Here is a 71,823-nt window from a genome sequence, read left to right on the forward strand (position 1 = left end):
GGGTGTCTCCTACCTAGCACTTTTAGTTATAGTCCTTAAGTTGGATATTGGGTGAGCCCCTTATTATGGTGGCTTATGCTTATACTCATCTTTGAATTTCCAACAATGCTTGGATCTCCAAAATGCTTCAAGATTACTAATTGATTGAACCAAGCTTTGATGAAGTTCTAAACAAGCTATGAGCTCCCAAAGTTGATCCTTGTCTTGTAATCTGGGATCCCAAATCTTGTTTTTACACCCGTCTTCAATTTGATCATCAAAATTCCATTCGGGTGACAAGCAACTAGAATTCTCATTCAAACACACAAAAATCTTCCTAGACCCACTCAATTGCGCATCATACCAATCTTTGAACTTAAACCTTGAGCTTTCAATCATAATGAATCGAGAATTGTGTTTTCAACCACTAACCATCTTCCTTTTGCTCTTAAAGCCACAAAGAGCTCTAAGTTAACCATCTGTCTCAAGTAAACCATATTCAAGCAGAATAAGAAAGTTAAGAGATATGAATTTTACCCACTTGAAAGAAAGAGTGGAAGGTGGTTCCTTAGGGAGAGATGTCTCCAACGGTCTTGACAAAGCAATTTCTACTGCCATTCGTCCTTTTTGAGGGACTTCAACCACTTGATAAGATTCTTGAATTTCAATCTTTTCCTCACTAATTCCTTTTAACTCTTCTTCATCACTCAAGTGATAAGTCGGAGGTTGAGTAAAGTCTACATCAACATCCAATTCAAATTCAATGGGAGAAGGTTTATCAAGCTCAAAGAGATCATATGTTGGTGCGGAACTATCATCAATAAGAGGACTTGTTGCTTGCTCCATTTCTTCCAATTATTCATTTACAATATACTTTAGAGGTTGTGCACTATCCTCCTTAACATTACTTTTAAGATGAATGGAAGAAGGTTCTACAACTTTAGATTCCTCTTTGCATTCAACATTTCCTAAATCTTCAACCGCTTCTTCCTCTTTAATAATTTCGTCTTTCTCCACTTGTTCCAATACAAAAGTCTACTCCTCATTCTTCACTTGAGATTTTAACCTCTCTTTCATACTATGCTCTTCAATTGATTCTCCATATTCGGTAATGGGAGTGTCTCGATTGTATAAGCGTTGTGAGGCTAAGTTGGTTGCTACCTCGACTAAGGTAGCCATGAATTCTTCTTGCCTCCTTCGAACTTCACGTTGTCCTTGAAGAATTGAAATGAAAGTGTCATCCATAAGTGCTTGAGGTGGAGAGAAGGATTCATTATTTGGGAGAAAGGTTTCATAATTGAAAGGTGGTTGATGAGCGGATAATTTATACGCTTTTTGGCATTGTTTTTAGTATGCTTTTAGTAGAATCTAGTTACTTTTAGGGATGTTTTCATTAGTTTTTATGTTAAATTCACATTTCTGGACTTTACTATGAGTTTGTGTGTTTTTCTATGATTTCAGGTATTTTCTGGCTGAAATTGAGGGACTTGAGCAGAAATCAGATTCAGAGGTTGAAGAAGGACTGCTGATGCTGTTGGATTCTGACCTCCCTGCACTCAAAATGGATTTTATGGAGCTACAGAACTCGAAATGGCGCGCTTCTAATTGCGTTGGAAAGTAGACATCTAGGGCTTTCCAGCAATATATAATAGTCCATACTTTGGCCAAGAATTGACGACGTAAACTAGCATTCAACGCCAGCTTTCTATCCAAATCTGGCGTCCAGCGCCAGAAAAGGAGCCAAAACCAGAGTTGAACGCCCAAACTAGCACAAAAGCTGGCATTCAACTCCAAGAAGGACCTCTACATGTGAAACACTCAGGCTTAGCCCAAACACACACCAAGTGGGCCCAGGAAGTGGATTTATACATCAATTACTTACTCATGTAAACCCTAGTAGCTAGTTTATTATAAATAGGACCTTTTACTATTGTATTAGGCATCTTTGGATTACCTTATGATCCTTTGATCACGTTTTAGAGGGCTGGCAATCTCGGCCATGCCTGGACCTTCACTTATGTATTTTTAACGGTAGAGTTTCTACACTCCATAGATTAAGGTGTGGAGCTCTGCTGTTCCTCAAAGATTAATGCAAAGTACTACTGTTTTCTATTCAATTCTTCTTATTTCGCTTCTAAGATATCCATTCGCACCCAAGAACGTGATGAAGGTGATGATTATGTGTGACGCTCATCATCCTTCTCCCTTATGAACGCGTGCCTGACAAACACTTCTGTTCTACATGAATTAAGCTAGAATGAGTATCTCTTAGATCTCCTAACCAGAATCTTCGTGGCGTAAGCTAGAATGATGGCGGCATTCAAGAGAATCCGGAAAGTCTAAACCTTGTCTGTGGTATTCCGAGTAGGATTCAATGATTGAATGACTGTGACGAGCTCCTAACTCGCGATTGCAGGGCGTTAGTGACAGACGCAAAAGGATAGTAAATCCTATTCCAGCATGATCGAGAACCGACAGATGAATAGCCGTACCGTGACAGGGTGCGTGAGCATATTATTCACTGAGAAGATAAGATGAAGCCATTGACAAGGGTGATGCCTCCAGACGATTAGCCGTGCCGTGACAGGGCATTGGATCATTTTCCCGAGAGATGACCGAAAGTAGCCATTGACAGTGGTGATGTATCACATAAAGCCAGCCATGGAAAGGAGTAAGACTGATTGGATGAAGACAGCAGGAAAGCAGAGGTTCAGAGGAACGAAAAGCATCTCCATTCGCTTATTTGAAATTCCTACCAATGAATTACATAAGTATTTCTATCCCTTCTTTTATTTATTATTCGAAAACACCCTTATCACTTTATATCTGCCTGACTGAGATTTACAAGGTGACCATAGCTTGCTTCATACCAACAATCTCTGTGGGATTTGACCCTTACTCACGTAAGGTATTACTTGGACGACCCAGTGCACTTGCTGGTTAGTTGTATCGAAGTTGTGAACCATGGTATTGGCACCATGTTCTTGGCGCCATTGCCAGGGAAAGAAAGAGCCATGAATTTTACATAATTAAAGTGTAATCACGATTACGCGTACCAAGTTGCTCACGTTGCCAGGGATTGTTCGAGCCTGGACATCACAATTTCGTGCACCAGTGGTTCATATTGATGAGTATAGTGAAGTGGTGTATATGGAATTCCTGGCTCTTGGGAGTATTGGAATGGGAGTGGTTTTATAGGTGTTTGTTCATAATGGTCACAAGGGTGAGGTATATAAGGTTGATGGATTGGTAGATATGGGTTATAGGAAGGTGGTTGGTAAGATGGGGCTTGTGAGTAAGGTTGAGAACAATGTTAAGGAGTTGGTTTATATCGGTGTGCATTATGGGGTGGATTATGATCATTGTTGAACGGAGAAAATTGATATGGATACCGAGAAGTCCGTTAAGAAGAATGCAGTTCCTCTCTCAATTGACTTCCAATATAGCGCCTACCATCATTGAAGTTTGCATTTCCTGCAACATAGTTGTAACCAAACTCAAAGTCAAAAGGATGAGAATTCATAGTGAAAATAAAAAATAAGAAAACAAAAACTATTAAGAAATAAATAAACAAACTCCTAAACTAACAAAAACTAGTAAAGAAAAAAAAAGAAACTATTCACAATATTAACATATATATAATAACCAATAACAAGCACACATTGTAAGTCCCCAGCAACGGCATCAAATATTTGATGCGAGAATTAATGTCGGTTCGGAATTTCACAAGATTATCGCGTTGATAGTATAGTCCAAACCAACAAATAACTCTTACAATTAAAGTTTAATTTTGTTTATCACAATGCAAACCAATAAAAACTGAGAGTATTTAAACCTCGGGTCGCCTCTCAAAGGAATTGCAGTGAGTTATGGACAGCTTAGCAACTCCTTCAACTTCTTGTATTCCTTCCACTTTTGCATGCTTCCTTTTCATCCTCTAAGCCATTCCTGTCCTATAAACCATGAAATCACTTAACACACATATCAAGACATCGAATGGTAAAGGAGAATTAATTTTTGGTAATTTAGGAAGCAAGTTTCCAATTATAGAACAAAATTAGGAAGGAAAATGTAAAACCATGCAATTTATATGAATAAGTGAGTAAAGAATTGATAAAAACCACTCAAATTAGCACAAGGTAAACCATAAAATAGTTGTTTATCAAACTCCCCACACTTAAACATTAGCATGTCCTTATGCTAAGCTCAAGAGAAACTATAAGAGTGAAGAGGAATGGTAGAAAGTATGTGTTCCGAGGGTTACCTGAAACTGGAGGTCGATCTCGGATGAGATCTTCGGTACTGGTCGGAGATGACGTGTCCGGCTGGCTGGTGGCGGCCGGAGCTATTGTGTCCGACTTGTTGGACTTGCTGCACTGCTGATCCTTGGCCACCGGAGGGTGGTGGTACCTGCAAGAGACTCCGATGCTTAAGTTAGCATGGGTATTAAACAGGTTTTTAGTAGAATTAGAGTATGAGTTATACCTGGGTGCTCCAGTATATTTATAGTAGCGTGGGCTGACCTTTCTGATAAGATAAGTTAGTTATCCTATCTTATCTTATCTTATCTTGAGTGAAGTCAGCTTATCTTCAAGGGAACCGCCTTTATCTCTGTAGGCTGGGATTGCCTTTGGATTCTGGGTCGTGTTCCTCTATTTGGGCCCTTCTATTGGGCTTTGCTGTCGATTTGGCCGAGTTCTTCATAAAGAAGTCGGTCCGCTTGACCTGAACAGGTCGGTCGCTTTGCTACTGAACATCCCGGTTCGAACAGCTCGACCCTGGGTATGAACAGTGCCCCTGCTTGAGCTCGGTCTTCTTTTTGAGGTCGAGTTCTCGACTTCGATCCCCCCCCTTTTTTTAGTGAAGCCGAACTCAAGCATTTTGTCGATTTCCTTGCAGCAGCTTTTTTGAATGTAGAACGTTTTCCTCTAAAAGCGCGCCCTTTTATATTAGCGCTTTGTCTTGGGGAACGTGTGAGGATTTAATGTCCTAATTAATTAGCTTTAATTGCTCCGTTTTTTCCTTTGGCTCTTTATTTTGATTTTTGAATAATCAGAGACGGTTTCTCTTCTTTGCTCTTTCGCAACTTCTTCATCATTTTCTCCGTTATTCTCGTTCTCTGTTTTTCGCCTTCACTTCTTCTTTTCTTTCGTGGCGGCGTTGCTTGACGATTATCGGGACGACTTACATCTTTTCCTTTGAAGCTTTCTCTTCTCCAGGTGAGTTCCATTCGCATTTTCTTTTCTCTTTCGCTGCTTTTGGCTTTTTTGTGATTAAGTTGCGATTTTGCTTTGAGGGAAGTTTGGACCTTTCTGCTTCTACTTGTGCCTTGGTTGTAATCGTAATGCGTGTTCTGAGTCTTTTTCGCCTTTCCTATTGCTTTGATGTGTTTTAGGGCTTTCTGCATGTTATTTCTTGTTTGTGCTTTTGATGATAACGCATTTGATTCTCGGAAAAAAAAAGGGGGGCTGGTGTCTTTGATGATTTTGGTATGCTCGGTGTTGGTACTTGCCTTTTACTTGGTTTCGAAAAAGTTTGCACCTTTCCTCTTGACCGTTTTTACTAAACTGTAGAAATAGCGCTTTCTTCTGATAAACCGTATGAGAGCGATCCTTTTCGTATTTTCACTTTCTTTTTTGTTTTTCTTTCTGAGAGGTACTGGGGTGCGAGTTGTGGATTTTTTCTGGAAACTTTGCCTGATTATTGCCTCCAAAGGATGCCCCAAGATTTTGGTTTGAGTCTTGGGATTTTCCTTTTCTGTGTGATCTTCCTGCATCGTGTTGAGTTGTTTTTCCCTTGTCCAAGATGTTTTTAGTAATCCCCTCTTCTTTCTTTACTTTGTAGGATTTAGTTGGCCTTATGTCTTCTCGCAATAACATTGTAGAGATGTCTTCCAGAGTTCCCGAGGGGATGTCCGATTGGCTGGACTCCCTTGTTTTGTTGTGTGTTTCTATTGTGGATGTTGAATTTTGCACAGAGCTGAGGAAGCGCCATAGGATTTGTGCTAACGGTTCCTGCGAGGGTGATTATGAGCTTGTTGCTCCTGATTCTGATGAGAGAGTCTGTTTTCCGACTTCCGTCGAGGGGGAGTGTCCCTCTTTCTATGCTTATGAATACTTTTTCAGCCAATTGAACGTTACTTTCCCTTTTACCGCTTTTGAAACTGATTTGTTGTGGTCTTGCAACATTGCCCCATCTCAGCTGCATCCAAACTCTTGGGGTTTTATCAAAATATTTCAGCTTCTTTGTCAGGAGTTGGATATAACACCTTCCGAGACTCTTTTCCTTTATCTTTTTGTCTCGGCCAAACCTGGGGGTTCCTCTAAAAAGAAAGCTTCCTGGGTTTCTTTTAGGTCGGCCCAGGGGCATAAAGTCTTTGCTATGTATGATGAGTCGTTTAAAGATTTTAAGAACTACTTCTTCCGAGTCCGTGCCATTGAGGGGGTTCGCCCCTTTTTTCTTGATGAAAATGATGAACTTGCTTTTCCTCTGGAGTGGCAAAAGAATGTAAGAGTGTCACGCTACACGTGGGAAATGCTTAGTGAGGTTGAGCGGGCCTTTGTGGTCGTTCTTGAAGATTTATGGGGGAATCCGCCCCACCTGGACACGAAGAGATTTTTGAGTGATCCATCGTTGGTTTGGGCTGCTTTGGGTATTGTCTGATTTATTTTTATACTTGCTCCCGGGCTTTGTTTCTCCTGTGTTGTAACAATTCTTTTGTTTTTTGTGTTTTTCAGAGATGTCGAAGAATAATGATTCTATGAGAGCCTATAAGAAGGCGAAGAAGGCGACCACAGCACTAAACCTCTCGGCCAAAGCGGCTGGAGAGGGATCTTCCCAGCCTCTGGTTAAACCTCCTATACCGAGTTCTCCTGGGCCGAGGAGAGCAATTCCTACCCCTCGGGTCCGTCAGGTTGATCCTCCACAATCTTCCGTTGCGGCTCCTGGTCCCCCTCCTAGCAAGAAGCAAAGGACAGCTGAATCTTTCAATCTTGACGCTCCTGACTTTGATGCAGTTGAGTTTGTAGATCAACAAGTCGGTCCTTATGGTGTTCTTCCTATGGACGACGCGTCGATTCTTCATCATTTTGATTACATCACTCGTAGTGGTATCAAGTTGGTGCATATGGGGGCGGCCCTATATCGGACTGCTCAAAGTCTCCCTCTTCATGCCACTAAAGCTTTTATGGAGGAGGCCAAACAGGAGTTTGATCGGATGAAGGATTTGAAAGGGGAGCTTGAAGTAAGGGTGGCCAGGTTGGAGAAAGATTTAGAGAATGAGAAGGCTATATCTACTTCCTTGGCTGGCTCTCTGAAACTGGCCGAGGACACGGCTATGCGGCACAAGGATAGTTATTTGACATCTTACCGGGAGGTGCTGCGCCTAAGAGAAGAATTGGAGAATGCCCGGGAGAATTACTCCGAACTTCAGGGTCACCTTGTTGGCAGTGTAACTGCTGCCTATGAAAACCTGAAGGCACAAGTTCGGGTTATTGCTCGCGAGGCTGATCTGAGCCTCTTCAGTTTGGAGAACGTTGTCAGGGATGGCAAGGTTGTCCCTGATGACGAGGATGAGGATGATGTCGATCCTCCCCCTGTAGCTTCTACCAAGGTGTCGACTCCTGCTGTCCCTGCCGAGGTTGGTCCTCCTGTTTCTGATCCCGACTGCCAGATTCTGAATCGGGATGACGGTACGGTAGATGCCGTTCCTCTCCAGACTCGGCCTCCGTCTCCTGATGCTGCTAAAAAGTCTTCTGATTCTTAGCTTTTTATATTTATTCTGGACATGTGGTTGGCCCGGCCTGTGGGCTTTATTAAACTCTTTACGTTTTGCTGACACTTTCCTTTTGCTCGCCTTGGCAACTTTTGTTTTTTTATAAAAAACAAATGGTAGCATGCTTTAGCTTCTTTGTGGTAGGTTTTGGTTGCCTCCGAGGCTTTTTGACCTTGTGAATTTTATCTTTTGTGCTGGACTTAGTATTTCTTTTTCCGTAAATGTTGGAGCCCTACAACTTAACCACTTTTTTGGACTGCTTTTGTATTTTGAATTTTGAATCCTTTGTGGTTGTTGCTAGGTAGATCTAGCTTGATTTTTGGTTCGTTTTTCGCTTGATTTGTGACCTGATTCCTTCAAGTTGGTCTCCGAGTTGTTTTCGCAGTCCATTTCCAAGTTGTTTTTTCAATCTCTTTCCTGGATCTTTGTCCAATCTCTTTCTGGTACTACTTTGATAACTGTTAGTAGTAGTAAGAGTCCGACTTAGCGTATCGGTCTCCTTTAAGTTATTTGTAGTCCTCTTTCTTGGATCTTTGTCCGATCTCTTTCAGGGACTACTTTGATAATTTTTAGTGGTAGTAGGAGTCCGACTTGGTTATATCGGTCTCCTTTAAGTTATTTATAGTCCTCTTTCTTGGATCTTTGTCAGATCTCTTTCAGGGACTACTTTGATAACTTTTAGTGGTAGTAGGAGTCCGACTTGGTTATATCGGTCTCCTTTAAGTTATTTATAGTCCTCTTTCTTGGATCTTTGTCAGATCTCTTTTAGGGACTACTTTGATAACTTTTAGTGGTAGTAGGAGTCCGACTTGGTTATATCGGTCTCCTTTAAGTTATTTATAGTCCTCTTTCTTAGATCTTTTTCAGATCTCTTCCAGGGACTACTTTGATAACTTTTAGTTTTGGGCTGACTTTGTCGTATCGAGCCCTTTTAAGTTAAAGTAATCCTCTTTAATAGGGTTGGCCAGACCTCTTTCCAGGGTTTACTTATAACTTGGATTGACTTGGTCCGACTTGGCAACGTCGGCCAGTCTTTAAAGTTATTATTTTAGCGATCCGTAAGACCTCGTCAGGTTCTTTTTAAGATTGCTTTCGATAACTTCTTGCATTATTCTGTGTTCATCTTTGCCGATTTGTAGAAAGTGGTTGTCATCTCTAGATCGTCTTTTGGGTGAATTGCGTTTTCACCTTTATCGGACGATTTGTCTTTATCGTGATCGTACAGTGAAATTGTTTTTCACTTTATGTCGATCTGTCGCTTTATAATCGGACGATGAATACTTCAGATTAATGCGTCTTGAAATCTTTGTAGAATATCTCAAAAATATTTTATTTAAAAGAAAAGGTAGAAATATATACATATGGGATCGTCTGAGTCTCAATCTTGGTGCCTCATTAAAAAACCTTTTCAGGAAAAAGAGTGCATCCAATGATGAGATCTTTTATATACTTTTTTCTAACTGTAGTACCTTCTGAGGTTGCAGGCGTGCCATGACCTGGGAAGCTCCCGTCCATCGAGTTCGGACAGTCTGTAGTAGCCCTTTCCAAGCACTTCTATAACTCGGTAGGGTCCTTTCCAGTTTGCTGCTAGCTTCCCTTCTCCTGGTCGAGTTGTTCCGATATCATTTCGGATTAGGATGAGATCATTTTCTATGAAACTTCTCGGCACCACCTTTTGATTATATTTGGAAGCCATTCGACGTTTTAGAGCTTCTTCCCTGATTCGAGCTCTTTCTTGGGTTTCGGGTAATAAGTCGAGCTCTTCTCTCCGAAGTTGGAAGTTCGCTCCTTCATTGTAGTGAACTACTCTTGGCGATCCTTCCTCGATTTCTACTGGAATCATTGCTTCTGTTCCGTATGTTAATCGGAAAGGAGATTCCTTCGTGGTTGAATGTGGAGTTGTTCGATATGCCCATAGGACCTGTGGCAGCTCTTCTGCCCAGGCTCCCTTTGCATTTTATAATCTCCATTTTAGTCCAGCCAATATGACTTTGTTAGCCGCTTCGGCCTGTCCATTGGCTTGTGGATGCTCGACGGAGGTGTACTGGTGCTTTATATTCAGGTCGGCTACTAGTTTTCTGAAGCCTACATCTGTGAATTGAGTGCCATTGTCTGTAGTTATTGAATATGGAATCCCGAATCTTGTGACGATGTTTCTATATAAGAATTTCCGACTTCTTTGAGCGGTGGCATTTGCTAGGGGTTCTGCTTCGATCCACTTTGTAAAGTAATCTACGCCCACTATGAGAAATTTAACTTGTCCTGACCCCTGTGGGAAGGGGCCGAGAAGGTCAAGTCCCCATTTTGCGAACGGCCAAGGTGAAGTCACGTTGATGAGCTCTTCTGGTGGGGCAATGTGAAAGTTGGCATGTTTTTGACATGGTGGACATGTCTTTACAAATTCTGTGGCTTCTTTTTGTAAAGTTGGCCAATAGAATCCTGCCCGGAGTACTTCTTTGGTGAGAGCTCGCGCTCCGAGATGATTACCACAAATGCCGCTATGTATTTCTTCTAGCACTTCCTTTGTGTTGGAGGTCGGTACGCATTTTAGTAAAGGTATTGAGATTCCTCTTTTGTATAGGATGTTGTTTATGATGGTGTAGTACTGTGCCTCCCTTTTTAACTTCTTTGCCTCCTTTTCTTCTGCGGGGAGTGTTCCTTCTTTGAGGTAGTTGATTATGGGGGTCATCCATCCTTGGTCCTGACTTGTTATGGCCAGGACTTGTTCCTCTTCCGAGATTGATGGGTTTTGCAACATTTCCTGGATGAGGCTTCTATTGTTGCCCCCTGGTTTGGTGCTAGCTAGTTTTGAGAGTGCATCAGCTTGGGCATTTCGTTCGCGGGGTATGTGGCAGATTGTATATTCCCCAACTTGTCCGAGCAGTTCCTTGGTTTTATCCAAATATTTTTTCATGGTGGGATCTTTGGCTTGGTAGCTCCCTGTTATTTGTGATGTGACTACTTGTGAATCGCTGTAAATGTTGAGTTTTTGAGCTCCGACCTCTTTAACCAGCTTCAAACCAGCTAACAGTGCTTCATATTCTGCCTGGTTATTGGAGGCCGGGAACCCGAACTTGAGGGAGAGCTCAACTTGGGTTCCTTGGTTGCTTTCTATTATCACACCTGCGCCGCTTCCAGTTTTATTTGAGGAGCCATCCACGTAGAGATTCCATTCTATGGGAGTTTTCGGGGTATCTGTGAATTCTGCGATGAAGTCGGCCAGATATTGTGATTTGATGGCCGTCCGAGCTTCATATTAGAGATCGAACTCTGATAACTCAACTGCCCATTGTAGGATTCTGCCTGCTAAATCTGTTTTCTGCAGTATTCCTTTTATGGGTTGGTTAGTTCTGACCTTAATGGTATGAGCCTGAAAGTATGGGCGGAGTCGTCGAGATGTTAGGATGAGGGTATATGCAAATTTTTCTATTTTCTGGTAATTCAGCTCAGATCCCTGTAGTGCTTTGCTAATGAAGTAGACGGGTTATTGCCCATTTTCGTCTTCTCTGACTAGCGCTGAGGCTATCGCTCGGCTTTCTACCGCGAGATATAATATAAGTGGTTCTCCTTCTTGTGGTCGAGATAGGATAGGTGGCCGTCCTAAGAACTCCTTGAAGTCCCGGAAAGCTTGCTCACATTCTGTCGTCCATTCGAACTATTTTCCCTTTCTTAAAGTAGCATAGAAGGGGAGAGATCTTATCGCAGCTCCTGCTAAGAATCGGGATAGGGCGGCCAATCTCCCGTTGAGTTGCTGTACCTCTTTGACACAGGTTGGGCTCTTCATGTTGAGTATAGCTTGACATTTGTCTGGATTTGCCTCGATTCCCCTTTGTGTGAGTATGAATCCCAAGAATTTTCCTGCTTCAACTGCGAAGGTACATTTTGCGGGGTTGAGTCGCATGTCATGTTTCCTTATAGCGTTGAATACTTGGGACAGGTCGGTCAGTAATGTATTTTCGCTTTGTGTTTTTTATCAACATGTCGTCCACGTAAACTTCCATGATTTTCCCGATGTGAGCAGAGAAGACTTTATTCATTAACCTTTGATAAGTAGCTCCCGAGTTTTTGAGACCGAAAGGCATCACGATGTAGCAGTAGTTCGCTTTTGGTATCAAGAATGATGTTTTTTCTTGATCTGGCGGATACATGGGGATTTGGTTATATCCTGAATAGGCGTCCATAATTGATAGGTATCTATATCCGGAGGAAGCATCTACCAGGGCGTCAATACTTGGGAGTGGATATGGATCTTTTGGGCAGGCTTTGTTGAGATCGGTGTAATCGGTACACATGCGCCACTTCCCATTTGATTTTTTCACCAGAACAACGTTGGCTAGCCATAGTGGGTACTTGACTTCTCTTATGAATCCTGCCTCCAGTAGCGTTTGTACTTGTTCTTCCACAGCTCGGGATCGCTCTGGTCCGAGTTTTCTTCGCTTCTGCTGTACCGGCCGAGATCCTGGATAGACCGCCAACTTGTGGCACATTAACTTAGGGTCTATGCCTGGCATGTCTGCGGCTTTCCATGCGAAGAGGTCGGCATTATCTCGCAGGAATCGTATCGGTGAGTTTTTTGAATCTCCTCTTAGGACCGTGCCGATATTAGTCGTTTTATCCGGGGTATCTCCAATCTGAACTTTCTCTATCTCGCCCTCTGGGTGCGGACGAAGTTCCTCCCGACGCTGAGCTCCGCCAAGCTCAATTGTATGAAACTCTTCTCCTCTTCCTTTGAGGTTTAAGCTCTCGTTATAGCAACGATGTGCCATCCTTTGATCTGCTTTTACCGTGGCTATCCTTTCTGTAGTTGGGAATTTCATGCATAGATGTGGGGTTGAGACTATTGCGCCGAGTTGATTGAGTGTTGTCCGACCTATGAGAGCATTGTAGGCTGAACTTACGTCGACTACTATGTAGTCTATTTTGAGGGTCCTAGATTGGTTCCCTTTTCCAAAAGTAGTGTGTAGCGATACGTATCGCAATGGTTGTATCGGGGTGTCTCCTAGTCCAAACAGATTGTTCGGGTATGCTCTAAGTTCCCTTTCGTCTAAACCGAGTTTGTCGAAAGCTGTTTTGAATAAGATGTCGGCAGAACTCCCTTGGTCCACTAGTGTGCGGTGTAGATTGGCGTTTGCTAATATAATTGTGATGACCATGGGATCGTCGTGTCCCGGAATGATGCCGGATGCGTCCTCTTTAGTAAATGTTATCGCCGGGATGTCGGGTGCTTTCTCCTTTCCCTCAACGTGGTATACTTCTTTTAGATATCTCTTTCGGGATGATTTGGAGATCCCACCTCCTGCGAATCCGCCATATATCATGTGGACGTGTCTTTCTGGTGTCCGAGGTGACCGTTCAGTTCGTCCATTATCTTCGTCTCTCCGTCTTTTTCTTTGGTCATCATCCCGGTGGCCAGAAATCGATCTAATTTGCCTTCTCTTACCAATTTTTCTATGATGTTTTTCAAGTCGAAGCATTCGTTGGCAGAGTGCCCTTGAATCCGGTGGTATTCACAATATTCCTTCCGATTTCCTCCTCCCCTTTTGCCTTTGAGTGGTCGCGCTGGGGGAATTTTCTCTGTATGGCAGACTTCTTTGTATATGTCGACCAAGGATGTTTTGAGGGGAGTATAGTTGTGGTACTTTTTGATTTTCTCACCCTGTCAATCTTTTTTCTTTTTGGAGTCCTTGTCTTTGTCTCGGTAGGAGGCCCTATATTTTGAGGTTTCTCCCAACCGAGCGTTCTCTTCCATGTTGATGTATTTTTCTGCTCGCTCTTGTACTTCGTCTAAGGAGGTAGGATACTTTTTTGATATGGATTGGCTGAAAGGCCCTTCTCGTAAGCCATTGATAAGCCCCATGATGGCAGCCTCTGTTGGTAAACTTTGTATGTCCATGCATGTTTTGTTGAATCTTTCCATGTAGTTGCGAAGGCTCTCCCGATCTCCTTGCTTGATCCCTAGTAAACTGGGTGCGTGCTTGGCCTTATCTTTCTGGATGGAGAATCTGGCCAAGAACTTTTTGGCCAGGTCGTCGAAGTTTGTGATGGACTACGGAGGTAGGTTGTCGAACCATCTGATCGCCATTTTTGTGAGAGTTGTTGGAAAAGCTTTGCAGCGAATGACGTCTGAGGCATCGGTAAGGTACATCCTGCTCCTAAAATTGCTAAGATGGTGGTTGGGATCTGTGGTGCCATCGTACAAAACCATATCCGGAAGCTTGAAGTCTTTTGGAATTTTGGTCTTCATAATTTTCCTGGTGAATGGGTCCTGTTCTTTGCGTGAAGTTTCCTTAGGAGTGGTCCGAGGGGCTTTCATTTTGAGGTCGGCCTCTAATTGCTGTAACTTTTCTTCTAGTTCTCGTCGTCGCTGTACCTCTCTTTGCAGATCTTTTCCGATCTCCCGTTGTTGCTGAGTTTCTTTCTCAAGTTGTTTTAAACGTTCTTGGAGTGCTTCCATGGCTCCCGGATTTGGTGAGTTTTTGTCCCCGTTGGATCCTGGGGTATCCTTTAACATAGTGTCCGCGTTCTTGTGCGGTGTTCTGTTTTCCAGATCTAAATCATGGTCGTTGTCATGGCCGTCCGCCATGGTTTTGGGATGACTTCCAAGTTCCCCGGCAACGGCGCCAATGTTCCGAGGGTTACCTGAAACTGGAGGTCGATCTCGGATGAGATCTTCGGTACTGGTCGGAGATGACGTGTCCGGCTGGCTGGTGGCGGCCGGAGCTGTTGTGTCTGACTTGTTGGACTTGCTGCACTGTTGATCCTTGGCCACCGGAGGGTGGTGGTACCTGCAAGAGACTCCGATGCTTAAGTTAGCATGGGTATTAAACAGGTTTTTTGTAGAATTAGAGTATGAGTTATACCTGGGTGCTCCAGTGTATTTATAGTAGCGTGGGCTGACCTTTCTGATAAGATAAGTTAGTTATCCTATCTTATCTTATCTTATCTTGAGTGAAGTCAGCTTATCTTCAAGGGAACCGCCTTTATCTCTGTAGGCTGGGATTGCCTTTGGATTCTGGGTCGTGTTCCTCTATTTGGGCCCTTCTATTGGGCTTTGCTGTCGATTTGGCCGAGTTCTTCATAAAGAAGTCGGTCCGCTTGACCTGAACAGGTCGGTCGCTTTGCTACTGAACATCCCGGTTCGAACAGCTCGACCCTTGGTATGAACAGTATGAAATGCAACCTATCTATATGAATGCAACTACATGCAAAATGTTTTTACCTACTTAGTTAAAAGTAAACCAATCTTTAAGAACAAATATGAACTAGATCTCACTAATTCAAATCACAAAATAAAGTACAAGTGAACTTGCAGAAGAAAATAGCTCATGAAATCCGGGAACAAAGAATCGAGTATCAAACCCTCACCAGAAGTGTATGCACTCTAATCGCTCAGGTGTTTAAGGTTCGATTCTCTTAATTATCTACTAAACTTATTTTCTAAGGCTTGCTCTTCTTCTACCAAGCAACAAAAGTTTAATGCACAAAATACACATATCAAGAGGTCTTTTAAGGGTTGTAATGGGGTTAAGGTCAAGGTAGGATTGTATTTGGTTAAGTGGACTAAAATCTGAATCCTTAATTAACCTAAACTTCCCACCTAACTTAGACAATCCATGTAATCACAATACAAAATCTAACTACCCATTTACTATGTTTACCACATATTCATGCATCCTAATTCGAGTACAGTACATATGCATTGCTATCACCATTTACTTTGGGGCATTTTGTCCCCTTTTTATTATTTGCTCTTTTTCTTTTCTTTTTCTCCTTTATTTTATATTTTTTTCTTTTTCTATAATAAGCAAATATTTTTTTTCTTTTGTTTTTTTCTCAATGTATATGATTAAATTATTGAATAAATGAACATGTCCTAAACATTTCTTTCACATTTTCATAAAGATATATAACACCCAATTCTTAAACCAAACATTTCCAAACCCAACTTTCCCCACACTTAATTCATGAGCACTCTCACTAGTCTAAGCTAACCAAAGATTCAAATTAAGGACATTATTGTTTTTCGCTTAGAGTTAGTGATGAGCTAAAGTAAAGAACAAAAGGGGTATAATAGGCTCAAAATTGGTTTGCAAGGGATAATGAAAGGGTAAGGCCATATGGGTATGTAAGCTCAGTGAAACAAAGGCCTCAATCATATAAGTGCATGCATACATCAAACAATGGAAATATAGAATTAAGCAAGACAAAGATCATAATTTTAGAGAGAACAACACACATCAAAAATAAAATATTGGTTGATAAAATGCAACCAATCAAATAGGCTAAAAAATCTCACAGGTTTTGTGTGTTCGAGCTCTAGACCATGTTCCAGTGTAATATTTCTTCAAACAAGTTCAATAAAAATTTTAATTCAAATTAGTGAAATATTCTAAAAAGTTTCTTGAAAAAGAAAATATTACTTTAACCAAGTGGTGGTAAAATATGCACAAAATCAAACAAATATTCAATCAAACATGCAAATGTAACAATGAACAAACAAAGAAATTTAAACATTGGTGTTGAGACAGGAAGGTACTAACCCTCGGAAGTCGGTATCGACCTCCCCACACTTAAAGATTGCACCGTCTTCGGTGCATGCTGAGATGCGCAAGTGGGCATGTTGCTCCAACTGATGCTCTTTCTTTAGTAGATTATGAAAATGGACTTGTCTGTTGTCCCATATAGAAGTTTCTCCCTTTTTTCTTCTTCGGTGGCCAGCCTGAAAGAAGAGAAAAAGAATAACAGAAACCCAAAAACAATGATAGAAAACAAATAAAATATGAGTGGGTAATGCCAAATAATAAGAGTCTCAATTACATGGTAGCTACAACATGCAAGTGAGAAAACAGTAGAAGCATATGGCATATTAATAGTGCAAAAATTACAACAATGGAGAAGAGATAGTAGACAATGAAAGACAATGTAAGTGCATACCAATGCAAGTGAAATACAAATATCATAAAAGATTAGCATCGACTTAAATAAGATTACCCAATCAGAGTAAAACAAGTCATGAAGTACCAGAATAATTCAAGAAAAGATGTAACAGTTGAATAAAAACATTTAACACCAATGATAAAGTAGGAGATTAGAAAAAAAGATAAAAATGTGAATAGAATTAAAATGCAATGAATGAAAGTATGCAAATAGATTAAGTAAAATAGAATGGAAAAGAATAGGGATGAGAAGTTGAAGGAATGAAGAAGAAGAGAGTAAGAAAGAATGAAGAAAGAAATAAGGATTAGAAAAGAAAAGATAAGAAAAATGGCGGCGCAGGGATCTGGTGCTGTTGCGCTAGTGACGCGCATGCGTACTCCACGCGTACGCGTGGGTCGCAAAAATTGGAAGGTGACGCGTGGGCATCGGTCACGAGTACGCGTGACCGTGTTTGTGCTACTCATGCGAAGGCATCCTTGCGCGCGCACAACTCTCTGTTTGTCTTGGAGCGTGTGCCAAAATAACATGTGACGTGTGCGCGTCATTGACGCGTCTGCGTGAGTGGTCAGAATTTGAAAATGGCGCGTACGCGTCAGGGATGCGTATGCGTGGGTGAATTTGTGCCTTGGGCACAGTGCCCGCACCAGGCCAGCACAACTTTCGACCTGACACCTCTTTACGCCGATTTTCCTAGGTCACGCGTGCGCGTGCGCGTCAATGACACATATGTGTGAAGTGCCAAATGTTTAAAATGATGCGCACGCGTGAGGGACGCGTGCGCGTGGTGATGCTTGTGCGATTGGCACACTTTTTGCATTGCTCCCACGCAACTCTCTACCACTTTTTTTATGCAATATGCATAATGCAGCATGCAGATGAATATGCAAAAATTATGAATGAACACTAATAAAAATAAAATATAATAAGATTAAGAATAAAAAGAAACAATTATACCATGGTGGGTTGTCTCCCACCTAGCACTTTTAGTTATAGTCCTTAAGTTGGACATTTGGTGAGCTCCTTGTCATGGTGGCTTGTGCTTGAACTCATCTTGAAACTTCCACCAATGCTTGGACTTCCAATAAGCTCTATCAATACCAAGTAAATTTCTCAAGCTTTGATGGAGTTCTTCACAAGCTTTGAGCTCCCAAATTTGATCCTCATATATTCCTGGATCCCAAATCTTGATTTTACACCTGTCTTCAAGTTGATCATCATGATTCCATCCGGGTGGTAAGTAATCCGACTTCTCACTAAGGCATCCAAACAACTTCCTAGACCCATTCATTCGAGCTCTACATCAATCCTTGCACTTCAACTTGGAGCGTGCAACCGTATTGAACCTTGCAGGGCAACTCCTACCACTAACCATTTCCCTCTTACTCTTAACGCCACAAAGAGCTCTAAGTTGACCATCTGTTTCAAGTAAACCATATTCAAGTGGGATGAGAAAGCTAAGGGATATGAATTTTACCCACTTGAATATTGTGAAGGATGATGGTGACTTAGGCAGAGAGGTCTCCAACAACTTTGGCAAGGTGATTTCAAGCTCCACTCCCTTGTGCTCTTCTTTGACAACTTCCACCTCTTTGCAACCTTCTTCAATTTCAATCTCTTCCTCCTGGTAGCTTTCTTCCAATTCAATCTCTTCTTTATTGCTTACCAAGGGCATGGGAGATCGTGCTTCTTCTTCTTTGATCTCCATGTCTAGTCCAATGGGAGAGGGTTCAATTGTAGATAAGAATTCATCAATGATTGAATCCATCTCTTGATCATCCCCTTCAAAGTCTTCAACCATGATATGCCTTGGAGGTTGTACACCCTCCTCAACATCAAATTCAAACTCCTTAGAAGGGGGCTCTATGAATGGGCTTTCCCATGGACGTTCCGCATCTCCTAAGTCTTCGACCACTTCTTCCTCTTCAATAATTCTGGCTTCCTCCACTTGTTCCAATACAAAGTCATGCTCCTCACTATCCACCGGAGTTTCTAGTGTCTCCTTCATACTACGTTCTTCATTAGATTCTCCACATGAAGCTATGGAAGTTCCTTGAGTGCCCGAACGTCGGGAAGCTAATTGATTTATCGCTTGCTGCAGTTGATGAAGGGTTGCATGAAATTGATCTACTGTTTCCTTGAGGCGAGCCTGTGATTCTTGGGTCGATAGATATGGACATGGTGCATATGGAAGTGGTGGTTCTTGGGAGTAATTGGATTAGAATTGGGGTGGATAAATGTTAGGGTCATATGGAGGTGAATGGTTGTAGGTGGCTTGTGAGTATGGTGGTTCGAAGCTATGTTGAGGAGGTGGTTCATTGGCATATGATGGGGCTTGTTGGTAACTACAAGGGGGTCCACCATATCTATTATCTTGGTACGCACCTCGGAATGGTTCTTGACCATAGTATTTAGGTGGAGGTGGTTTGTCACGAAAGGGTCCACCATAACTATTGTCTTGGCATGCGTTGTAGGATGGTCATTGTCCATGGTATCTTGGAAGGTGTTGTTGACGAAAGGGTTGATCAGATCCTCGTGGCTCCTTCCATCTGTGATTGTTTCGACCTTGATACATGTTCCTGTTATAGCTTTCATTCCTTTCAACAACATTAGAACCAAACTCAAAGCGACGGGGGTGAGAGCTCATAGTAGCTAATAAAAATTAAAAACAAAAATAAAAATAAATAAACAAGCAAAATAAAATATTTACAATAACCAATAATAAGACACACGTTTGTAATTCCCCAGCAACGGCACCATTTTGACGAGCGGACTTTTGCCAGTAAAGAATTTTATAAAAATAATCACGTTGTAAGTATAGTTTCTAAACCAACAAAGAATCCTTTCGTACAAAAACTTTGGTTGTCACAAGTAACAAAATCCAATAAAATTTATAACCGAAGTATTTAAACCTCGGGTCGTCTCTCAAGGAATTGTAGGGAAGTATGATTTATTATTGGTTATGGAAAAAGGTATATTTTTAGGTTTTTTTAAGATAAGAAGCAACGATAGTAAATGGCAATGGAAACAAACTAACTATAAAAACTCTTGGCAAGATATGAGAACTGGAAATCCCATCCTAGTTATCCTTATCAGGTGTGATGAGAATTGTTATTGCTCCCACTTAGTTAACCCTTACTAAATAAAGGAAAGTCAAGTGGACTAATCAATTTGATTCCTGAAGTCCTAGTTAACTCCTATGGAAAGACTAGCTTTAGAGGGATCCAAATCAATCAGCAATTTTCAATTTTCAATTAACAGTTGAGTTTGACAACTCAAGTGTCACCAATTACTCAACCAAAGTCAAAAGAAAAAAATATATATTCGAATAAAAATTCCTTGACCAGGAGAAGATTCAATTGGAAAATTAAAAAGGGAACATGAAAATAAAAAGGGAACATGGTAATTAAAATTCAATTGGAAATAATTAAACAAATAATAGATTTAAATGGAAAAGTACTATGGAATAAATGAAAATAAAAGAATCCTAAATTAAAGGAACATTGAACCTGAAATCTGAGAAGAAGTTGAAATCCTAAAACTAAGAGAAATCCTAAATCCTAAAACCTAAGAGAGGGGATAGAGCCTCCCTCTCTAGAAAACTACATCTAAAACCTAAAATTATGAATTATAAATGTTGTATCTATGAATAGATTAATTTTTTCACTTTATAGCCTCTAATCTGTATTTTCTGAGTCGAAAATTGGGTCAGAAACAGCCCAGAAATCGCTGGGAGCGAATTCAAACACGTGCAGGTCGTTGGTTTTGCGCAGATCCACATGTGTGCGTGGATTCACGCGTGTGCGTCACTTTTCTTCAGGGCAACTATGACAAATTATATATCATTTTGAAGCCCCGGATGTTAGCTTTCCAACGCAACTTGAACCACCTCATTTGGACCTCTTCAGCTCAAGTTATGGTCGATTGAGTGCGGAGAGGTCAGGCTGGACAACTTAGCAACTCCTTCAACTTCTTGTATTCCTTCCACTTTTGCATGCTTCCTTTCCATGCATCCTCTAAGCCATTCCTGCCCTATAAACCCTGAAATCACTTAACACACATATCAAGGCATCGAATAGTAAAAGAGAATTAATTTTTGGTAATTTGGGAAGCAAGTTTCCAATTATAGAACAAAATTAGGAAGGAAAATGTAAAACCATGCAATTTATATGAATAAGTGAGTAAAGAGTTGATAAAAACTACTCAAAGTAGCACAAGATAAACCATAAAATAGTGATTTATCAAGTCTAAAATGGGAGGTTTGCGGATAAATATGCGAGAAACTAAATGACAAGAAAGTAAAACTAACAACTAAAGAAGTATAAATGCTAAAAGACAATCCTGGCAAGGATTGAGAATCAAAGCTTCCTTTTCAAGTCATTGACCACGAACATGGTGATTATCCAGAGTTAATCCCATTTAGTCATCTCTAACATCAAGAGAAAGTCAAATAGGCATAGTCAATCTTAATCTATAAGTCATACTCGTTAATGGAAACAAGAACAACTAACAACCCTCAATCACCAATCAATATCGAACATCAAAGATATCAAGGTCACCTTCATTACTCAATTCCAAGCCAAGAGTGCAGAAATCTACTCTAAAGCTAAAAGTAACATTTCTACAAACACTTGGAAGGCATAAAATGAAAGCATGGTAAAATTGCAATAATAATAAAATCTAAAGCTACCAAATGCAAGATAACAATAAGAACAACTTAATTAAATATCAATAAATATAAAAACATCAAATTGCATTAATAGAAATTGGAAATAACAAGATGGTTCATAAAATTAAAAGTGACAAAATAAAGAAAATAACAAGTAAAACTAAGAGAATTAAGGCAATTCAATAAGGGAAGGTAAAGAAAATCAAATCAGAACAAGCATCAAAATCTAAATCTAAGAGGAATTAACTAAATCTACCCTAATTCTAGAGAGAAGATAGAGCTTCTCTCTCTAGAATATAACCTAAAACATGATCCAAACTAAACCTAATTGCTCCCCCCTTGTTCCTTCTTGAATTTGGCTTGAGATAGCTTCAGAAATGAGTTGGATTTAGGCTTGAAGAGATCCAGAAATCGCCAGCCACGTTTTCCTTAAGTGAATCACATGCTTCACGTTATGCGTACGCATGAGGCATGCGTACGCGTGACATGGTGAAATCCCAAAGCATGCGTACGCGTAAGGCATGCGTATGCATGACTATGAATTGCTCCAAAACTTCATTTCTTCATGAATTTTACACTTTGCATGCTTTTTTTTTACTTCTTCAATCCAATATTTTCCTTCTAAGGCTGAAATCACTTAACAAATACATCAAAGCATCGAATAGAATTAAAGTAAATTAAATTAGGCAAATTAAGGGCCTAAAAAGCTTGTTTTCACTCTTAAGCATAATTTAGGAAGAACTCACAAAATTATGCTATTTTAGTGAATAAATATGAGATAAGTTGATAAAATTTACTCATTTCAATACAAGATAAACCATAAAATTGTGATTTATCACTACCCATTGTATCAATCTTATTTTAAAAGATATAATAAGTATTCCTCACATAGCTGACCTTGCCCCGTGCATGAAAAGTGATTATGTGTGTTTACAATCTTATGATCTTCTTGTCTTGGCTTAGAAAAAAAAATTGAAAAAAAATTATTTTCATTATTTTGAAAAGTATATACAATCACAAGGAAGATTTACAAGCATTGATGGTGGACAAAATTTTCACTTCTCATAAATTAGCAAAAAGTGCTAACGAAAAAATTGTTAGCTCAATTGTATTGGATAGTAAATTTTGGGAGGATTGTGTTATTACTGTGAAAATTATTGGTCTTCTTATTAAGTTGTTTAGGATGTTGATGCTAATGAGAAACTCTCTTTGTGATATGTGTATGAAGGCATGCAAACGAACCAAAAATGCTATAAAGACAATGTTTAGAAATAAAAAAAGTTTCTTACACGTCTTACATAAGTATCTTAAAAATGCAGTGGGATAAGCATTTGAAGTGTGATCTCCATGCAGCAGCTTACTTTTTAAATTCAACTTTTTTCTATAGTGAGAATTTTGTTGACAAATATTTTGAGGTCTTTACTAGATTTTCTTGAAGTTAAAACACTCTATGATGACTTAGCTGCTGCAATGCAAGAGATACAATTGTATCGAAATCGTAAAAAAAGTTTTGGGAAGGAAAGTGCTTTGAGAATGACAAAGAGACTCGAACCTGGTAAGTTATTTTATTTCAGAGTTCAATTCAATTTGAAAGTGTTTTAAATATTGAGTAATAAATAATATTTGATTTTTATATCTATGTAGGTAAATGGTGGATGCTATACAGTGGGAGTGCTCCAAATTTATAAAAAATGATAATTTGTCTTCTTCATCAAACATCTTTATCTCGATGTGAGAGGAACTAGAGTCTTTTTGAATAAATCTATTCAAGAAGGAGAAACCGATTAGAACATCAAAGGCTAAGTGACATTGTTTACGTAACCTATAATCTGTGCCTTTAATTTAGGTTTCTTCGAAAGAAGAGAAATTATAATCCAATTGACATTCAAAGCTAGGGGTGTAAATTACCGAACCGGACCGAAAATTACCGCAGAACCGAACCGAATTTTACAATAACCGATTAAAAAACCGAAAAAATCGGTTTTTTTTTTGTTTTTTTCGAAATAAACCGATCGGTTCGGTTCGGTTTTCGGTTGACTCGGTAGAAACCGAACCGAACCGGACCGAACCGAATAATGAGGGTTCAAAGGTGTGTTTTTACTAAGTTGCCCTTTAACCTAGGTATAAAAGGGCAACTTCACACACAGCCCTAGCCTTCTTCCTCTCTTTTACGCGAACGGCGAATCCGGAGCCCTAGCTTTCTTCCTCTGTTCTTCTCTTCCACGACCACGGTTCCACACTTCCACCTTCGATTCCACCATGCTCGAGAGAAGGAGACCCTGAAGGAGAACCCTAGCTTCTCTTCCTCTCTTCTTCTCTTCAGTCATCACCGTCGCTGCCTCGCTGGGTCGCCGTCGCCGAGGAGCAATCCATTCACCGAGAAGCAGTCCTGTCACCGAGCAGCAGTCAAGTCGCCAAGCAAGACTCCAGTGGCCGTCGCAGTCCAACTCGAGCGCCAAGCAGCAGTCCAGTCGCCAAGCAAGACTCCAGTGGCCGTCGCAGTCCAACTCGACCGCCGAGCAGCACTCCTGTCACCAAGCCATCTCCTGCAGAAAGCAACTCCACAATGTCTTCTTCGGAGGTTAGAAATTCTGAACAATTATTTTTAGAGATTCTGTTTAGTGATACTGTGCTTGATTTAACCTGAACAATTGTTTTTACAAATTCTGTTTGTGGTTATGATTTTTAGAAATTCTGTTTGTGCTTTTGTGGTTATGTTTTTTAGAAATTCTGTAGCTAGAAATTCTGTTTGTATTGGCTGCATCAAGAACTCACAGGATAATGCATCGCTTTATTTTTTTATTTTTATTTTTTTCCTGGATGAAAAATAGAGACATTCATTGAATACATTGCTTGTGAGGTAATATGAAGTTTGATGTTTAATTTTTGAAGTAGATTCTAAACCCATGTGATCGCTGCTTCACCAGCTGTCAAGCTTTAGAATTCAACTTTAGTGGTGAGTGCATGAACTGGCTAAAAGTGGCAGTTGATACTTGATAGTAATTTTAGGGATGAAATCATTGAAATAGGCATTGGACTAGCTTCACTCATTCCCAATTTTGATAGAAGGTCTATTATATATCTTGTTTGGGACAAACTGCATAGAATCTTATGTTCTTTGGCACATGATAGTATTTCTTTTTGGTTTTTGGGTGCATAGGAGACCTTATTCTAATTAGTGTCAATAATAACCTGAAGCAAGGTTACTTCAAGAAAAAGGAAATTGATTCTTTAATTCCCCTGTGCCATTCAATGCCGTTAACTAAGATCATGTTTGACTCCAAATGTGATGATGTATTTGATGTCAAGGTACATGTTTCTTTAATTTTATTATTGAAGCCTATAATTGATTCTAAATATATATTTCATAAACTATAAGGAAAAAAAAGATTTATTTATTACACTTCCAATTGATAGAAAAAAATTGTAACTTGTAACAATTTATGATTAATTAATCAAGAGAATCTAGTACATGTTATGATTAACCTTAATCTTGGACTTTTGGTATCTGAGGAATGCAGTAGTGTCCTGAAGCAGTACTAATCTAGAATTTCCTGGCTTGTCTACATAGCACATGCCCCAATTAATTTTGAACGTTTCCATTATTATGTTCCATTTGAGACCACAAGCTGTAGTTTAGCTAAATTAAAATGATCCATTTGCTTAAAATTAATGGCATGACATACATAAACCCCTTGCTTTGTCATCATCCCACTTATGTTTAAGTGTAAGTGTAACATTAAATAATGGCTTGACAAATTGCCTCCTCATACAGCTAACTAAACTACTTTATGTATGTGCTTCCACCTATGATCCATGTCAGAAAAATTTGGGTTCTTCTAGGACGCGTTTGAATAATAATTACGATGATGCTGATGCAGCCTACTAGGAGAGCTACTGTTAATTCATTATATTTCTTATGAAATAAATAGAAAAATAAATAATAAATGATGGTTATACTTATATGTGAAATTCTTCCTTTGTTATGTTGAGTATAATGCATCTTGAATGTGTAGTTTGGTGGACTGTTTGAGCTGTTAATTATGCTTGTTTTGGTGGACTGTTAGAGCTGTTAATGATGCTTGTTTTGTTGCTGGAAACAATACTTTTGGTGCTGTTCATGAATTAAAAACCTTAATTTTTCATTGTTCTGTTTATATATATATGCAGCCAACAAGCAATGAGGTGCCCAGTGAGCGGACGCCTGAAGTTAGGGGTGAAATTGTTGAGTCCGCGGTACGTTCTTCAACGGACAGCGGCGTGCTTACCAAACCCCCGCCCCATCCTAGATCAAAGAAGAGGAAGGTTCATTCAACTAATGTGGGTGCAACTCCGGGAGCAACTCCAACAAATCCATCTCCAAGTACTGTGGAAACTGATGAAGAGGATAGCAAGGATGAAGCTAATGAAGGTAACAGAAAACCTTCTAGACCTAGATCTTGGACTTGGGAACACTTTACAAGGGATCCTAAGTCCAAGCCATCACATCCTAGGGCTAAATGTAATTGGTGTGGTGCATCATATGCATGTGACTCTCATAGAAATGGTACAACTAATATGCGTTATCATTTGTTGAACCAATGTAAAAAATTTCCTAGGGAGTCGGGTGACCCTAGTCAAACAATCCTTACCTTCCAACAAAAAAAAGAGGGTGAAGGGGTATTTACTGCAGTTACTTTTGATGCTGAAATGTGTAGAAAAGCCCTTGCTAGGATGATAATTGTTGATGAGCTACCATTCAAGTTTGTTGAGGGGGAGGGATTTAGATTCTATATGAGTATTGTGCAGCCTAGATTTTCACTTCCGGGAAGGATTACTGTTGCTAAGGACTGTTGGAATCTCTATATTAGTGAGAAGAATAGGTTGAAAACTGTGTTCAAGCAACCGAATCAATCTGTTTGTTTAACTACTGATTGTTGGACTTCTGTGCAAAATCTGAATTATATGTGTCTCACTGCTCATTACATTGATCATGATTGGAAATTGCAAAAGAGGATTATTAATTTTTGTCTTATTAAAAACCACAAGGGAGAAACAATTGGTAGAAAGATTGAGAGATGTCTTTTGGGGTGGGGGATATCTAGAGTGTTCACAATTACTGTTGATAACGCTAGTTCTAATGACACTGCAATATCTTACCTAAGAACTAGAATGGAGGATTGGAATTTACATCCTTTGAAAGGAGAGCATTTGCATGTTAGGTGTTGTGCACATATTCTTAATCTTGTTGTTAATGATGGATTGAAAGAGATGCATGAATCTATTAGCAAGATAAGAAATGCTATTAGATATGTGCATGCTTCCCCTAGTCGTATGAATAGGTTCAAAAATTTCATTAAGGAAGCTAGGATACAAGACAAGTGTACTGTCCAACTCGATGTTCCCACTAGATGGAACTCTACATACACCATGCTTGAAAGTGGTTTGAAGTTTCAAAAGGCGTTCAAGAGGCTAGGGGAGAGAGATACAGAATATGCTCTAATGCAAGGTGGTATTCCGAGGAATATTGATTGGGATAATGCAAAACACTTTATGGAATTCCTGAAAATTTTTCATGATGTTACAAAGAGTGTGTCTGGTAGTTTGCTTGTGACTTCTTCTCAATATTTTCATGAGTTTTGTAAGATTTTGCGTGTGTTCAAAGCTTCTTGTGGTAGTCGAGATCCATTACTTGGGAGTATGGCTGAGAGGATGAAGCTTAAGTATGACAAGTACTGGGGTAACATTAAAAATATCAACATGATGATTTTTGTTGCTGTGATTCTTGATCCTAGATACAAGTTGAAGTTTGTCAACTTTAGCTTTGAAAAGTTATATGATAAGGATGATGCTGATTTTTTGGGTGCAAAAGTGAAAGAAACCTTCTCCAAGATGTTTGAATGCTATATGAATGCAAATAATGGGGGAAGATCTTTTACTTCAACAACAATGGATGGTGCATCAGATGTGGGAGTACCTGATGGCGACATGGCTGGTGATTTTTTTAAGGAGGTGCATTTTCATGAGATCATCAACAAGAATGAGGTGGATTTGTATTTGATGGATGGTTTAGAGAAGCCTGGTGATCAAAATACTTTTGACATATTGAATTGGTGGAAGGTAAATTCTAGCAAGTATCCTATCTTATCCCAAATAGCTAGAGATGTCCTAGCAATGCCGGTCTCAACTGTTGCTTCAGAATCAGCTTTTAGCACTGGTGGAAGAGTGCTTAACAACTATAGGAGTTCTTTAACTCCAAAGACAGTTGAGGCATTGATATGCACACAAAATTGGCTTCGTGCTTCTCCAATGACAACTGATTTTGAGGAGCTTATTGAAGAGTTTGAGAAACTTGAATTAGGTATGCAAAAAAGAAATTTGTAATTCCTTTCATGATTTATGTTTATAATCTATATTATATTTATAATCTATATTGATTTTCTTGTTTTATTTTTGTAGAAATCGCACCAACTGGAGAAGATGAGGATGAGTCTGGTGTGGATTCAGATTAAGCATGGTGGTTGATTGGCTGTTTGGTTTTTATTTGTTTTAAAGTGACTGTTGTGGTTTAAAGTGTGTTTATTTTTGTTGTTTTGCTAGACATTTTTAATTGCTTTTGTTTTATATTTAATTAAGTTGAATTTGTACTGGATTTGAATGTGATATACTCTTGTAATTCTGGTTTATTGAAGGTTTTAAAGTTTATTTTATGATATTTTAAATTCTGTTTATTAGGTATAAAAAAACCGAAAAAACCGACCGAACCAAACCGCTGTTGGTTCGGTTCGGTTCGGTTCGGTTGTCCAGAAAGCAGCCAACCGAATGGTTGATATTAACGTTCAACCGATCAGGTCGGTTCGGTTGGTTTTCGGTCCAAAACCGAACCAAACCGAACCGATTACACCCCTATTCAAAGCATTGACACGGTAGATTTTTAGACAATGGCGGATGAAAATGATTCTAAGTTTATTAATGGAGACATTGAAGGCATTGAAAATATAATATACAATGATAATGCTATGCCTTTATATCCTAATAGTGAATGAAATAGCAAAATTAGTTTCATTCAATAAAAATATATGTTGTTAAGTGCTAACTTCGGCTTCTTATTCACTTTTTATTCTTTTGGTGGTATTTCTGAAGACATGACTTTGGAAACTCTGTTAACTAGAATGAGACCTGCACCATGCGCAGACGATAAATTAATGATAGTATAAAATAAATATAAAAAATGACTATATTTTGTAGAATTAAATTAAATATGTGTAAACTAAAGTTAAATTTAAAAAGTGTTTTGTTTAAAATAATTTGTAGTACAAAAGATTTGGATGTTGGAGTTATACAAAGTGACATTTTTATTTGGTGGTTTGATTTTTGCATTTGTTTTAGTTGATGGACTTAGTCTATTGTTAGAATTATTGCTTTCTTCTTTCTATCATAGGTTCTTGTGAAGGCATATTTTTTATGAATTGTTGAGTTGTATGCAGTTTCTATTATGTTGTTTGTTCCATCTTTGCATGTATGTTTTTCTTTCGAAGATATGTTTTGAATTTGTATGGTTTTATTTCTTCTTAATCTCTTGATATAGTTTTCCAATGACATCTACAATAAAAAGAATAAAAATGTGTATATTTTTTTCTTTTGAATAAGTTATTTTTAATAAGAATAATTGAAATAGTATAAAATGAAATTACTTATTAGTATTTTTCTTTGACCCACTTTGTCAGACAATGTCTCAAGTGATGCAAATTTAAAATAGTCTTGGAAAATGTTCAAAATTAGATCTTTAATTTCTTTCACAACAGTTGTGAGTAAAAAATTTGCTTTCATTGTACCTTTAATTAGCCTATACAAATCATTTGCATCTTCTATTTTAAAATTTTTTATAGTATAGACTTTTCCTTCTTATAACAAATGTTTGAATTTTTTTATCATATTTCTCTTCACAATTATATGAAGATGTGTTCCCTGCCGTGTTAGTAAATCATAGTTAATAATTAGTTAAAAAGGAACAATGAATAGCATATTAAAAAAAGTATAATTTTAACGATATTAAAATACAATTATATACAAAGTATTATAAAATAATATAAAAAGTATAAAACAAAAATAATTAAAGTATTTTTTTTTTGTAAATTCAATTTAAAAATATAATAAATATGTTTGTTTTGTACCTTTTCATCTAATATAATAATTTCTATGCAAAAAGACTCTTCTTCATTTGTGGGTGTTAATGTTTTTCATAGATGAACCACGCGAACTTTGATAAACCAATTGTCTTTTTGTTTGGGATATTGTCCAAAGAATGATGCTCCATTGAGTAAGTTTGAGATGTTGTATAGTTCGAAAATAAATTTTTTGTGCTAAATTTGATGTCATTTGAATGAATAGTGATAAGAGACTTTATATAAGTAGTTCAAATAGTATGTCATTTGAATATTTGTAATGTAAATTTATGATGATTAATAATATTATTATTATATTTGTAATATGAATGTTATATTTAATAAATTATTTATAGAAATTAATAAATTAATTATTAGAGTTATAAATTTATTGTATTGTTTATAGCGGTGTGATATAATAAATATAGGGATATGGATTCAATGTTTTTGTAGGTTACAAATTTTTGTATTTTTTTTTGCTGATTTGGAAATAATAGTTGATTTGGCAAAAATAGAATGGTTGATTTTAATATTTTGTCAAGTAAGTGATGTTGCTGACATAGCATTAGTAGAAAGTAAAAGATGTTTTAAAAGTAATGTGGGTAAACTTATGTATCTACTTTTATATATTAAGAATAGATGATAGATATCTTGAACTCTTGAAGCACTTAATGATGATTATGATTTTTGATAATTAATGCTTTTGTTTAGTTGAAAATTTGTTTGTCAATGTTGTTTTTTTTCTTTTTGTAGTAAAACATTATATGTTTGTTATTTATGTGTGTTTTGATCTATTTTAGTTATAAATTTTAATGTTTGAATTTGTTTATGAACTTTTATTGATAAACTATGGATAATATATTATGTAAAATTTTAAAATTTTGAATTTTATTAAGTTAAAAATTATTTAATTTAAATATTTGAAATTATATATTAAATTTTTAATAATTTTATTTAATATTTAATTAAACTAATTGAATTTCGGTTAAATTTCGATCAGACCATTAAACCAGTAAACTAACTGTCTTACTGATTCATTGATCAATCGGTTTTCGCAACTTTGGTTAAAAGTATGGTATTGCACTACAAATTAAAAATACTGGTTAGTATAAACTAAAAATGCTAACTTTTAAATTCTTTTGATATTATATAATACAATTAATTTATCTCTTCATACATCGCATAAGTCTTACTCGAATATAGTAAAAAAATTTTATTTTACTAGCACTAATATAAAAAATTATTTTAAAAATAAAATATTATTTTAATTTTTAATATTTAGACTAAATTTTAATTTAGGAAAAAAAAGGTACTTTACCCTCTTGTTTTAATAAACAATTAAACATGCCGATGATATCTTAAATTAGATTTAAACATATTCAAAGCTGTACATAAAGTATATAATCAAATATTTTGCCAAATAATAATATAAGAGGAATGTTAGGGACCAGTAATTTTAGTGTTTTATAATTTTTAATTGGTCATTAATATTTTATTGGTGTGAAATTATATCTAATAATAAAAAATCACTCACTTTTATTTTGATTATTAAGTGCTGGCCACAAAACACAAAAATTGCTACATAAATTTTTCCATAATATAATACACGTCTATACACTCTGGCTGAACTGTGTTGTGTGCTTTTGCCACAAACAAACAAGGCAAATCAAACCCCAGCTGAGACTATTCACCACCCTCTTCCTTTCTCTCTCTCTCTCTCTCTCTCTGCTTTCTCATCCTATTTCTTTCGTTTATCACGCTTTAATTTTGCATTCAACGAAGCTTTAGTGTTCTTTCAGTACACATGCAGATCGTAGCTATGGTGTATAGAACCCATCACGGTTGAGGGTCTCACTTGCTTTTCGCTTTCGAAATCTCTCTCTTCAAAAGGCACGCGCTCTTTCTTAGTTAGGTACACATAACCCTCTTTATCATCAGTTTTCATGCATTTTCGTTGTTTTATCGCAATTAGTCAAGTTTGTATAGAAATTGAATCCTTGTACTCTGGGTTGGTGAAAACTGTGTGAGCATAGGGCAATTCTTTGTTTGGTTTAAGAATAAAATTAAAATTATTATTCTTGATTCAAGTGAAAAAAAAATGATATTTCTGCGTTGATGACTGTTTATTAACACAAAGATTGCAACTACTGTCAGTTTTTTTTTCCCCGAGTTTAATTCATATGCGTCCTTTTGACACCCTTGGCATCCTTATCTTAGGCATTATATAGACTGTATATAAGTTATAATTGACAAAATAATGAGTTCTTTATTGGTATGATTTAACACATTAAGATTTATTTATATTTTTTATTCAGTGTCATGGGATGTAGTAGAATATAAGCAGAGTGTGGATCAGATGTATTTTGAAGGTGATTTACTCAGCGGGCTAACACGCTTTGGGCTTCTACATTGACTCCTAGCATATTACAGGTGACAGCTTATTACGATTGCTTTCGTAGCTTGCTCGGTCCACCTTATATGAGCATTTCTGGCTGTGGTCTGATACTTTCTCTACTTGAATAGCTCAGTTGTGAATAAAAGAGCTTGCTCAATTCATCAGCTTACGGTACCCTCTCCCATCCTTTCCGGGAAAGCAAATGTAACTATGCACAACACATATTTTAGCTCTACAATATATGCTGTCAGGGGTAGGGAGTCATTCTCATTATCTTTCAATGGCTACTCAAACATCTGCTATGAAAGATTTGACAGAACACCATCACACTGTTCATCATGTTGTCACTGTTGTGGTTGTTGTGCACTCTCCAATTATAGGGTAACAATAAAGCCTAGTCTTCAAAATGGGTTGAGGCAGTCCACTCTCCTTCAACTGTCAGCTAGAAGATTTATTTTGGGTAGAGAACAGTTTTTTCCCCGTCTGCCAGCTTATGGTCTACACAAAAGATGTTATGTGAATGAAGAAACTGTTTGCAATAGAAGTAGAAGGAGAATAGAGGGAGAATGTGTCTGTGCAGGAGACTCGCGAAAAGGGAGGGGAAGTTACCATTCATTTGGTTCTGATGATGCCGAAGCAGTTCTCAGCTTATTGAGTGAGCAATCAGATAAGGATACTATTGATGTTAAAAGGAAGAATGTCTCCACATCCAGAAGAAATGAAGCAGAGAAGAAAATAAAGAGTGTGAGTAGGCAGAGAAATTTGAATTTGGGTAAGAAAGTAGAAACAAAGACAAAAGGGATCTTGAAGCAACGCGAGACATCTGCTATTGACTTGAGAAGAGAGAATGAAAAATCTAGCAGAGGAAATGTAGCCTTGGCCAGAAGTGAAGGCCATAGGTCGAGAAGAGATGTTTCTAGTTGTTCATCTTATTACACAGTTTCATCAGGAGATCTCGGGAGTGACATCGATGTTCAGGATAAACATGGTTTTGAAGAATGTTCATCAGGATATGAGAATGATGAAGCAAATTATGTGAAGGGACAAGTGAAGGAAGAATTCAACAAACAAAGTGATGATTTGGTGAGGCTGCAGGACTTTTCAAAGCATGAAAAAACTGCATTTGGTGCTGACATTGATTCTAGCCTAAGGAAGAAGTCTGAAAAGAAGCTGGCCGAGGTAACAGTGCAGGAAATAAAATCTACAAGAGAACAGCAAGATGTGCATTCAGAAGCATTTGGATCTCATGAACCTAGTAGTTATGGTAAAGCGTCTCTTTCACATAAGCAAGTCAATAGTAAGGAAGATGATTCGTCTTTTCTCAAGCGTCAGAATGCATTTATTCAAGCAAGAAACAAAAGGCATCAATATACAGGTGTGCAAGATTCTGGTTTCAATGAATTTGAAACAACCTTGGTTTCAAAACAGGCATTTACTGGCAGGCATGAGGAACTTGATCTATCTGATGCACAGATAAAGGAAACAAGAGATGAACATAAAAAAATTGTTGGCTCTACTACCACTGGAAAGAAAACCTTGAATTCAAAGAAGATCTCCAGTAGCAGACATGGGAACCTTGAGATACTAGAAACATGCTCACACGAAACAAGTGATGAACAGAACAAATTTTCTGGTTCTAATTCTACCACAGGAAAGGATGTTATAAATAGAAGTTCACATAAATATATTGAAACTTCAAAAGTTGAAGACATTCAAAGGACATCCATGGAGAATCTTGGAGCACAAAGGATTTCAGTTTCGAGTTCTGTTCAGGAAATGGAGGAGCATCAACACCAAAAAGGAGAGAAGAGACTTCTAAAGAGAGAGGAAAAGACTGAGATTAAAGATATGAGAAAATCTCAACATATTTCTGAAGTATCACACGATCATCAGAGTAATATTGAAGATACTTATATCATAAATGCTAGAACTAAAATAAAGAACACAGATGAAAAGCAACTTTCAAGCTCTAAAAGAACCTCTGAGAAGGTGAAGCACATCCCTAAAAGCACATTGAAGTCAGTTGCCAAAACTACAGAAAGTTCTTGCCAAACAGATGAAACAATTGTAAATTTTGAATTAAGCAGGGAGGACAAAACAACTCGGAAAGTAACAATTTCAGATAAAACTACCTCAAGAGAGGAATCCAACATCCGGGGATCAAGGAGTTTTGTTTCTGAATCTGGAACACATGTCACATTAACAGATGATCATGAAAGAAAGTCTGCAACGATGTTGATTGCTTCCTCATCCCAAGAGACAACAGGTGGAGGCTCAGCACGTGCTCAAATAACTTCACAAGTCGCTAGCCCAGAAATTATTGTCGAAACTTCAGAAAGTGGCTCATCTGATACATCTGATCATTCTGATAAAAGTCCTGTTTTGCTACAATATTCTAGAGATGGAAGTAATCAGTCTTACAGTGAACCGTATACCATCATGGCTCCAGAAGATTCTCTTCGTTCAGTTGATTGCTTAGAGAAATCATCCAATCAGTTTGTTGCTGAGTTTGTTCAGAGAGCCAGACATGAAGTTGCCACTTCAGCCACATCAGAGGTGGAAGGTACTAGAACAAAGTTTGCTGTTGAAGATGAGGGGAACCAGATCTACAATTCAAGCAGGCAACATACTGAAGATGATTCTCAGTCTAAGAAGCATGATTCTAGCCATTCCTCTGGGATTCGTGAGTCCAAAGGACCTTCTGATGAGATGTGGGATGAAACAAAATCTTCTGTTGAGCAAAGTCAAAGAGCTGAAGAATCGGAGGTTGGCAATGAAACGTCAAAAACAATTGTCCGTAGAACCGGCAGGTCCCTGTGGAGTATGATTGCTGACGTTGTAAAATTGCGTTGGGTTTCACATGCTGCTTCTACTTCAGCTGAAAGATCAGATGAGAGAAACTCACCAAACAAGTCTGATAGTGAAACATGGTTTTCTGGGCAGGAGCATGCGGAAAGGCATAAAAGTAGTGCCATAAAAGAAGCGAGTGTGATACCACCAGAAGCCATTACAATTGACAAGTTAAAACAGGGTAAAAATGATACCCAACGCGAAGGGGAGATGTCTGACACTAGAAGAATTAAGGACAAAGGAAAATGTGTTGAGATTAGATCATCTGATAGTGAAACATGGTTATCTGAGAAGGAGCAACAGGAAAACTATGAAAGTACTTTAATAAAAGAAACAAGTGTGCAACCACCAGAAGTCATGACAATTGACAAGTTAAAACCGGGTAAAAATTATACACAAAGTGAAGAGACGTCTGACACTAAAAGAATTAAGAATAAAGGAAAACATGTTAAAGTTAGATCATCTTCAAATACAGAAGAAAGTGGGTCTGCAACCATCCCGTATGCTTCAGGAGAGGAAAATATTGAATGGACCAGAGATAGAAAAGATTTAAAAATTAGTACTTCGGGCATTAAAAGTGTGGACTTTCCAAGTGCATCATTGCCTGCCAGAGGGCCTCCTGTTGCAAGCCCAATTGTAAATATTGGTGTGCTTGACTTGTCTCGAACTCGGTCAGTGTTGCCAATCAAGGAACCAGTTCCTTCAGTGCAGTCTGAATTGTCTGCTTCAGGGGAAAAGGATGGAGAATTGAAACAAAGAAAGTTTCAGAGGACTGGGCAAGTCTTAAGAGATAGGTTTGATGACTGGGAGGAAGCCTATCAACTTGAACTTGAGCAGCGAAGGATGGATGAAATGTTCATGAAGGAAGCACTTCTAGAAGCCAAGAAGGCCGCAGATATTTGGGAAGTCCCCGTTGGTGCTGTTCTTGTGCAGCAAGGAAAAATTATTGCCCGGGGATGCAACTTGTGAGTATCATGATCTACAATGATATTTCAATCTCTTTAGCTGTTTTGCATTAAGTTGTTCATAATCAATATCAAATAATCTGTTTCAGGGTTGAAGAGTTACGGGACTCCACTGCACATGCAGAGATGATTTGTATACGAGAAGCTTCAAATCTTCTTCGGACATGGAGACTATCAGTATGTTCTCTTTGTTTTAGTTTAAATTGTTTTATTTACTGCCAAAGTTTGATATTTGTTAGTTCATTGATATGTTACTTTTAAGTCCACGTGACTTTCTTAAGATACGACAGTAGTGTCTTTATACTCTCATAGTTGAAGTGAATAGCAGCTGACCTAAGATTTACACAACATTCATAACACTTTTAACATCCAAATGCTTGCTATCTAATCTGCTATTTTTCTTATTCTCTTTAATATGATCTAATCTACTATTATAGTATAACATATGAATGTCAATTAATTATTGTAACATACCACTAAAATGACAAGCAAACTGAACCATGATCATGTGTTCACTGATGTCATAGAAATCTGCCTTCATGGTGACAATATCTCTAATATAGACAATAGTTAGGTTCAAGCATTGTATAGGACAATCTTCAAGCACACCTTATTACTTAATGAGTACTGTCATGGGTAAACAGTCTGGTTTAAGAATCGTTGTCTTCCTTTGGATGCTTCTTGGTAGAGAACATAGTTTGGACTATGCTTAGTGTTTCACTAACCAATCTATGTTCACAATGCCTAAACTAAACACCATCCACATGTCTAAAGTGTAGAGTTGGGATAAAATTTGACCTTAGTTCAAACCTTAAAGCTTGTTCAAGAGAGAATGATTTCCCAAGTTATTATAGAGTACTTTGATCATATATCTAGCCAATGTGAGATTAACACACCATTGTCATACCTAATTCTAGACATTTATATGTAGCTTAACATCATCCATAAAATAAACTTTGATTATATTAGACTTTACCATTATGTACAATATCATGCTTCTACCTAACAACTTAAACTTTTAGAAGATATGGTTCATGACACCCCCCCCCCCCCCCCCCCCCCGCGGGAACTGGTAGTTCTACAAACAAGTTTTTCTGCACTATACAAGATTGAAAGAACATGATCCTTTCATTTTTCATGATTTGGGAATCTAAAATAATTCTTCCATTATTCAACAAAGCATCTTTAGTAGATTTTCCAGTGTATTAGGAATGAAAGCCCACCTACTTATTAGAGAGGCTGAGAGTAAGCGTTAGCACTTTGAGCTTCCCTTCATTTGCTTTGCAGGAGCTGCACATTGCATCAGTTGCAAAATAGGAAGTCAGGAATTAGGAGAGCAAGAGACCTCCCAAATATACCTACACCATTGTATTCTTATTACCAAAATAATACACACTTTCTTTGTTTTTTGCTTTTCTCTGAATTGGTTCCTCGATACGTCTTTGATCTTTTTGTAAGCACCTAAGGAAAGTGAACCACACCTTAATACTCGATTCTAACAATCCAGCGTCACTGGAGACGTGATGGATGCACTCTATAGTACTTCATTAGGTCTCTTGCTGACCAGAATCCTCTAGAGGTAGCCCTCTTTGTACCACTGACAACCAGGCTCCGATATCATTGTTAAGTACCTAAAGGAGTGGGGGATTACACCTTAAAAACTATTTGTTAAGGGGGAAGAATTACTCCCCTTAAATACAACATTGAGCATCCTACTGATGTGGGACTTTGGAAATCCTATACAACCTAAGTCTCTTAACACCTTTGTCATCAACTATTACAAGATTGGCCAATCTTAGTATTTTTACATGACAATTTCTTGTTGCTATGTTATATATATCGAGTACATTTGCTTTATAGTTTGTAGACTATAATTTGGTAGCACAAAAAGGTAACTTTCTTCACTTTTGCTAAGAAGATGGTTCAGATCATGCAATAACCTGAACATGTTTATAATATTGGATAACAAAATAAATCCGGTGTAGATTGTCTATTATGATAACATATTCAAGGATGGATTAGTCATAAATAATAACTATTGAAATGGGTTAAGATAAGAAATAGATTATGTATGTGATAGAGAGACGCCTACTACTAACAGGTTTGGGTTGTGTTACAAAGGGAGGGGTAAGTAGCAGTTAAGTCGGAGTTTTAGGAGTTGTTGGCATGTCTAGCTCGCTGATAAGTCACTGCCTATAAATAGCTAGGTTATAGTTAGTTTAGGGGAGTGTATTTTCTGTTATGAATTCTGTTAGAAGTGGAGAGAATCCCTCTCCCTGTGTTGGTAGTTCCAACCGTGTAGAATCTTCTAGGGAGTGCTAATTGACCATCCCTGTGCATCAATAAAGCTTCCTGTTCTGCCATTGCGGGTTCTATCAACTGGTATCGGGAACGTGAGGATCCCGACGCTGAATGGTGCAATCGAAATCGAGGAAAATGGAGACACTATTTGACACAATCAAGTCGCGCATGGAGGAGATGTTCCGATCGATGCAGGAGACACTGCAGCGCTTCGATTCCCGAATGGATTCGTTCAAAAATCGCGCGCCTAATTGGAACGAGCGAGGTTCACCGGGATCGCACCTGGCCGCAGGCTCGTTGGCCGGATCCCGCGATGTGCCGGAGCAATGGCAGAAGCTGGAACTTCCGATCTTCCGCGGTGGTTTGGATTGAACGCATGGAGCAGTTCTTCTTGCGCGCAGTGCCAGAGGAGGAATGGCTCACGGTTGCCACCTTCTGCAGTGGCGGTTCCTCAGTACGGCGCTGCTACGGCATTTTCAACCGGAACGACTGCAGAGTCCATATCAAACGCTGCTGAAGCTGAAACAGACGAACTCGGTACGGGACTACGTTGATCAGTTCGTGCTTCACGCGTGGCCTCTCCGCGGAATTGCGCTGGAATTGCTGATGGACCTCTTTTTGAATGGGCTGAAACTGGAAGTGGGGGAAGAATGTAAACTGTTTCCATACCAGTCAGTGGACGAGTTAATGGAACTGGCACAGAAGGTAGAAAACCGCAACGCGGCCTTGCGAGGGGTATCGGGACGTAGTAAACCACTGGCTCCCAACTTTGTCGTTGCCAATTCAACCGCCAACAAAGCTGTGCACCTTGCTACAGCGTCCAACTCTGCAGCAAGAAACGGCAAAGAATTGACAACGGATCCCTCGCAACGGCGCGGACTGCGACATCTCAGCAACGAGGAGTATAGGGCGAAGCGCGCCAGGGGGGGAATGCTTCCTCTGTGATGAAACCGTACACCTCTGATCACATCTGCAAGAAGAGGGAGTTCAAGCTTTTAATCATGGAGCCAGACTTTGAAGTGGATTGGTTACAGCATGAGGCGGTTCCAGAAACAGGGAAGCAGGGACAATTGGAACTCAAATTCATGAGCTTGAGTGGATATCACAAGTCAATTAAAGCCTGGGCAGAGATAAATGGCCGCCGTGTACGCGTTCTCAAACATTGTGGAGCTTCGGACAACTTCGCGACACCGAAGATCATCACCGAGTTGGGCCTAAGGATTGATAACACCCCTAAGTTCCAGGTCAGGGTAGCAGATAGTAGCAATAAAGGTGGACAAGGAAGGTGTTTGGGCGTCACTCTCCAATTCAAGGAATTGGCGATCAAGGAAGACTTCATCTTCCCAACTGACGAAGTGGAGTTTGTCTTGGGGCTGGCGTGGCTAGATAAGTTGGGAGACGTCATCACAAACTTCAAAAAATCATGCCTTCGATTCTGGAATGGGGACAACCTGGTTACTTTGCAGGGGGACCCAGAGCTGTGCTATGGAGGCATGCACCTTCAATCTACAGTTTTGTCAATTCAAGAAGGGGGAGAGGGATTTATGGTCCAGCTGTGGCCCATGACTTTGCAAGCTGCCGCTGTATCACAGGTGCCGCAGGTGATACAATCGGTGTTAGCTTCTAATGCTAAGGTGTTTCAGACATTTCCAGGGCTGCCACCGTACCGTCGCCATGACCATGCCATTCCATTGAGAGAAGGAGCTTCAGCCCCGAATATAAGACCTTATCGTTACCCGCACCATCAGAAATCAATGATTGAACAAATGGTGTGAGAAATGCTGGCCTCGAGGATAATTCAGCCAAGCTCCAGCCCTTTGCTAGCCCGATATTGTTGGTGAAGGAAAAGGACGGCAGCTGGGGGTTGTGTCGATTATAGGGCATTAAATGGCATTACGGTGCCGGATAAATTTCCTATCCCTGTCATTGATGAACTACTCGATGAATTGGGAGGAGCTGGAGTTTTCTCTAAGCTGGATTTAAAATCTGGGTACCACCAAATTCGGATGAGGGATCAAGACATCCACAAGACTGCCTTCCGCACTCATGGGGGCCATTATGAGTTTCTAGTCACGCCCTTCGGCTTGACCAACACCCCCCTAGCTCCTTCCAAGCCTTGATGAATGGCATTCTTAAGCCTCTATTACGGAAATTCGTCTTGATCTTTTTCGATGATATTCTCATCTATAGTCATGATATGGCGAGCCATGCCCTTCACCTCCAAGAAGTTTTCCAGATTTTATTGGAGAACCAGTTGGTGTTGAATGAGAAGAAATGCACATTCGCAATGAGCTTGGTGGAATACTTGGGTCACATTGTCTCGGTACATGGGGTCTCAGCTGATCCTAACAAAACCATAGCGATGCTAGAGTGGTCGGTGCCTACGGACCAGTGGGCTTTACAGGGATTCTTGGGCCTTACCGGCTATTATAGGCATTTTGTGCAAGGATATGGGGTTATGCCAAGCCGTTGACGGAGTTGACAAAGCGAAATGCATTTGATTGGAATGACAAGGCCCAGGAGGCTTTCGAGAGATTGAAGAGGCTGATGGCAGACCTACCGACTCTAGCAGTCCCGGATTTCAATCAAGACTTTGTGTTGGAAACTGATGCATCGAGTGAGGGGTTGGGTGCGGTGCTGTCCCAGCAAGCCAGACCAATAGCATTCCTAAGCCAAGCACTATCTCCAAGGGCCCGGCAAAAATCTGCATGAGAGGGAGTTGATGGCCATTGTCTTTGCTGTCCAAAAGTGGTGGCATTACTTGTTGGGTTGCCATTTTACTGTTCTCACAGATCAGCGAAGTCTGAAATTCCTCACAGACCAGCGACTCATTGACCCAGCTTACTTGAAGTGGACCACTAAATTGTTAGGCTTGGATTTTGAGATCCGATACCGGCCAGGCCTTGAGAATAAGGCAGCAGATGTCTTGTCACAACAAATGATGGCAAGGGCAATCTTGGTAGTGCATATGAACCTTTGGGAAACGGTGGAAGAGGAGGTGGCTCACGACCAAGAGCTACAAAAGATCGTGGTCGCCCTGCAGCAGGGGCTGGATGATTATCCGGGGTATTCCCTGCACAAGGGACCGCTGTCTTATCAAGGGAGCAGTTTTGCCTGCAAATTCTTCTCAGATCCCGCTTTTGCTGGCATTGTCCCATGATAGTGGGGCAGGAGGACATTCAGGCTTCTTTCGAACCTATAAGCGGCTAGCAGCAGCGGTTCATTGGCTCGGCAAGAGGCAAAGGATCAGGGATTATGTTGCTGGCTGTCACACTTGCCAGCAAAACAAGCACGCAGCGATGAAACCGGTGGGGCTGTTGCAGCCCCTACAAGTTCCGGAGAGAGTTTGGGAGCACGTGACAATGGATTTTGTGGTGGCATTGCCAAAGTCCAAGGGCATGGACACTGTCCTAGTAGTGGTCGATTGGTTAACAAAATACACTCATTTCATCCCCCTAGCTCACCCATTTTCAGCCAAGGAGGTGGCGCTAGCCTTTATTAAGGAGGTGGTTAAACTACACGGGTTTCCCAAGTCAATCATATCGGATAGGAATAGGGTGTTCATGAGTAAGTTTTGGTCCGAACTATTCCAAGCCGCAGGGACAAAATTGAAGCACAGCACGGCATTTCATCCACACACCGATGGCCAAACCGAAGTGGTGAATCGCTGTTTGGAGACTTATTTGCGGTGCTTTGTGGGGGGCTACCCAAAGAAATGGTTGGAGTGGCTACCATGGGCTGAGTTTTGGTTTAATAACTCCTACAATGCCTCAGCCCAAACAACCCCATTTCAAGCACTTTATGGTGTGCCAGCACCTGTTCTTTTCCATGGAGAGACTTTTCCATCCCATGTTGAGGAGGTGGCAGCATTGACCGCAGCCAGGGATGCTGTGTTGGCAGAGCTGAAGACGCACTTAGTGCAGGCTCATCAGCGGATGAAACAAGCAGCAGATAGGCATCGAAGGGATGTGGAGTTCAAGCCTGGTGAGCGGGTTTATTTGAAAGTGCAATCTTATCGGATGCAGACACTAGCGCGGAGGGTCAATGAAAAGCTAAGCCTGCGTTATTATGGACCGTTTAAAGTGGTTGAGAAGATAGGGGCAGTGGCATACAGGTTGGCCCTGCTTCAAGGGTGCAGACTTCACCCGGTTTTCCACGTTAGCAAGTTGAAAAAGGCCGTCCCGCCGTAGCAGCAGGTGCAGACGCTGCCACCGGGGTTGGCTGAGGATGGCGAGCTGGTGATGCATCCGTCTCAGATAGTGGCATCGCGAACCGCAGAGGATGGGGCTTTGGAGTATTTGGTGCGCTGGATGGGCCTCTCCTTGTGAGGACAGATGGGAGCGAGCGGCGACGTTGTAAGCTACCTTTCTGGAGTTCCACCTTGAGGACAAGGTGGTTGTCCAAGGGGGGAGTATTGATAGAGAGACGCCTACTACTAACTGGTTTGGGCTGTGTTACAAAAGGAGAGGTAAGTAGCGGTTAAGTGGGAGTTTTAGGAGTTGTTGGCATGTCCATCTGGCTGATAGGTCACTGCCTATAAATAGCTAGGTTATAGTTAGTTTTGGGGAGTGTATTTCTGTTATGAATTCTGTTAGAAGTGGAGAGAATCCCTCTCCGAGTTCGTAGTTCCAACCGTGTAGAACCTTCTAGGGAGTGCTAATTGGCCGTCCCTGTGCATCAATAAAGCTTCCCGTTCTGCTATTGCGGGTTCTATTAGTATGTTTCTCTCTAATTTTATCTTTCAATTTATAGTGTTAAAACCCTTGTTATAACAACATTCTCAAAATGTGCTTCTATAAAAACATGAATATCATATGTTCAAATTACCTTTAGTAGTACTTGATAAAGGTGGTTTGGAATGGAGGAAAAGTAAATGATGTGTTATTAGCTAACTTCGTTTCAAGGATCATATAGTAATTTGGTCTGTCTTGAGGAATCATTGACCTCTATTATTACTTATGTGATGCAAGAATTAGTTTCATGTCTCATTTGTTGGCGACAAAATTTTCTCACTTTCAGGGCACTACACTTTATGTTACGCTTGAGCCCTGTCCAATGTGTGCTGGCGCCATTCTTCAGGCAAGAGTAGATACTGTTGTGTGGGGAGCTCCCAATAAGCTTCTTGGAGCTGATGGAAGCTGGATCAGGTATGCAGCTGACATGCATGTATTGTGTATAGTTATTGGGTGGCAAGGGGAGTTGAGTCTTATGTACATCTTTTTCATGACAAAAACTGGTTTATTGTCTTTGGTAGGTTGGTTAAATTGATTTTGGTCGTGCATTAAACTGTTGAAAGAAAATGAGGGAATTCATACTACTAAAATATTAAATAGATACCAACGTGTCTATTTGTCTACTTTATTTATTAAATGTGTATAATAATAACAAATGTGAAACTAGTTTAAATGATAAGTATTTATACTCTAATTAAAAGGTCATAGGTTCAAGTCAAAAGGGTATGAATATATGCAAAGAATGGCATTTTAGTGAGGAAAAAAATGTGCACCTAACTTCCATTATAGTAATAACAATATCGGGAAAGAAAAAGAATAGTAATATTTATACCCTGAAACATAAATCATACCAATTGCATTTGAGTTGTCTAAAGTTTGAACTATATAATATGGCCAAATAAAGAGAAATATTTGGGAAGGGGAGTTTTGGAACAACAGTTGAGTTGTCTCCATGTGACTTGAAGATTACAGGTTCAAGCCGTGGAAACAGTTACTGATGTAATTAGGCTGCAGATATTACACTCTTTGGGTGCGACTTTTTCCCCGTGTTAATGCGGAATGCTTGTGCACCGCCAGGCTACCCTTTTTTTTTGTAAAGAGAAATGTTTGGATACCAAATCCCATTTGTATTGTTCTATGAGATCCATTAATAGAGGCCTACAATTTGGTTTGTGTTTGGCATGGTTTAGGAAGAAACTTCTGTATTTAAAACTGGTATAACTTGCATCCGGAAAAAAAAAAAAAACATTATACCATCTTTTTGAAGTGACTAATTTTCCTGGTGGGAATTGAGTCATGGAAAGTTACTTGTATGCACTTATTCAGTGCATCAGAGATTCTATAGATGATTTATGAAAAGGCCAAACAAAAATAAATAAAAATGACTGAACTTTTTTGCAGGCTTTTCCCTGAGGGAGGAGAAAGCTCAGATTCCAGAGATATGCCGCCTGCTCCAGTTCATCCATTTCATCCGAAGATTACGATACGACGAGGCATCTTGGAAAATGAGTGCGCAGATGTAATGCAGCAATTCTTTCAGCTGAGGAGGAAACAGAAGAAAGACGAATCGCCAAAGGAGCCTTCTCGCCTCTCACTTACTCACCGGCATCACCACGCCAAGTTCCTCAACAAGTTACATGACATCTTCCACGTATTCTGTTTGTAAATGACCTATTAGCACATAATTTTCCCTCATGTTTTAAATGAGCTTTCTAAATAAAATATTCAAACATGATGAGAGTGGTCATAATGAAGAGTACAATATTCCATTTCCATTTCCCACTTCTAGATCATATTCAATCGGCTATGCTGTCATCAACAGTAATTCCAGAAGTTAACAAAAATACTGTTGGCAACCTTTGTTACAAAGTTATTCTTTGATTGTTTCGTTTGGAATTATGACAATACTTATATGATATAGTAGACCCTATCTGTCTTTGTGATCATTTACAAGAAAGAGAAATCTGGAGTATGTACAACGATTAAACTGCAGCTAAAACATCACAATCGCTTTTTATGTTGGACCATCAGATATCAACAGAAAGTGAGAACGACCTCATACTTACACATCGCTCATAATACGAATGTATGATGTAAATTGTAGGCAAAATCATGTCTGCGCCAAATATTAAACCTAGGGTCAGTTACTCAGTTATACTGAGCGATGTTTTGTGTAATTATAGCCACCCCAATTGTTCAACTTTTATTCATCTCTCTTATTTATCTCGTTCAACAAAGATTTAATAATAAAGTAGTCATGAGCAAAACACCCAATTAGAAATAACATAACATCTTTTGTCGTATATTTAGTTCACTCTTCTGCTTAAACAAGTGTCAAGGTTTGAATTCTGCCTTGTATATACGACAATCCATTAACCAGTGACAAACTCTTGAACGAAGCTTTAGTCCGCGACAAATTAGTCTTTGACATATCAAGTTAGAAAATACTATGGGAAACCAAATAAAAATAATGCGCATTTGTATTAAATTTTCCGGAGGGTAATTCAATAAACTTTACCAATAATTTTTTTCTTTTTTCCCTCACCCACCTTACTCTATTCTAGTAAATATCAACTTAAGTGTGCTTAAAAATACTAGATAGAGCATTCTCAAGTAAATAAACTACTTAGGTCATAATATGAAGAACATTTAAACTAAACTTCAGATATAAGACATCCGATTCGAGGAAAACCAATTGAACCTATAATCGTCAACTTTGCTTGTAAGATGATTAGTGTGATGTCGCAATCACTTGAAGGCTACATTACTCCTTCCACACAGATCATACATACACGCAATACTTTCTCAACTTTTTTCAAGGCATCACCATGGCCCTTAAATAGCAAGCAAACTCTCACTTAGTCCACACCAAATCACAAATCATAAAACATGGCTTCAACGTTCTGGGCAGTGGCTTTAGCAAGCCTCTGCTTCCAGCTAGTAACAATTAACGCACAAGCTCCAGCAACAGCGCCCTCAAAGCTGCCACCTGCAGCACCGACGCCGAAAGCAGCTACGGCACCTGTAGTGGCAGCTTCCCCTCCAACCATAAGCAAACCACCAGTGGCTAGCAAGCCTCCAGCAAATGTGGCTCCAAAACCTGCTCCTGTGACATCACCAGCCCCCAAGGTTGCACCTGTTTCGAGCCCAAAGGTGCCACCACCACAACCACCAAAAGCTTCACCTGTCTCAGCTCCAACCACACCACCACCATTGCCGCCGCCGCCTGTTGCGACACCACCACCATTGCCACCACCAACAATATCCCCAACACCAGTCCAAGCACCACCAGCCACTGCACCTACGCCACTACAGAGAGCACCAGCACCCGCACCTGTTTCTCCCCCACCAGCACTAGCACCAACGCCTGTAATAGAACCACCAACACCAGCACCTGCCAAGCACAAGAAACGAAGGCACAGGCGCAAGCACAAAAAACATCATGCACCAGCTCCAGCACCAACAATTGTCAACAAGAGTCCCCCAGCACCACCGGATTCCACAGCAGATTCGGACACAGCACCAGCACCAGCACCGGGTCTGAATTTGGTAATGTCTTTTGCCAGCAAACCATAAATTACAGTTATAAATAATATAATAGAAACACAGATCAAGAATGAAATATATTGCTCAAACAATTTTCTAACAAATTTCTTTTTCCCTTTTTAACTTCGCAGAATGGATCACCATCAAACTATCAGCATGGGAGAAATATATGGGCAACGGCTGGAATTGCCATCACCATCTTGCTAGCTATGACAGGCTTCAGCTCATAGCAGCCTCGTTGTGACCATGGATTCACTCGAATCAGTTATTTTATTTGCAAAATATAAAATCATTTTATGTGCATAGATCTGAATAATGGAAATTTGTACCTCTGATATATATTTTTTCCTATTAAATTCTTTATGGTGATATGTATTCAGAAATATTAACGAATATGAAATTTTTGGATTATGGAAGCAATCTGGAAATATTACATAAAAATGTTCACCCGAGTTGCACATTAAATTTGATCGACTTCTGACTCTGTTTCCCCCCGAAAGTCGTACTCCGTGATAAGTCCGAGATTGTCAACTAACTTGTGATGCCGAAGACAGCCTGCACACTAATAAAATGTAGTTCCAGTTACTTCCCATAGAGTAAGTATGCACGCGAAAATAACAATAACAATATACTGATACAAATATGACCATGATGATAAAATGCATGATCAGATGGTCATCATCAAGAAGGTTAAAGAAAGCAAGCACACTAAGCAAAAGTGAAAAAAAAAACACATGGAACCTGAAGACTAGTCACAAGATCATCAGCATAGATGCAGTTCAATGATAAATGCACACAATATTCTAGGTTTCTAGCCATTACAAAACTTTTTGAAACGTGTTAATATGCTGAATGCCAGCAGTTACTTTTCGGATATGTGATGATCAACAAACTCATGTCAGAAACGGTAGATGGCTGGGACAGGAAATTTATTTTCTTTTCTTGAAAGAAAAACTGTGTCCCTCTTCAATTATTTTGCAGATATGGCTCACATTAATATGCTTAAATCGGAGAACAGATTTGGCAGGTGGCAACTACTGAAAGGCCGATGGAAAGTGTCCCTCTTTCACTTATATTGAAAATATAATATTGAAACTTCTGATTGTGGAAATACTATTTAGTCGAAAGAATATAAACAGATTATTACTAAGTTATTATATGAAAGAATTATTTTCTTACAATCTAAACAAAACATATATTATTTTAAAATAAGTTCATGCATTCAAATATAAATTTCATTTCGAACAATAGATTGAAATAAAGAATTATCTTTATTCTTGATTAATTTAAAAGTTTTTCAATGTCATTGCTAATTTAACACATTTTTTAACATTTATACTCTTGTTAAGGAATACTACTACCCATAAACTTTATTGTATAGAATAACATTAATATTTTTTTATTATTAGATATGTAATGTGCAATTAATTTCAATTCAAATTATTGTAACCTTTTTGGCCTTGCTAAATGTTCCTTTTCCACCATCGCCAAAATGCATAGAGAACCAATCAGGGGTTCAAAAACCTACAATTTGATCTGCTGCTTTTGTTCTTAATCAGGTACAAGTTGCCAAAGGTAAATGTCAATGAAAATTAAAGATGTCCAAAAATGCCCTTTTCTAGCCCCAAAAAGGTCAAAATACTGAACCTAATGCAAATATATGGAAAAACAAAATATTTGCTTGATAAACAGATTATCATGTTGCAAGAGATCAAGCAGTCAGCTCCAAGGAGCAGAAGGAAAAAGAAAGAGAATATGATAATCATGTTATGGAAGTAAACATATTTCAATTATAATAAAATAAAGTAAGTGGCTAAGTGGTATCATATGAACTATACAACAATAATTAATCTGCTACACAAATCAGACAATGGTATAAGGTTTTTAACAAATCATGTTTACTATTATATGAACTAAATATAGTCCTCTCTATCTCTGAGCATAAAAAAATTAAAGAGAACAGGTTTACTATGAGAATGAGAGAAGAGTGTTTAGATTATCTAAGATACGTGGGCCATGAATAGCAGAACATGCTAAGTCAGTGTTGTAGTCATTTGAGTTGTGACAATATCAATACACATCCCACTATGATAGGTTCAGATAGTAACAGGATTGGCAGGCTTTATTAACGAACTAGGGATTGCAAATCACAATCCTTTTTTGGAATACAATGTTGGAACTACCAACTATGGAGGGAGTTCTTCCTCTCCTATTCTAACTGATCTAACAGAATTTTCACACAAACTAAAACTAACCAATCAACTACTATTTATAGGCAGCAGCTAGGACTAAGACTATTGACCTTAGGCCAGTTAGTGCAGCTCAAAAGGAGCAAACAGAGCCAATTAACAGCAATTAGGAACGAAAACAACTAAACCAGCAAATAGACTACTTACCTCTCCTCTTGTAAACTAAACTAGTTTCTATCACACTACATAGAGTTGGATATATATTCAAAGAACATCATCGCGCCCTATCATGAATAATGTTAGAAGTGAGCCAATTTATTCTTAGATCTCCCTTGATCACCTCATTCAGAGACCTCTTAGATCTACCTTTCTAACCAGATGCTTTGCTAGTTGTTTCTCAATATGTCCAAACTACCTTGAAGTGAGATTCTACCATCTTTCAACAATAGGCAGCACTCTAACTTTCTCTCTCATGTTTTCTTCATTCGAGTATGGCCACTCATCCATTGAAATATCCTCATCTCAGCCACACTATTCCTATATTCATGCTCGCTCACCCTCAACTGTCCAACACTGCATCCTAAATAACATGGCTAGTCTAATGGTATTGCAGCAAAATTTAAGCTTAAATTTTAAAGATATCTTTTTGTTGCATATGAAACCCGAAGCATTTAGAGACTTGGGTATTTTGGGCACCCAAAGTCCCACATCGAGTAACATGGGACGTTTGTTGTATTTTAAGAAGATTGGCTCTTCCTCCTTAATAGCTAGCTTTAACGTTGTAGTTCCCCACTTTCCTTAGGTGCTTAAACAATGGTATCAGATCCGGGCTACCTATAGACTAGATTAAGGTAAATATTGTATATTGATAACCGATAGCCAATTGGCAAGGTCAGTGTTGATAGAGTGAAGCTGACATGGAGGTTGGCTTTTCAAAACCAGAGCATTGTTAGCGACTTAGGTATTATGGGGTACCCAAAATCCCACATCGAGTAGCATGAGATATTTGGTGTTGAATTTAAAAAGTGTGGTTCTTCTCCTTTAACCGCTAGTTTTTAAGGTGTAGTTCTCTACTTTCCTTAGATACTTAAAAAAGTACTCCTCCACTTTGAGCAAAGTGTATGAACTATGTTAGAGCTGAATCATGTGTCTTATTTAACCAGTGGTCTCTACTCCTTCAATTTATATCTGATACGCTTTGTTTCACATCATCATTCTGCTTTACCAAGAACATGAATGAATAGAGGGTCGGAGAATGGGTAGTGGCATTTTCTCTTAAAAGAATCAGTGCTAACCGCTTTCAAACAATATTTCGAAACATAAAAATTTCTACATATACATTCACAAAAAGACCTAAGATATAAATAGGTACCTGAACAAAAACAGAACCCCTTTCATAAGCTAATCTGTTAACAAGCCTCTCTGTTCTTTCACCACACAAATTACATGTAAATTGTACAAGCAAACTTCTTCTTGGAAGATTTAAGTCAATACTAGCACCCTGCATACAGCAGCACATAATTAATATATATAAGGGCAGTTCAGCATATGAGCCTCTCACCTGGTGGCATCTAGGAAGGGTACTTAATTGATTTATGTGATCCAGATCAAAGCAATTTATCAAACGGCAACTTTGCTATGAGGATATCATAAAAGAAGAAACTAAATGTCATTCTTCAAGATATGAAACCACATACAGAACTGGTAGCCATTCGATAACAACAACTAAGCCACAAAAAACATTGTATTAATTCATTCAGAAAGCACAAAAGCAGAGTAGGACAAAAGAGAAACTGATTAGAATACATACACATCAGTATTTGAGAATAACAATAAAGGTCTGAAACAGGTTTTGAAAGAAGTTCTTGAATGAAAATAATAAAGACAGCTTCAACTCTACATCAGCAATGAACAAATAAAAATTAATACTTTTTAAATTCTAAATGAATAACATGTAACTTTTGAATATATATATATATGAAAGAGATTCCTTAAGATGAGAAGAAGGCTCCCCTATACAAACCAAAACAAAACAGAGAAAGTCCTCTATAAAACATGCTTGTCAGAAATTTGCATGGAAAGTATGTTAATGCTCCAACCAAATAATGGCAAAACTGAATAGTGCCACAAATATTTGCCTCTTTTCTACTACCAAATCGGCGAATCCAACAAACCTAGTCAATAGAAATTCTTCTAGTGTTGCAGGACACACCTAACATTCATCAAAGATGATAAACAAATCGTCCCATAAAAACACAGCCATCGGGCAATGTAAAAGGTATGTGAATTTGCCTCACGCATAACACACATCAGGGAAGAAGACCTTATGTGGCCTTACAAGTAATTGGTATTAATTCTGTTAAATCAGTATCCTTGAATTTCATAAGGGAACCGGAGAAACCTCCCATTTGTTAATAACATTTAATTTTCTATGCCAAGCTTAGAGCCATGAAAAGCTAGAAAGCCTAAGTTCGCAATCCAATATGCAAGAGAACTTGTAATGACTTTTTTTTTCCCTTTCATTTCCTGAAATAACCCAAGTTCACAAGGAAAGAAAAGAAAAAGACATTAACCTCTTCTGAATTTTTTGATTCGGGCTCCACAGAAGTAAAAGAATCATCACCCAGCAACCCATTGACCATGCATACCCGACCTGCAAGCCTTGGTGACAGAAATATTTTTGACCTGAAAGCAAAAGTCTTTTCTTACACTCTGAAATCATCCATAGAAATGCAAATTGACAAATATTGGGACAAATCAAGAAAATTAAGAAATACTAATAATAATATGAAAACCATAATAGACAGGATATTTGAATTGGCAACTAACCTGGAGGCCCCGATAGAAGGAGTGTTGAACTTCGAAGCTGAAAATGGAAGGCTGAAGCATAGAGAATTAATGGGTCCCGTAACTTTGTGCGTAGAGGAAGACAGAGAGGGAAGGAACAGAGGGATGGTATAATGTGTGCTTGCGGCCATTGGTAACTGAAATACAATGGTGCCCAAAATAAATGAAGGAATCCTTATGGCTAAGTGCATTCACCTGTGAATCTGCACCATATATAACTGACACTAATTTATAAATCAATTCGAAAAATAATTGTAAACAACAATTAAAAGGGTAGCTTAGTAGTTACACAATATCCGGGAAAATGACCGCACCTGAAAAGTATAATGTTAACACTTAACACTTGTTGAGAGTAAATGCTCAAGTTCATCCTAAAATTTCACACTTGAAACAAATTGGTCCGAATATATATATTTTAGTATTTTTATTTATAATAATATTATGAAAATATAAATTTTTTAAAATTATATCAGTTTTATTATGGTATTATAGATTATAACAGAAAAGATTTATATAATCAAAATGCTTTTATAAAAAAGGTTGTATAGGATAAAAGTTTTTGTCAACTAAAAAGATTAGGATTTTCGTAGATAAAAAAATCAAATAATAATTTTTTAGTTATTATTTTTATGTGAAAAAGTTTAATTTTTATTAAAAATTAATTTTAATATTTATTATCTAAAATTTGAAAGAATTTAATATTTATACTTTTATATTTGATTAACTGTTAAGTCTGTTGTCCAAATAAAAATAATTAATTTTTATATTTTATTAAAAAATATATTTTTTTCTTTTTATATATAAAAATATAATTAGATATTAGGATAAAAAAATTTATATTGATAGTTATAAAATTCACTCAATTATTTTTTGAAATAATTGAATCTTGATTTTAATTATTAATCACAATATTAGTATTCTCTCAAAATTATATATAATAAATATTTGAAGAAAAAATAAAAGTATAAATTAAAAATATAAATAGTGTAAAATTAAAACTAAATAAAAATAACTAAAAAATTATGTATACAATAATAATATATTTTTCATGTGAATAGTATTATGGGATATTTTTTAATTATAAATTTAATGTATTCTTTATAAAAAAATATGAATTCATTTAAAAAAAAAGATAAAGAAGGAGAGAAAAATTTTATTTTTATTGTAATGAAAGAATATATCTCGTAACACATTTTGGTTTGTTAAATAATTGATATAAAATATAAATGATAAGTTATATATAGAGTGGGAAGAGTAGAGAGAATTAGAAAGGGGGGAGAAATAGATAAGAGGATGAAAGAAGAAAGTTTATTAATTTTGGAAGGAAATATTTTATTCCAATTTTAATGAGAGAGAGTCATGTCACATATTTTAATTGTTAAAATTAGTAATCAATTAATCTTGACATACAAGTGATTTTGCTCTACAAGTCTTACAAGTCCTCTAATTGATGTTTCGCCCAAACGCGCCTATTATGCACGTGTGTTTCACGCGCCTCTAACAGATTTTAACTCAATCAACGCGCGAATATATAACTTCCTTTTTTTTGAAAGGATTTCATTTCCTTTTTTCGAATTTCTTGCCTTCTCTCTTCGATCTCTTTCGTGCGTTTCTCTCTGCATTCTCCTTCGTCTTTTATGTGCGTTTCTCTCTGCTTTCTCCCTCTTCATTTACGTGCTTCAATTTTTTCATTGTGCGTTTATCCATTGTTTTTTTACATCAAGCTGTGAAATCATTTTTGAAGATAATGGATGATTCAACTTCAGATTGTCAGCTAAACCAGAGCGAAGTGGATTTTGAAACTGAATCCAATGAAGTTCCTGAGGTGTGATTTAGTTTTAGTTAGTAATTGAATCTGACTTTGAATCCAATTAGTAGTTTTTGATTGTGTAGTTGAATAATGCGTGAACCTTGCCTGTGATATTTGCAGTTTATTCTTCCTTGTTTGAATTGAATCTAATGCACTAGTTCTCATTAGAATTAAAATAATTTTGTCCATTTTATATCAGACATTCGGGTGTAGATCAGTAATAATTGGGGGCATTTTAGGAAAGTTTGGGTGCATTTACAGTTTATAACTTTTCATCTGACGGAGGGTGAATTATCTTATTATTTTAGTTGAATTATTTTAGTTTCTATTTAGTTATGATTCATGAATTTGGTTTTCTTATTTTTGATGATGGTTTTATAGTTGTATTTGCATTCTATAGTTTATGCTTGTTTTAATATAGTCTATTTTGAGTGTATTTTTGCAGACCTTCTGTGGTGTTGATGACCAGTCTGTCCCCAAGGTTGGGATGACTTTTAATACCCGTGAAGATGCTGCAAAATTCTACAAGGATTATTCAAAGGTTGCAGGTTTTTCTACAAGAGTTCGGAGTACAAATAAGAAGGGAAATGAAATTAAGAATCAATTGATTACATGCATGTAGCAGAGAGGAAAAATGGACATCGAAAATTTCTCCGACCGAGAAGACAAATCCCTCAGTTGGTTTAAATTGTCCTGCAAGAATTTACATACATGTATTGAAGGATGTTGGTGTTTGGATCATTTCGAATGTCGTGTTGCATCATTCACATCCTTGCTGTCCAGATCAAGCACAGATGCTCAAACAGTACAGGGAACTAAGCATGTCTGTGCGTCGTACAATAGAGAATAACGAGAAAGTCGGTATTAGACTTAGCAAAATTTTCCAATCATTTGTTGCTACAGCCGGGGGTCACCACAAGTTAAATTTTATCAAAAAAGACGTGAGGAATTACATCACTAGAGAAGTGCAGAATGTTTCGAAACAAGAGGATGCAAAAGAATTCGGGAAATACTTATTAAGAATGAAAGAGAAGAATCCGAATTTCTTTTTTGAGCTCGAACTCGAGGACGATCAGTCCATTAAGCTTGCTTTTTGGGCGGATGCAAGGAGCAGAGCTACCTGTGAGTATTTCGGAGATGTTATTTTATTTGACACCACCTACAATAAAAACAGGTAACATGCTGTTCTGGTTGATGATGCTGAATTAATGTTGTTTTATGAATCTGCTGCAGAGGTGTATATCACTATATTGGAGGTTTTTGGGTGTATAAGATAATTATTTGGGTGTATTTTGTTGATTTTAATTCTGTTTTGTCGTAATATGTTTCAGGTATAATCTGGTTTGTGGTTCTTTTGTCGGGGTAAATCACTACAATCAGTCAACACTTCTTGGATGCACTTTGATGAAAAATGAAGATATTGAATCATTCAAATGGTTATTTCAATGTTGGCTTCATTGCATGGGAGGAAATGCTCCGAAAGGGATTCTCACCGATCAATGTGCATCGATGCAAAGGGCTATCGAGGCTTGTATGCCCACAACAATTCACCGTTGGTGTATTTGGCACATCATGAAGAAATGAGCCATGTTGAACAAGAAATGAGCCATGTTGTTTGGAACTCTCATACCAAAGAATCATTTGATAGGAATTGGGATGATTTTCTGCTGAAGTATGGTCTTGTGGACAACAAGTGGCTTTCAGGTAATGACATTTAAAATCTGTAGCAGAGGTGTAAATTGCATGTTTTTGGGTACATTATAGTCTGATTTGGGTGTATTTTGCAGATCTTTATGAAGACCGTCATATATGGGTTCCAATTTATCTGGATCACCACTTCTGGGCTGGGATGAGAAGCACACAAAGGAGCGAGAGCATGTGACACGGGCCCCAAGGGTGTATTGGTAAAGATTTTTTTCCAATAAGGTCGCGTTGCAAGTATAGCTCTACCAACAACAATCCTCGGGGGTCAAATTTAGAAGAGGGATCTGGTTGTCACAAGTTCAACCCCAATAGAAATAACCGAAGTATTCAAACCTCGGGTCGTCTCACAAGGAATGGGCAAACATGTGCTTCAACATTGGTTAGAAATCCGGGGTTGTGAGTTATGAGCATGAAAATAAATGAGAATCTTAACAAGCAAGTAATCTTAAAATGCAACAACTAGTTCAATTAACTAAGCAAAACATGAGCAACTTCAATGAATAAACAACATTTCACTTTATTCTATTATAACCCAAACAAGTAACTATAACTAAAGCAATTGGTTGAGGAAATTGATTTTCAAATATGAATAATAAAAGCAACTCTTAGCTAGGCTTGGGAATTGGGGCCACCATCCTTGTCTAACAACTATATCTTGACAATTATGAGGAACCAAGCTCATTAAGTCTACTCTCAAAGTCTTAAGTACGTGATATCTACTCCTAGACTTGAAGTACGTCAAATGGCTTTGATCACATCAACCCATAAGTCCCAACCTACCTACTAATTAGATTAGTAATGGGTTGGCATCAATGAGTATCAAATTGACCACCTAGGGCTCCAAAATCATCAAATCCATTAGACCCAATGACTCAAGTTTACCCAATTCCCTTGACATAGGCCAAGAGTAAAGAAGACTACTCCATAATCAAAGTAAACAATTCATCAAACACTTGGTAAGTATTAACAAAAGACATGTTCAAAATAGCAATTAAATTGAAATCTACAAGTACCCACTAACAATTATCAACATATGATCATCCAAACAACAAAGCTAAATATAGAAATCATCAATGTAACATCAACAAGTCAAGATTCACAACATTCATGAAATGGGTATAAAATGACAATTGACAAGAATTCATAAACTATCACAAGATATAAGCAAAATTGTAACAAGAAATTCAAATTGAACAATTAAAACTAGTAATTAACAAGATCCAAGTCACAAATCAACAAGGGAAGATCAAATTAAAACTAGATCTAGAGAGGAACAAGGGTTTCTCTCTCTAGAATAACAAAAGAACCAAAAACTCTAAAAATTATATCCTAGTGTAAAAATGAGTGATCCCCCCTTTTCCCCCCTAGTATCCTTGGGTCTTTTCCATGCAGAAATAGCTTGAAATTGGGCCTAATGAGCCTCAGAAATCGCCAGGCACGATTTTCTTTAATGAGGTCACGTGCAGCTTTCCACGCGTGCGCGTCATGCGTGCGTGCGCGCCGATTGCTTTTGTGATCCACGCGTGCGCGCCAAGTGCGCGTGCGCATCGATAGAAATTTTCTGATCCGCGCGGATGCGTCCATCCTTGCGCGCCACTTCCAGCCAATCCCGTCCACGCGTGCGCGAGCGCGCCGATGCTGCTTTTCCCAAGATTTCAATTCTTCATGTGCCTCCCTTTTTGTACATGCTTTCTCCCTCTCTTCTAAGTCATTCCTACCCTATAATTCATGAAATTACTCAACAAATACATCACGGCATCAAATGGCAATAGAAGAGAATTAAAATATGGTAATTTTAAGGCAAAATAAGCATATTTTCCATCATGGAGCAATATTGGGAAGTGAACACAAAATCATGCATTTCTTGTGAATAAGTGTGAGAAATATTGATAAAATCCCCCAAAATAAGCACAAGATAAACCACAAAATCGGAGTTTATCAAATCTCCCCACACTTAAACCAAACATGTCCTCATGCTTAAAATAAAAAGACCAAAGATCATGATGAGAAAGGGTTTATGAAATGCAAACTACCTAAGTGGATGCATGCAACTAATGTAAAATAATCTACCTACTTGGTCAAGAGTAAATCTATCCTCCGAGAATACATGTGAGCATATAGGGTGAAAATAGTATGTAATTCATGAATCCCACCAAATTGAATACCACTAAAGAGTGCATATGACTTGCTAAACGAACGCTTGTGAATACCGGGAACAAGCATTGAGCATCGAACCCTCACCGGAAGTGTATCCGCTCTATTCGCTCAGTTGTATAAGGTTCGTCACTCAATCTTCTCCTAATCATGCTTTCCAAGATTTGTCTTTCATCTAACAATCAACAGTTACTCGATGCATGCTTACAAGTATCATGAGGTCTTATTCATGAGTTGTAACGGGGCTAGGGTGAAGGTAAGGATGTATATGGTCAAGTGGGCTTAAAATTTGAGTCCTTGATCAACCTAGGATCCACTAGACACATAGAACAACCTATAAAACTACAATACATTACCTAGCTACCCTTGAGTTTTTCTCTTTTTGCACACTCATGTATTCTTTTCAATTCACACCCATATGCATTGTTTTTATTACTTTATCTTGGGGCATTTTTATCCCCTTTCATTGCTTTCTTCCTTTCTTTTTTTTTTTTTTTTCATATATCCCTTTTTCTTGAGGTTTCTTTATGAACCAAAATTTCAATGCAGACAGTTTAATCATTCAACACATGAGTATGTTCCCAAATCCTAGAATTTTCAATTACACTACAATTACACACCTATATATCTACCCGAATTTCCCAAGTATACCCTCTTATTTGAATGATACACATCCTAACTTACCTAAGCTAATCAAGGATTCAAATTTAGGGACATTCATGATCTTTCACTTAGGGTTGTTGATGTGCTCTTTTCAAGAACAAAGGGAGTTTATCATAGGCTCAAAATTGGTTAGCAATGGTAGATAAAAGGGTTAAGGCCATTTGGAAAAAGTGACTATTGAAATGATGGCCTCAATCATGTAAATGCATTCATACACAAAGCAATGGACATATAGAATCAGACAAAGCAAGGATCACAATCATAGAGAGAGAGATATGCACACAAGAATGGAAATAATGATTAGAAGATGTAACCATGCAATAGGCTCAAAACTTTCATGCTTATGTTCTTAGCTCAATCACTATGTTCCAAAATACATTCTTAAAGCAAGTTTACTGCAAAAATTTTTCAGAATTTTGGTAGGTCACCCAAAACACAGTTTCTTGGAAAGGAAGTTATTGTTTTGACCAAGTAACTCTATAGAAACTAACTATCATGCAAAAGGGTATTTACAAGCAAAACTAACTACACATGCAATATATTAACTTCTAAGCAAAAGATAAATCCATGGGTATTGAGGGGAAGAGAGTGTTACCCATGGAGATCAGTCGAACGACCTCCCCACTCTTTAGAAATTAGCACGGTCCTCCGTGCTACGAATAATACGCAAGGGACGGTCGGGACCGAAACTTTCACCATTCCCTTCATCAGAGCTCCCATCACTTGGGTTTGAGGTGGATGTGAACATTTCGGGTTTCTCCATGCTAGGGGTAATACAACGCAGAAGCTTCGTGATGTAAGTATATCGGCGGTGGTTGCGCCACTCATATCTATCAAGCTTCCGGTGAAGATCTTCTATCCTTTGATGTGTGGATCTCAGTGGTGGTGATGATGAGCTAGAAGGAAAAAGAAGTGGCGGGGCCATTTCGAGGCTTGGTTTGTTCATGGGAAGGTGTAGGTATTTTCCGCTTGGGACCACATCGCCCTTAGCTAGAACTATAATCTTCTTATCCTTGGCTTCCCAAGAAACACCCACAGCAGCAACTAAGTCAGATACCAATGCTGGAAATGGCAAATTATCCCGGTTGTGAACTTGACTCATCGCTTGCTTGACAAGAAGCGGAATGTTCACCGGCTTCTCCGTGAGAACACACCAAACAAGCAAGGCGAGGTCTGCTGTGAGGGACGACTTGTGGGTGCTAGGTAGCACATAGTGAGATAGGATCTGAGCCCAAGCTCTAGCTTCCACAGTGAGGAAGCGAGCGTCAATGGACTTTGGCCTCATCCGCAGTCGACCATGAATCCAAGATGCCTCTGGTTCAGCAATGACTCGGAGAATCGAGTCCCAATTGAATCCATACTTCTCTCGTTGACGTAAGACTTCTTGGTAGCCATCCATGTCACTTGGCACTGGTAGAACATTAAGCACTTGCTGAATAGCCTCTTCTGAAACTGAGACTTGCTTCCGGTGCATGTACACCGATTGAAGAGAGGGAAGATGGTAGTTGGTGTAGAATTCTTCCACCCAAGAGAGGTTGATTTCCTTTGGTTTCCTCAAAAGAAACTCCCATCCTCGCTGTTCAATACGGGGCAAAATATAAGGAGCGACCTTATTCGGCGGAGTGAGTAGATGCTCAGGATGATAGTTCCTTACAGCTTTGGAGGGAAACATAAGTTCACAGAAGCGGTTAGGGAACCTTGAAGAATTTTTCGCCGGTTTGCCCTTGTCATTCTCATCAAGAGGAGGTGTCTTTCCTTTTTTAGATAGGGTTTTGGCTCCTAATGAAGAGCGCGCCTTAGAGTTTGACTTTTGGGGTGCCCTTTTTGCGGTTGGTTTCCTTGGAGCTATCTCCTTGTCTTTCTTGGTGGCCATCCTAAAAAGGAGGAGAAGGAAGGAAAACATTAAACCCAAGAATCAATTTAGCGAAAACATGCAAGTGACTTGTGGTGCCCATGGTGAATGTAAAAGTAAGGGTCATAACACTTGGCATGGGATGCAAGAGGAAGTAAAGCATACAATGGCATGAGAAGAGTAGTCTCAAGCATCCATAATAAAGAGCAAGTCATGTTCAATTAATATCTAATTGGCAAGTATCAACTTTAAGCACACAAATTAGACTCAATGCATTTAAGAGAAAGTAAGTGAATGAGGAGGGAGCATCAATTGAAAAGTATATGGATAAATGGAGCCAAAATGGTATATGTGCATTTCCTCGAATACTTGGTGTGCAATAATCAAGCAATGAGCAATTATGAGATACTAAACCAATTCAAAGCGCAAAATAGAATATCAATCATCACATAAACATCACACAATGGCAAAGGTTAGAGAAAGAATGACAAAAGATCTATTAATGCAAATTAAGCTCAAATTCAACATCCATGGAGAAATAAGGAAAAAGGAAAAATAAGCAAAAAAAGAGCAAGAAACATCATCATGCAAGTAAAAGAGAAACTAGGTAAAGCAATAAGAAGCATCTAATTAGAAGAAACAATGCAAGGAAAAATAGAATTAAAGGAATGGAAGAAGCAAAACCTTGATGAGTATGAAGGAACAAGGTTGAATCTTCTTTTGTGAAGATGAGAGAGAAAATAGGAGAAGTGTAGTGCTACCGGAAAAGAGTGGTCGTCACCGGTGAGTGGCCGGAGACAGTGGTGGTGGATTGTAGAAGAAGAAGAAGAGAAGGGAAATGATGGATGAAAAGAAAAAGAAACTAAGGAAGAGAAATGGTTGAGAGAAAGAAAAACAGGGCAGGGCACGAAGGTATTAAACTGACTCGCACAACCGGCGCGCGCACGCAAGGTGTGCTGGCGCGTCGGTGAGGGTGCTAGCAGATGGCGCGTTTACGTCAGTGGCGCGCGCGCACGAGAGAGGTTGTGCCTCAGGCACAAAAGTGGCACAAAGTTGGCTCAAGTCTCTGGTTTTTGTACTAGAGTGAATCAGTGAAGCAGGCGCGGGAATGCGCACCTTGCGCGGACGCGTGCTTGAGGTGTTTCGCAACTGACGCGGATGCGTATTACGCGCGGACGCGTGGGTTTTGGCACAAGGTTGGACCAATTATGGCACAACTCTCTGGTTTTTTTACCAGAGAGTCCACATATCTCCATCGGCGCACGCGCGCACCGTGCGCTGCCTCGTCATGGTTGAATTACCAGGGTGCGCGCAGGCGGCATGTATGCGAACGCGTGGGTGCCTGGCGCGAGTTGGGCATGAAGTGGGCATGACTCTCGGGTTTTTGGCCCAAGAGTGGAATTTCGCTACCGGCGCGCGCGCGCACTGTGCGCTGGCGCGTCGGTGCTCTTCTTCAAAGAAAAAATTTTGTTTTCTTTATCCTTTTCACCTCCTATCTACATGAACATCCTATCTATCCAACAAAAGCAACAAAGCTAGCATTCCTATGCACTCTATCAATCATCAAAAGATCACAAAATTCACAAGAAACTAAGAATACAAATAAGATGGTATAAACAAGGAAGATCTTATCACGGTGGGGTGCCTCCCACCAAGCACTTTTCTTTAACGTCCTTAAGTTGGACGGTCCTTTTCTTAAGCTTCCTCTCTCCTTGGTGCATCCTCCAATATGTACACCTCTAGCTCTCTTGGGGGCTTGCAACCATGATACTTCTTCACTCTATGTCCATTCACCTTGAAAGTTGCTTCACTCTTGGGATCAAACAATTCCACCACTCCGTAGGGCTTCATCTCCTTCACCTTGAAAGGTCCTTCCCATCTAGAGCGGAGCTTGCCAGGCATAAATCGGAGCCTTGAGTTATAGAGGAAGACCTCATCACCTTCTTGAAAGTCCTTCTTCCAGATGTGATGGTCATGAAATGCTTTAGTCTTTTCCTTGTAGATTCGGGCATTCTCATATGAATCGTTCCTCAAACATTCAAGCTCCTCTAGTTGTAGCTTCCTAGCTTCACCCGCCTTGGCTAGATCCATGTTGCACTGCTTTACCGCCCAATAGGCTCGATGCTCAATCTCCACCGGGAGGTGGCATGCCTTACCATAGACGATCCGGAAAGGACTCATCCCTATCGGAGTCTTGTAGGCCGTTCTATACGCCCATAATGCATTTCCTTGCGGATTGACCACTTTCTCCAAGATTCTCTCGATTTTCTGGTTGGACACTTCCGCTTGTCTATTTGTTTGTGGATGATAAGCAGTGGCAACCTTATGCGACACTCCATAGCGCTTGAGCAATGCTTCTACCTTCCTGTTACAAAAGTGGGATCCTTGGTCGCTCACGATTGCTCGTGGCGACCCATAACGGCATACAATGTGATTCCTTATGAAAGAAACAATGACATTGGCATCATCAAGGCGGGTAGGTATGGGCTCTACCCACTTTGACACATAGTCAACCGCTAACAGAATATACAGATACCCACTAGAGTTGGGAAACGGTCCCATAAAGTCAATGCCCCATACATCAAATAACTCACAGAACAACATAGGTTGCTGAGGCATTTCATTCCCTTGGGATGCGTTTCCTGACTTCTGACACTGATGGCAAGACACACATAACCGGTTAGCATCCTTGAATAAGGTTGGCCACTAGAATCCACAATCCAACACTTTTTTAGCGGTCCTTTGTGGGCCAAAGTGGCCACCACATTCGGACGAATGACAAGCTTCAAGAATTGGTTGGAATTCGGATTCCGGGACGCATCTTCGAATTACTTGGTCCACGCCCCTCTTCCACAAGTGAGGGTCATCCCAAATATAGTATTTGGAATCACTCCTCAACTTGTCCCTTTAGTTTTTCAAAAAGTTGGGAGGGAAGATTCTTGCAACCAAGTAGTTCGAAATCGGGGCAAACCAAGGAAAGCTATCCGACACAGCATGCAAACTATCCAATGGGAATGAGTCATTGATCGGAAATGGATCAGTTTTTAAATTCTCAATGCAGCTTAAATGATCCGCAACCAGGTTTTGAGATCCACTCCAGTCCCTAATCTCAATGTCAAATTCTTGCAAAAGCAAGATCCAACGTATGAGTCTAGGTTTTGACTCATTCTTTGTCAATAAGTACTTTAAAGCTGCATGATCCGTGTATACCACTATCTTTGAATCTAGCAAATAAGATCTGAACTTATCTAAAGCATGAACAATAGCTAGAAGTTTTTTTTCAGTAGTGGTATAGTTGGATTGTGCTGCATCTAGTGTCTTAGAAGAGTAAGCAATGACATAAGGGAGTTTACCATCACGCTGTGCAAGCGCAGCACCCACAGCATGGTTTGACGCATCGCACATTATCTCAAATGGCAACGTCCAGTTGGGGCCTCGCACAATTGGTGCCGTGGTAAGAACTCTCCTTAGCTCTTCAAAATCTTTTACACATTCACTGTCAAACTCAAAATCCACATCTTTTTGGAGTAGGCATGACAATGGCAAAGCAATCTTGCTGAAGTCCTTGATAAAGCGCCTATAGAATCCTGCATGTCCCAAAAACGAGCGAACCTCCCTCACGGATGAGGGGTGAGGCAAAATAGTAATAACATCGACCTTGGCCGGGTCCACAGAAATGCCTTCATGAGATACTACATGTCTTAACACTATACCTTGTTGTACCATAAAGTGACATTTTTCAAAATTTAAGACAAAGTTAGCGTCAACACATCTAGCCAGGACCTTGGCCAAGCTCTCTAAACAAAAATCGAATGAAGTACCATAAACGCTGAAGTCGTCCATAAAAACTTCCAGGCAATTCTTCATTAGATCGGAGAAGACACTCGTCATGCACCGCTGAAAAGTAGCGGGTGCGTTACATAGTCCAAATGGCATCCTTTTATAGGCAAAGGTGCCAAATGGACAAGTAAACGTGGTTTTCTTCTGATCTTCAGGAGCAATATGTATCTGGAAGTAGCCGGTAAATCCATCAAGAAAACAGTAGTGAGATTTACCTGCCAAGTGGTCTAGCATCTGATCGATAAAGGGTAAGGGGTAATGGTCTTTTCATGTGGTGGCGTTCAATCTTCTGTAGTCAATACATACTCGCCACGCATTTTGGACTCTTTTAGTGACCAATTCACCGTCGTCCTTCTTGACCGTCGTGATGCCTGACTTCTTGGGAACAACTTGAACCGGGCTCACCCACTCACTGTCGGAAATTGGGTATATGATATCCGCATCCAGTAATCGGGTGACCTCTTTCTTCACTACATCAAGGATGGTTGGGTTGAGCCTCCTTTGCGGTTGCCTAACCGGCTTGGCTCCATCTTGGAGAAATATCCTATGCATGCACTTGCGGGGTCAATTCCCACAATATCCGCTAGGCTCCATCCTATTGCTTTCTTGTACTTTCTTAGAACATCTAGGAGCTTTCCCTCTTCTTCACTTGAGAGCTCACTAGAAATAATGACCGGAAACCTTTGGTTGTCCTCTAAGAAAGCATATTTCAAATGAGATGGAAGGGGATTCAGTTCACTTTTTATCTCAAGATGAGGTTCCTTTTCATCAAGCTCATGGGATTCATTCTTGACAACTTCCTCATGTTCATCTTCTTGGTCATCCGTCTCCTCAACAATGGGGTAGCACAACTTGTCATGGTCTTCTTCTTGCACTTCCGCTACCACTTCATCAATTACATTACATCGGAGCATGGAATGTTCTTCGGGAGGATGTTTCATGGCTTCCTCTAAATTGAACTTGATAGTCTTGTCCCCAACCCCAAAGGAATATACACCGACGAAGGCATCTAACTTGAATTTGGAGGTTTTGAGGAAGGGTCTACCAAGTAGGATAGAGGATGTGCTTCTATTTTCTACTGGAGGCATTTCAAGGATGTAAAAGTCAACCGAAAAAACTAAATCCTTAATTGCCACAAGTACATCTTCCGCTATCCCCATCACTGTGATCACACTTTTATCAGCTAAGGCAAATCTCGCTGCCGACTTCTTCAATGGAGCTAAATTCAACCGCACATAAATAGAAAGCGGCATGATGCTAACACAGGCTCCCAAGTCACACATACAATCATGAAAGGTGTATCCGCCAATACAACAAGACACTAAGCACGGTCCAAGGTCACCACATTTTCTTGGAATAGGTTCCATCAAGGAAGAAATTGAACTACCCAAGGATAATGTCTCCAATTCTCCTATCCTATCCTTGTGTGTACACAAGTCTTTCAAAAATTTTGCATACTTTGGAATTTGTTGAATAGCATTAAGGAGTGGTATGGCTACCTCAACCTTTTTGAACACTTGAAGCATGTTCAAATCAAACTCCAGTATTTTCTTTGCCTTCTTCACCATGGAAGGAAATGGAATAGGAACGGACTCATCCACTATGGCTTTCCTCTTGGGTTCCTTGAGGTTTACTCCTTCTTCCTCATGCCTTTTGTCTACCACCTCTTCTTCACGTGGAGCTTCAACAACTACCTCTTCCTCATGAATTTCTCCCATGATCCTTGGAGGTATCTCTTCTAATGTAGTCCCCGACCGTAGAGTTATGGCGTTGAGACCGCCTCTTGGATTTGGTTGGAGTTGGGATGGAAGGTTAGAAGAACTTGAGGGTTGGTTAGTGTTGTTATTGGGGTTTGGTGGTTGGGTTGACATGTTCATCTTTGAAAGTAAGTTGGTGAGGTTAGCCAATTGGGTACTCAAGGCATCAAATTGAGCCTTGTTGCTCTCATCTTGTTTTTCCATAGTGGCTCTAAGCTCTTCAACTTGATTGTTGGAAGATGGAGGAGTTTGGTTTTGGTTTTGTTGTCTATGGTGTGGTGCTTGGTACTTGGTGTAGTTGTTTTGGTTTTGGTTGGAGTGGCTTTGGTTGGCTTGGTAGTTGGTGTTGTTGTGGTGGTATTGGGACGAAGATTGGTTGTTGTTGTGATGAGAAGGAGAGTTGTTCCACCTTTGGTTTTGATTGCTTCCTTGCGCATTATCCTTGATGTTGATTACCACCTTGATGGTAATTGTTTTGACCTTGAGAAAGGTAGGGTGGACGGTTGTTGTAATTCACATTGGCCACCACAAGGGCATGTTCCTCTTGAATTTGATGGCATTGGTCGGTGTAATGTGTGGTGCTAGAGCACAAACTACAAATTCTAGGAGGGCCTTCAAGTTGAGCAACTGGAGGTGGGACTTGGACAGCTTTGATGGAGTAGTATTCCTTTTGATCCCTTTGGATTTGTGTAAGGATGGTAGTCATATCCCCAAGTGCTTTGGTTAGACTTGATTCGGAAGGGGATGGTTCTACTATACCCTTGAGAGGATTACTTCTCACTCTTGTGTGTTGTGTAGATTCGGCAACATCCTTTATCAACTTCCAAGCTTCTCCCTCTGTCTTGTTTTTCGAAAAAGAACCACCACTAGAAGCGGTGAGCAATCTTCTATCCTCCGTACAAAGACCTCCGGTAAAGTAGCTAATGAGCAAGTTAGTGGTCATTCCGTGGTGTGGACATGACTCCAATAGCCTCTTGAACCGAGACCAATACTCGTACAAACTCTCTTGGTCTCTTTGCATTATGCCCGAAATCTCTTTCCGGATGTAGTCGGTCTTCTCCGATGGAAAGAATTTATCAAGAAACTCTCTTCTCAAGAAATCCCAATTAGTCACAATCTCATCCGGTAGAGAATAGAACCATGTTTTTGCTTGCGCTTCAAGAGAGAAGGGGAAGGTAAAAACCATGATAGCTACCTCATCGGCTCCATGCCTTCGAGCCGTAGAACAAGCAACTTGAAAATCCTTCAAATTTTGGATGAGTTCTTGACCCGGCAACCTATGATACTTAAGAAGTAGATGTATCAAGCTACTCTTCAACTCAAAGTTCGGATCAAGGTTAGGATACCTTGCTTGCAACGATTGAAGTATGATATCCGGAGCTCCTTGCTCATGCAAAGTGATCCGGCGTGGCTCCACCATGTGTGGCTCACTTGTAGGATGCAAAGATGTATTAGTAGTGCCAACAGAAGAATAGGAAGTAACGGACTCCAAGTTACTCTCGGTAACATCTAGTGATTCGGTATTTTCCTCAAGAGAGGCCGAAGTACTAGGCGTGTAATTCAACCGCCGTCTAGCTTGCCGAGTGTGTAACAAATTTCTTTCGATCTCGGGATCAAAATTGGCTAAGCTAGAATTCGGTTGAGACCGAGTCATCAAACTTGAAAGTCATAGCACAAATGTAAAAGAAATCTAAACTATGGCTAAGTATTGAAAAAAGTAAACTATCTACAATATTCACATATTCACATAACCAATATCAAGGCATATGTTGCAACCATTCCCCGGCAACGGCGCCAAAAATTTGACACGGGCCCCAAAGGTGTATTGGTAAAGATTTTTTTCCAATAAGGTCGCGTTGCAAGTATAGCTCTACCAATAACAATCTTCGGGGGTCAAATTTAGAAGAGGGATCTGGTTGTCACAAGTTCAACCCCAATAGAAATAACCGAAGTATTCAAACCTCGGATCGTCTCACAAGGAATGGGCAAACATGTGCTTCAACATTGGTTAGAAATCCGGGGTTGTGAGTTATGAGCATGAAAATAAATGGGAATCTTAACAAGCAAGTAATCTTAAAATGCAACAACTAGTTCAATTAACTAAGCAAAACATGAGCAACTTCAATGAATAAACAACATTCCACTTAATTCTATTATAACCCAAACAAGTAACTACAACTAAAGCAATTGGTTGAGGAAATTGATTTTCAAATATGAATAATAAAAGCAACTCTTGGCTAGGTGGTATGCGAAATTGTTACTCTGAGGTTGTAAAATTTGTGAATTGTTGTTCGAAATTGATTGTCCCTTGGCAATGGCGCCAATAACTGGTGCACAATACCATGGTCCAAACATAACTTCACAACTTCGCACAACTAACCAGCAAGTGCACTGGGTCGTCCAAGTAATAAAACCTTACGTGAGTAAGGGTCGATCCTACGGAGATTGTTAGTATGAAGCAAGCTATGATCACCTTGTAAATCTCAGTCAGGCAGATATCAAATGGTTATGTAGTTTTCGAAAATAATAAATAAATAAATAGAAAATAAAGATAGAAATACTTATGTAATTCATTGGTGAGAATTTCAGATAAGTGTATAGAAATGCTTTCGTTCCTCTGAACCTCTGCTTTCCTGCTGTCTTCATCCAATCAATCCTACTCCTTTCCATGGCTGGCTTTATGTAAGAGCATCACTGTTGTCAATGGCTACTTTTCATCCTCTCTGTGAAAATGGTCCGATGCGCTGTCACTACATGGCTAATCATCTGGAGGCATCACCGTTGTCAATGGCTGCATCCCATCCTCTCTGTGAAAATGGTCCAATGCGCTGTCACTGCATGGCTAATCATCTGGAGGTTCTCGATCATACTGGAATAGGATTTACTATCCTTTTGCGTCTGTCACTACGCCCAGCACTCGCGAGTTTGAAGCTCGTCACAGTCATTCAATCCCTGAGTCCTACTCGGAATACCACAGACAAGGTTTAGACTTTTCAGACTCTCATGAATGCCGCCATCAATCTAGCTTATACCACGAAGATTCTGATTAAGAGATCCACGAGATACTCATCCAATCTAAGGTGGAACGGAAGTGGTTGTCAGGCACGCGTTCGTGGGGGAATGATGATGATTTTCACGTTCATCACATTCATATTGAAGTGCGAATGAATATCTTAGAAGCGGAATAAGTTGAATTGAATAGAAAAATAGTAGTATTTTGCATTAATTCATGAGGAACAGCAGAGCTCCACACCTTAATCTATGGAGTGTAGAAACTCTATCGTTGAAAATACATAAGTGATAAAGGTTCAGGCATGGCCGAATGGCCAGCCCCCAAACGTGATCAATATGATCCTAAGATGAACTAAAAATCATAAGATATCTAAAAGACTAGTAAAAAGTTCTATTTATACTAAACTAGTTACTAGGGTTTACAGAAATAAGTAATTGATGCATAAATCCACTTCCGGGGCCCACTTGGTGTGTTCTTGGGCTGAGCTTGAAGTTTACACGTGCAGAGGCTCCTTCTGGAGTTGAACGCCAAGTTGTAACGTGTTTTTGGCATTCAACTCTGGTTCGTGACGTGTTTCTGGCGTTTAACTCCAGACTGCAGCGTAGAACTGGCGTTCAACGCCCTTTTGCGTCATCTAAACTCGGCCAAAGTATAGACTATTATATATTGCTGGAAAGCCCTGGATGTCTACTTTCCAACGCAATTGGAAGCGCGCCATGTTGAGTTCTGTAGCTCCAGAAAATCCACTTTGAGTGCAGGGAGGTCAGAATCCAACAGCATCAGCAGTCCTTCTTCAACCTCTGAATCTGATTTTTGCTCAAGTCCCTCAATTTCAGCCAGAAAATACCTGAAATCACAGAAAAACACAAAACTCATAGTAAAGTCCAGAAATATGAATTTAACATAAAACTAATGAAAATATCCCTAAAAGTAACTAGATTCTACTAAAAACATACTAAAAACAATGCCAAAAAGTGTATAAATTATTCGCTCATCACAACACCAAACTTAAATTGTTGCTTGTCCCCAAGTAACTGAAAATCAAATAGGATAAAAAGAAGAGAATTTTCTATAAATTCCAAACTATCAATGAAACGTAGCTCCAATCAGATGAGCGGGACTTGTAGCTTTTTGCCTCTTGAATAGTTTTGGCATCTCACTTTATCCATTGAGGTTCAGAATGATTGGCATCTATAGGAACTCAGAATTCAGATAGTGTTATTGATTCTCCTAGTTCAGTATGTTGATTCTTGAACACAGGTACTTTATGAGTCTTGGCCGTGGCCCTAAGCACTTTGTTTTCCAGTATTACCACCGGATACATAAATGCCACAGACACATAATTGGGTGAACCTTTTCAGATTGTTACTCAGCTTTGCTAAAGTTTCCAATTAGAGGTGTCCAGGGTTCTTAAGCGCACTCTTTTTTTTTGCTTTGGACCTTGACTTTAACCGCTCAGTCTCAAGTTTTCACTTGACACCTTCACGCCACAAGCACATGGTTAGGGACAGCTTGGTTTAGCTGCTTAGGCCAGGATTTTATTCCTTTAGGCCCTCCTATCCACTGATGCTCAAAGCCTTGGGATCATTTTTATTTACCCTTGCCTTTTGGTTTTAAGGGTTATTGGCTTTTTGCTCTTGCCTTTTGGTTTTAAGAGCTTTTGGCTTTTTCTGCTTGCTTTTGCTCTCTATTTTTTTTTCTTTTTTTCTGCAAGCTTTTGTATTCACTGCTTTTTCTTGCTTCAAGAATCAATTTTATAATTTTTCAGATTATCAAATAACATGTCTCCTTGTCATCATTCTTTCAAGAGCCAACATATTTAACATTCTTAAACAACAACTTCAAAAGTCATATGCACTGTTCAAGCATTCATTCAATAAACAAAAAGTATTGTCACCACATCAATATAATTAAACTAAGTTCAAGGATAAATTCGAAACTCATGTACTTCTTGTTCTTTTGAATTAAAAAATTTTTCATTTAAGAGAGGTGATGGATTCATAGGACATTCATAACTTTAAGACAAAGTTACTAAACACTAATGATCATGTAATAAGACACAAACATGGATAAGCACTTAACGTAAAGAAAATGAAAAACAGAGAATGTAAGAACAAGGAATGAGTCCACCTTAGTTATGGTGGCGTTTTCTCCTTGAAGAACCAATGATGTCCTTGAGCTCTTCTATGTCTCTTCCTTGTCTTTGTTGCTCCTCCCTCATTGCTTTTTGATCTTCTCTAATTTCATGAAGGATGATGGAGTGCTCTTGATGTTCCACCCTTAATTGTCCCATATTGGAACTTAATTCTTCTAGGGAGGTGTTGATTTGCTCCCAATAGTTTTGTGGAGGAAAATGCATTTGAGGCATCTCCGGGATCTCATGGTGATGAGCTTCATGCGTCTCTTGAGATCCATGAATGGGCTCTCTTGCTTGCTCCATCCTTTTCTTATTGATGGGCTTCTCTTCCTCAATGGGAATGTCTCCTTCTATGAAAGCTCCAACTGAGTAACATAGATGGCAAATAAGATGAGGAAAAGCTAGCCTTGCCCAGGGAGAGGGCTTTTTGGCTATTTTGTAGAGTTCAAGGGAGATGACTTCATGAACTTTTACTTCCTCTCCAATCATGATGCTATGAATCATGATGGCCCGATCCACAGTAACTTCAGATCGGTTGCTAGTGGGGATGATGGAGCATTGAATGAACTCTAACCATCCTCTAGCCACAGGCTTGAGGTCCAATCTTCTTAGTTGAACCGGCTTGCCTTTGGAGTCAATCTTCCATTGAGCTCCTTCCACACATATGTCCATGAGGACTTGGTCCAACCTTTGATCAAAGTTGACTCTCCTTGTGTAGGGGCGTGCGTTCTCTTCCATCATTGACAAGTTGAATGCCAACCTCACATTTTCCGAATTAAAATCTAAGTATTTCCCCCGAACCATTGTAATATAATTCTTTGGATTCGGGTTCTTACTTTGATCATGGTTCTTAGTGATCTATGCATTGGCATAGAACTCTTGAACTATTAGAATTCCGACTTGTTGGATGGGGTTTGTTAGAACTTCCCAACCTCTTCTTTGGATTTCATGTCGGATCTCCGGATACTCATTTCTCTTGAGCTTGAAAGGGACCTTGGGGATCACCTTCTTCTTGGCCACAACATCATAGAAGTGGTCTTGATGAGCTTTGGAGATGAATCTTTCCATCTCCCATGACTCGGAAGTGGAAGCTTTTGTCTTCCCTTTCCCTTTTCTAGAGGATTCTCCGGTCTTGGGTGCCATCAATGGTAATGGAAAAACAAAAGGCTTATACTTTTACCACACCAAACTTAAAATATTGCTCGCCCTCGAGCAAGAGAAGAAAGAATAGATGAAGAAGAAGAAGAAAATATGGATGAGAGGAGGGAGAGGTGTGTTCGGCCAAGAAGGGGAAGAGAGGGTTGTGTTGTGTGAAAATGAAGAAGAATGGAGGGCTTTATATAGGGAAGGGAGGTTGAGGTGATTGGTGAAGAGTTTTTGGGAAGAGTGTTTATTGGGAAGAGAGGATGAACATTGAGAAGAGGGAAGAGAGTGAGTGGTGGTAGGTGGGGATCCTGTGGGGTCCACAGATGCTAAGTTGATCCTGTGGAGTCCACAGATCCTGAGGTGTCAAGAATTTGCATCCCTGCACCCATTAGGCATGTAAAATGCCTTTGCAGGCAATTCT

The 71,823-nt window shown here is 39.2% G+C and overlaps 4 protein-coding genes across 14 annotated transcripts; 3 read left to right on the forward strand and 1 right to left on the reverse strand.

The window, feature by feature from the left end:
• The first annotated feature begins 23,540 nt into the window (after positions 1-23,540).
• On the forward strand, positions 23,541-27,847 carry LOC148565462 (zinc finger BED domain-containing protein RICESLEEPER 2-like). The gene is made up of 3 exons (XM_088488923.1): positions 23,541-23,937; positions 25,527-27,696; positions 27,795-27,847. The coding sequence occupies exons 1-3, from the start codon at positions 23,923-23,925 to the stop codon at positions 27,845-27,847; spliced, it is 2,238 nt and encodes a 745-aa protein (XP_088345049.1). The 5' UTR covers positions 23,541-23,922.
• Positions 27,848-31,121: 3,274 nt separating this feature from the next.
• Positions 31,122-44,613, forward strand: TADA (tRNA arginine adenosine deaminase). Of its 10 annotated transcripts, none has more exons than XM_016347548.3 (6): positions 31,122-31,412; positions 31,816-31,930; positions 32,024-35,710; positions 35,800-35,887; positions 43,031-43,158; positions 44,146-44,613. In XM_016347548.3, exons 3-6 carry the CDS (start codon positions 32,106-32,108, stop codon positions 44,408-44,410), a joined length of 4,086 nt encoding a protein of 1,361 aa, XP_016203034.1. In that variant the 5' UTR covers positions 31,122-31,412; positions 31,816-31,930; positions 32,024-32,105; the 3' UTR covers positions 44,411-44,613. The 10 variants fall into 10 exon arrangements, with proteins under 10 accessions (XP_016203034.1, XP_088342677.1, XP_020979876.1 ...); XM_016347547.3 differs by having other exon boundaries at positions 31,131-31,412; positions 32,029-35,710; XM_021124218.2 differs by having other exon boundaries at positions 31,133-31,407; positions 32,029-35,710.
• A 611-nt stretch (positions 44,614-45,224) lies between these two features.
• Positions 45,225-51,707, reverse strand: LOC107643798 (Zim17-type zinc finger protein). Of its 2 annotated transcripts, XM_016347546.3 has the most exons (6): positions 51,641-51,707; positions 51,309-51,529; positions 51,053-51,164; positions 49,852-49,980; positions 46,725-46,852; positions 45,225-46,300 (listed from the first exon to the last, which is right to left on the reverse strand). In XM_016347546.3, exons 2-5 carry the CDS (start codon positions 51,515-51,517, stop codon positions 46,751-46,753), a joined length of 552 nt encoding a protein of 183 aa, XP_016203032.1. In that variant the 5' UTR covers positions 51,518-51,529; positions 51,641-51,707; the 3' UTR covers positions 45,225-46,300; positions 46,725-46,750. The 2 variants fall into 2 exon arrangements, with proteins under 2 accessions (XP_016203032.1, XP_020979878.1); XM_021124219.2 differs by lacking the exon at positions 51,641-51,707 and having other exon boundaries at positions 51,309-51,607.
• AGP19 (arabinogalactan protein 19) lies at positions 45,634-46,755 on the forward strand. Its single transcript, XM_016347543.3, has 2 exons — positions 45,634-46,293; positions 46,422-46,755. The coding sequence occupies exons 1-2, from the start codon at positions 45,634-45,636 to the stop codon at positions 46,518-46,520; spliced, it is 759 nt and encodes a 252-aa protein (XP_016203029.1). The 3' UTR covers positions 46,521-46,755.
• Positions 51,708-71,823: the final 20,116 nt, after the last annotated feature.

The sequence above is a fragment of the Arachis ipaensis genome, chromosome B5 (assembly GCF_059453495.1).
Source record: "Arachis ipaensis isolate K30076 ecotype BB chromosome B5, ASM5945349v1, whole genome shotgun sequence".
Lineage (NCBI taxonomy): Eukaryota > Viridiplantae > Streptophyta > Magnoliopsida > Fabales > Fabaceae > Arachis > Arachis ipaensis.

Bases quoted from the DNA above. Each gene is read 5' to 3' on its own strand.
- LOC148565462 (XM_088488923.1), top strand. The intron at 27,697-27,794 runs GTATGCAAAAAA...TTATTTTTGTAG, and splicing joins GTTTGAGAAACTTGAATTAG to AAATCGCACCAACTGGAGAA.
- TADA (XM_016347548.3), top strand. From the start codon at position 32,106: ATGCACAACACATATTTTAGCTCTACAATATATGCTGTCAGGGGTAGG. The intron at 35,711-35,799 runs GTGAGTATCATG...AATCTGTTTCAG, and splicing joins ATTGCCCGGGGATGCAACTT to GGTTGAAGAGTTACGGGACT. The intron at 43,159-44,145 runs GTATGCAGCTGA...ACTTTTTTGCAG, and splicing joins GCTGATGGAAGCTGGATCAG to GCTTTTCCCTGAGGGAGGAG.
- AGP19 (XM_016347543.3), top strand. From the start codon at position 45,634: ATGGCTTCAACGTTCTGGGCAGTGGCTTTAGCAAGCCTCTGCTTCCAG. The intron at 46,294-46,421 runs GTAATGTCTTTT...TTAACTTCGCAG, and splicing joins CAGCACCGGGTCTGAATTTG to AATGGATCACCATCAAACTA.
- LOC107643798 (XM_016347546.3), bottom strand. From the start codon at position 51,517: ATGCACTTAGCCATAAGGATTCCTTCATTTATTTTGGGCACCATTGTA. The intron at 49,981-51,052 runs GTTAATGTCTTT...TGCTGTATGCAG, and splicing joins AATCAAAAAATTCAGAAGAG to GGTGCTAGTATTGACTTAAA. The intron at 46,853-49,851 runs GTACCTATTTAT...ACATTTTATTAG, and splicing joins GGGGTTCTGTTTTTGTTCAG to TGTGCAGGCTGTCTTCGGCA.